Here is a 71618-nt window from a genome sequence, read left to right on the forward strand (position 1 = left end):
AGACTATCTAATTAAACAGTAAGTTTATATATATATGTGTATGTATATGTGCTTGTATGTGTGTTAGATATTTGAAAGAGATTGGGAAAGATTTATATTATGTTTTAAGAAGGTCAATATAAAAAATTTCCAGTAAACATATGTTTAAGAATAAATCATTTTTATTTTGTGCAACATTTTAACAGAGGTTGTGTTTCAAATAAGGTTGAATCAGTCATTGTGGTTACTTAGCTGAATTAATCGATATACATTTAACAGTGGGTGAATTTTAAAGAACACTAACCTTTTTGTTTTGTTAATCAGATTCTCTTTGGGTTTAGACAGTTGGAAGTGGAAGGCCAGTCTCCATAAGGAAGGAAAATTGAATAGAGTAAACAAACAGTAAAAGATGGTCTATTATGACAGTGGTTAGTGCAACAGACTGAGATTGCCATTCAGGGAAGGGATTCATTGTTCCTGCCATTTAAATACATGTTGGTAATGGTGTGGCTGTCAGCCATACTATAGTTTTTATTTAGTTTGTAAGTTCTTTACTTTATTTCTAGTTTCTTCCTTTGTTTCTACTTTCTTACTTCATTTCCATTGTCTCAAAGCAATTTCTACATAAACTATTACTGCTTGAGGGGGAGGATTACCCTTTCTAAGAACCAAGAGTTGAACAAAGGAGAAGGAGATTAAGACTTCCCCGAATTTGAGGAGATAGACAAAGGAAGTAAGAGCCCAAGGCAATGTGAGAGATGAGTGGTAGTCACGTTTTGGCTGGACCTTGGAGGGAACAGACATTGTGCGCAGTGCTCCAGACTCAAAAGAGAGTGAAAGAGAGGAGACTGCAGCTGAGAGAGAGAACCTGCTAAGACCAGGGAAAGAAAGAGGTACAAGGATCCATAGGACACTAGGAGAGTTGGAGAACCTAGACATCGAACCGCTGGTTTAGTAGAGACAGAGAGGAGATCATGATTGTGAGAGCAAAAATTGTTAAGGGTATCAACTAAACGACTTGGACCAGGGTACTTTCTATTTGCCTTTCTATCTTTTCCTTACTTTCCTAAGTCTATCTGTTTCCTTTCCTTATTAGTTTTAAGATAGCTATAAGATTAGTTTAAGTTAGTCATTAAGTTTATTCCTTTGTTCTGTGCTATGCGCGCACGTGCCTACCTGTAAAATGATAGGAGGCAACCCACTTCCCTGTGTAGATATAAAAGTGAAAATCTGTCGAGTTGGGATCTGTATAATAAAAGAACCACATTCAGAGAGAATTAAAAGAATATTCATCGTGTGCAATTTTGTTTCTGTGTTGTTATTTGTAACGGTTACTCGCGGACCTACAAATATCTCTTTCCGAACTACCACAATGTGTAGTTGTAGGTGTAGTAATAAATTTCCTCCTCTGCCTGCATTGTAGAAAAGTATGAATTTTATAACCACACCATTATCGACATATGTGTACTCAGCGGGACAAGGATTTCATTTTCCCTGCCTTGCAACATATTTAGTTATCTGAAGATGGCTCATTAACTGGATCAAAACTATTAGCATTCTTTAAACTTCAAACACTGTTAAAGGTGCATTGATTAATTCAGTGTATTTCAAACAAATAAGAGAATAATTAATGTGCATTTATTACAAATAAGAAATTTTGTAAGAACACATGAATTTTGAAAAGAGTATTACAAATATTACAAAAACGTATATGAGATGTTTTCCACTAATTTGAATACATGCAAAAGCATAGGAATTTTCTTTCTAATCTTTTTAAAATGCCCTATTAATGATTAAATGATCTTACCATTTCAATAAAAACATTTTCAGTGGTGCTTTGATAGAATGCCGCTGCATAAATCATTTCACTCCTCTGTTACTTGCTGCCAAAGAAGGTCATATCGATGCCATAAAGATATTATTAGAGAACAATGCAGACGTTTCAGTTGTCGACAGAAACGAGAAATCAGTTGTTTACTGGTTATGCGAAAGGAACCATCCCGAAGCATTGAAAGTAAATATACTATAAAAAATTATTGTACTGTTGCTTAATTATAATGTCATTAATAAGAATTTTGAAACGTGTGTAATAGATATTATTGGAAGATAGTTTTGCACCAAATTTAATTTTCAAAGAAGATGCTTATGAAAATAATCCTCTGCATGTTGCAGCAGAACATGGATATGCCGACGTATTAAAAGTAAGAACACTTTTTTATTTAATAACTTCAAATGTGTTTGAATGTAGCTTGTAAATCTAAAAATTTTTAACAATATTCATATTGTGATTATCTATTAAACATCAAACTTAATGTATCATAATTATATCCTCGTGTTATTTATAGATAAATATTTTTTAACTACAGATTTTGTTAGAGCATGGAGCTGATATTCACAGTAAAAATGAAGATGAGGAAACTGCATTACATCTTGCAGCTCAATCAGGACATAGAAAGTATGCATGGCAAAGAATATGACTTTCTTTTTGCATTTTTAATATTTTAAGTAAACTCTTTCTTAACATAGTGTCGTAAAGCTTTTGTTGGAGACGAACAAATCTATAGTAAATGCCGAAGATGAGGAAAAGAATACTCCACTTCATGTTGCTGCACTTAAAGGACATCAGAAAGTAGTAATAGATTTGTTATATGCCGGTGCAAATGTAGAATCAAGGTAAATATTTATTTAGAATTTATATACAGTGGTATCTTGACACTCAAACAATTTGGAATTCAAACGTATGTTCAGGGCTGCTCTGTAGTTGGCTGTTTCCTTGGCACTCAGCCAAATAAACGTGACCTGCTAGAACAAATTTTTGATTAACAGCAAATATTTTTATTTTATCTTTAATTTTGTTATCCAAAAAAAATTTTCATATAATAAAAATGAGTAACTAATTTAAAAATAAAATGAAATTGAGTTGTCTATCTTCATCAGGCAAAATTATTTATTATGTTTATGTTACTTTTTTTATGATTTATGCATGCTAGGCTTTTAAACTTCTTGTTAAATTTGTATTAAATTCTAGTTAAAATACTTTTATAAATGCATTTTTGGTGGTCTGGAGTGGACTAATCTAATTAACATTATTTCTCATGGGAAAAATTCATTTGATACACGAACAGATTGGCACTTTAACAGCCTTCTAGAATGAATTAAGTTTAAGAACTGAGGTAGTACCACTGTACACTTATGTTAACATAAAACTTGTTCATCAAATGTAACTCAATGATTTAGGTTTTGTTTTTATATATAAAGTGCCATAGCAATATCAATTTTATGTTCTTCTGAAGCATATATGAAAATTAGTGTAGTGAAGAACACTGTAGAAGAATACATGATTTTGCTGTAGTACATGTAAGAGGAGATTGCCAAGTACGTTAGTATCTGCTCCATAATTTAAAAGCACATTTACATCATCTAGGTTGCTTAGTTCAACTTATATTTAAGTATAATAATGATTATTGACTTTTTTAACTACATCTTATTACAGATATATTTGACTTCTTGGTTACAGGAAGATTATATTTAATAACAGATAATCGTATAGAAGGTCCTCATAAACTTCAGATTCATTTATTTTCAAAAGAAAGATTATTATAACATTTATTTAATGGTCTTTACTATCTTGTCCATTTACTGAGAAAATTTTTAAAGTTGTAACATGATGTCTTTGATACTATTTAAATAACTTTTTTCCAAGAAAATATTTTAAAAATTTATAATAAAGATTATTTACTCAAATTTATAACTTATTTTTATAGAAATTGTAATTTGTGGACTGCTTTAGACTGTGCTGCTTATGGTGGTTGGTTGAAAACGGCAAGAATTCTTCTTAAAGCTGGTTCTCCCGTCGATCCTTTAGACAAATCCAAAGTGAGTTTTTGTTATTTATTATACAGGCTCCTCTTCTGAAAAGAATGCTACCATTTTAATTTATTGTAATTATGGTAATTATTATCTAAGAACTTCATAACATGCATTAGAACATTGTAAACTGTCCAAGTTTCACATTTTCCCATTGCAGTTTCTCAGTGCTTGCACCTTGTGTCATGTGTCCAATGAACACTCAATTTTGTCCTACACTTGCTATGGCATATTCATCATTATTCTGCTCCCAGAGCAGCCACAATTCTACAGTTTCTACACTCCACAGCTGTAATCCGCATCTCCTGCACAGTGATGAGTGATTCTGACTGTGAAGTGCAAAACACAAAATACCTTATCTGTTGTGGGCTTGCCACTTTTGTTTACAGTTTTTCCTAGAGTTAGTAGATGACAAGATATTTAAATGCAGATGGGAAATGAAATTTGGACAGTTACTCTATTGATTGGTGTATTTCACATGCTACTTGGATAATAATTAACATAATTATCCAATTAATTATCATCAAAACATAATTACAGTCATTTAAAGTGGTAGCATTTATTCCGGAAGACTCTATATTAGTACCGAGTGCATTAATAATTAAAATTTTCTATATTTTATATCTTATCTGCAGACGACACCACTTCATTTAGCCGCATCCAAAGGGCATGCAAAAGTCGTGGAAATGCTTTTAGAATTTAATGCTAAAATCGGTCAAGTCGATGCAGAAAATAATAATTGTCTAGATTTGGCAATTAGATCGAATCAGAGGTACAATATTGATATTAATTTTTTGCTTTATTGTAAGTTTTTTTTGAACAAATATACTTAAACTTGTAATGACTTTTTAGGGAAGTTGTTTTAGTTATAATTAATAATAAAAACTGGAAAGATGCTTTACGAAACTTTACTACCAGTAGTAAATATGGTATTCATCAAACTCCATTGAGAAAACTTATTAGACATATGCCGGGTAAATGATTTTGCTGTTCTTAAAAATATCATTTAATGTATTCTTTTTATATTAAAATCTATAAAATGTGCGTTTTTTCGTATCCTAGATGTTGCGGAACAAGTGTTTGATAAATTTATAACAGATAACGGATATAATAGTGAACACCCAAAACTGAAAAAATACTATAATTACGAGTTTCTGGACGATATGTTTGTTACTTCATTCAGTTTTGAAAGTCGAGGAAGTAGAGAAAGTCTTTTTGATTCATGTATGTAACCTTATAAACAATAATTCTAGAATAATTCTACTCTTCATTGATTTTGGTTTATTTTCTTAATGTTTATCTTTAATATCAATTAATGTAATGTTACAATTCTAAAATGCTACTAGAATTAATAAATAAAGAAACGTTAGCAAACAAACAAAGAGTCCAGAAAAGTCTTTTATACTTGATAAAGAGAGTGGAAGAGAGATAAGGAGGTTAGTGTTATGGATATCTTTTCAACTAAACTTCAGTGAATTTACTTTTAAGGGAATTTGTAAATATTAAGACAGTTTGTACACAAATGATTTTTGACTTCGTGAGGAATGAAGATGAGAAGATTTCGCAAGATATGAAAGGAAAAAGATATAAGGTACTGTTGACTGAATGAGAAAAAAAATGAGTAATTTATTTTCATAATTGAAAATTAAAAAAGGGGCAATTGCCTGGGGCCCCCAACAACAGGAGTATCCAAACCAATCTTTTATAAAGTCATCACTGTAGTAAGAATATCAAAATTTAAATTTGGGCCATATCTGGGCAATAGATTGCCAGTTTTGTGTAAGTGCTGGGTGCACTGGCACAGCACAAAGGTCGCATTAAAAAGTGAATGAGGATATGGGGAATTTCCCAAAAATTTCCCTGAACAAAAATTTTAGAAGTTAACCCTTTACTGTACATGGGACCCCCTAATTCAAATATGCCTGGGCCCAATAAAGCTATAATGCACCACTATGTTAGTAAATCATATTAAATTTAAACAATAGCTGTTTGTTTGTAAATGTAAATTACAGAATTTCTGTGTATTGGTCTTCTTAACATGTTCTCTTATTTACATAGAATTTAGTTAATGTAATTTAAAAGTTTTTACTGTTTAAAATAATTCCTTAATTTTAATTTATTATTATATCAGTTGTTTCTGAAAAATATATTAATTGTTTTTGTTTTTTTAATTAATGAAGCTAGTATTTATGATGAACATAATAAAATAAAAACAACAAGTCTGCTGTACACTGAGGATAAAGAAATTTTAAAACAAAACCATCCTCTGATGTTGATGGTAAGTTAATTAAACACTATTAAAATATATATAATATAAATTAAATATCAATTTAAAATTAGAAAAGTCTTTCAGAAAGTTTAGAATTTTAAAAGAATTTATTAATTTTTATAAATAATTTTGTAAATAATTTAATAGGATTATTAATAATCTGTACTTTTGGGTTTTAACTACATTGAAAGCTAAATATATCCATTCTAAACCTATATTTGAGAAAAATTTCATAAAAAAACTGAATAAGATATTGCAAAACTGGACAAAATTACATTAAAAGAACTAACTAACACCTGTAATCCAGTTAAAATGAACCAATTTATTATAAAAACAAATGCTTTTGGCTGTTACTAACAGGCCACTTCAGGTTATGGAATGTTACATAGAACAAAATTCAAAAAATGAAATTTAAATAAAATAAAACTCGTTAAATTTGTACTGGTGGTCACATGTGTAAAAGAACATTGAAGAAAAATAAAATACAAAACAATATAATGGGTTAAAAGAACATTTTATAATTATTATCCATATGTTTCTCATAACATATTAATCTAACTGAGATTAATAATTTTAATTATTTGTTTAGATAAATAGTACTTAAAATGAACTTTATGCATGTAAATATTTTTTCACATATATATTTTTAGGTTACTCTACAAAAACAACAATTATTGGGACATCCAATATGTACAAGTCTACTGAATTACAAGTGGAAGATCTATGGAAGATATGTGTACTACACAAATCTCCTATTATACATTTTATTTTTAATATTTTTCACTGGATATGTAGTATCTAACCATCCTCCTTGTCCCGATTCTGATGAATTTAAAGAATGTTGGTAAGTGATATAATATTATAAATATAATCGTTTTTATCTAATCTTACAAACAAATAAGGCATACAGAATCTTACAAAATTCTCATTTTTTGAAAATGTTATAAGATTCTATATACGTTGTTTGCTTCAGAATCAATTTCATAAAGATGACATGCTTGTAAAGGTTTCCGAGTGGCTGAATTTACATTTTTTAAAGTGTATTAATGCTGGAAGAGTGTTTTAGCAACCGTCCATATTCAGGCAGAGAAATGCCTACAAAAGAAAGTTGATATACACTATAAGATTTTGAATTCCTGTGTGTAAAAGGATGAATCTGAAGAGTTTAAACTTTATTATGTTCTAATTATGAATATCAAAAATTATGAATAAAAATTTAATTCTCACAGAGACATTTTTTGGCTTTCTGAAAGCCATCATCAACTATTTAAAAATAGAATAAATCATCTGGAATGGAATATTTGGAAATTCAGATATTAGAATGGAAGTGGTTCAATGTATCAAATACTAGTCGTGAGAAGGCAATCAGTTGAATAATCCAAAGTTTGTCAAAAGTTGATATATTCTCACTTCATAGCAAACAGGTCAAACACATCGAAAGATGTGTTTGATCTGGCACTTGTTTCCACTTTGTACTGGTATGTATGTCAATGTGAACCTATCTTTATGGAGAATTTTTGTTCTGTATCTCTCTATTAACTCAAATATCATCTTATATGAGTTTGCATCAATTTATTTCAGATTAAATATTTGACGATGATTTTGAAAAAGCTGAAAACACTTGTGGCCGTATGCCATTGTATAATTTTCACGTAGTCCTAGTTTTAGGAAATTTCCTTTGTTCTTTGTTCCATCTTACTTCTAGAACTTTCTATTTTTGCTCTACTCCCTTGGGTGGTGAGAGCCGATTTGTGGAACCATGTGAAACAAAGAGGGGAAATGTTACCTGAGGATACATGTTGGAGCAAGTGGATCATTTTTCGGCTGGCCCTCATAAAGTATCATCTCCATGATGCTTTGTGTCATCAAGATCGGCAAGACTGGTGAAACAGAACTAGCTTGAGAGGGTTTAGTGAACTTATCAAAGTGACAATACAGCAAGTCTTGAATCAAAAAAAAAAAAAAAGGGAAAAGGAAGACAACGACTGGAAATCAGTCCAAGTTGGTTTCATGCAGTCCCTCACCGAAAGTGTGTTACATTCGTACACCCCGGATATTGTATTCTTATCTGTTATCTATTTTGCCGTGTATTACCTTTTCTTTCTGACTTCCCTTTTATTTAGTATAAGTTAGTTTTAAGTATTACCTGTAGTTAGCGCATTATCTGAGCTCTGTTCTTTGTACGTGTCACGATATTTTTGCCTGTTGTTCGCCAATAATTTTGGCAATGGTGTGTTATTGTTTATTGTTATTGAGTTGGAATCCTTAAGAACCTGTATCTTTTTTGCAAAAATATATACTTTGTTCCACCATCTGCTGTGCGTGATTCTTTATTCGGTGTATTCACCTTCATCAGCTAACGATCATCAACTATGCACTTCACACACTTCTGTGAGAATAAAATTTTCAACTGCCTTAATCCAGCAGTGTATTTGTGTATTTAAAATATTTTTACTGTTGTTTTAATTACAATGTATTAAAGAATTTTTAGAAAATATCAAAATAATATATTTAGGTTAGTAAAAATTATTTTGGTTCTATCAATTTAAATACATTTCTGGAATAATTTGAGTGTTATATATATATTTGATCTTTCAGAAAATCAATGTTTATATAGAATTTCATTTTCAATAATTTCCTAACTAAATAATTTATTGATAAAATTATTATTTGTTTAGTTCCATAGCAAATATCACAGGTTGTCCTCTTGCCTTAGGAAACTGCAAACGTCACGATAAAGCTTTCCATCAATTTTTTGAATATATGTCAACAACAGCTTTATATTTTTTGACTGTTGTTCATTTATTAAAAGAGGTAAGAATGAAATTAATATTACAGTCCAAACTTTTGAAGATAAAATTTAATTTGAGTTTGTTTTGGAGGTACCATTTTAATATCTAACTTACATTTCTCAATGTCGAGTAAGGATATAATAGAATAAATAAAAAATTTATTGCTTTATGGAATGAATTTTTATAGTATGGTTGTATGTTGAGTTAACATTCACTTGGGAAATGTACAACTGCATATACAAGATGTACCAGCAGGGTTCAAAAGTGTTTGTATTTTGTGATATAAAAATCCATTGTAATAATATATAGCAAGGGTAGCCAAACCTTATTATGATAGGAGCCATATACTGCATATCAGAAATATGTGAGAGTCACATCCCATATTGGAATGTATAACCTACATATATAATTGCATATACATGTAGAATGGGAAATGGAGTTAAGCAGATCTCCTGTTTTGCCCTGGGTAAGTGACTTTAAAAACAATAGGATTGTCCTTATTGGGAAATGAACCACGAACAATGAGAACTCTCATCCCTACACAAAAAGATAGGTAGACCATTCTTGGTCTGGAGACCAAAGGAAATGAATGGACAAACAGTTCCAAGCTCAAATTTGAAAGTGATCAAAGAATTTACATACACACATTCAACTTTGATGCTATTCCTCTATATATATATATACAGTATATAAAGTCAGACTCTTACCTCCTAAGTAATAAGGGGTACAGGTCTGATATATGGGAACCACAATAAGGGTCTAGAAGAGCCATATGTGACTAATGTATTTCACATTCAGCCACATTAATTAATAATTTTCAATTTTAGAATTAGACAGGTCACCATCGATTGGAAACTGTAATGATTAAATTTAAATTAATTGCCTTTTGCCATTTTGAGATGTATATGCCTGGAGCATGATGTAGTATTTACAAGTATTAAAATTTAATTGAATTAATTTAAATTTACTAATTTTAAAATTTTCAGTATATAGAGCAGTGGTTCCCAGCATTTTTAGACTCATGGAATGCTTTAAATAATTATGTGAAGGTTGCGCACACGTTATTTTTAAATATAAGATAATTATGACAGACCTGTTGCTCAGTTTCATAATATTTAACTGTTGTTGATCATTGTTGAGAGTTTATGGTACTAGAATTACAAACTTAATTCACTTTTTACTACCCAAAAATGAACTAGCTGTTTCTCATCATGTGATAATGGAAATCTTTCTCCCTATTCTATGATAGAAAGAGGGATTTAAAAAAAAGAGAAGAATGTTTTAACCAATTAGAAATTCTTGGTAATAGTGACAAATTAAGTTAATTTTTTAAAACAAGTTGACAATTAGAAGGAAGTTACAAGAAAATCAGTCATGCAATCAAAAAAGAATGTAGGATTATTCCGTATTCATGTTCAAACCATGCACAGAACATAATTTCTATCTGTATACATGGCTGGTAATAGCTTATACACACAGGATCTTCCAGAAAGAATGCTACCACTTAAAACTTTAATTATCTTAATTATTTATTATTCAACAAGTATGTGATGTACACCATCAATAGAGTAACCATCCGAGATTCATCTCCTGTCTACATTTAAACATCTCTTGTCTATTGACTCTAGGAAATACTGTAAACAAAAGTGGTGACTCCACAGTAGAGAAGCATTCTGCAGTTTGTAAAATTGGAATCACTGTCAACATGAGTTGACAAGTGATTTAAATTTTACAGTACAAGTAATTTGCAGTATTAGTACAATTGTGGCTGCCGTGGGAAAGTGAATACAGGGAGAACTTGAGTATTGGTTGGATGTGTGCTGTGTGAAACAAGATGCGTGCATTGAGANGCAGTAAATCATTAAATTTTATAAATGTTAAAAGTTTAATTAGAAATTTTTGACAAGACTATGTCTCGTCTCTAAAATTGCGCTGCTGTCAATGGTCAACAAGTATGTGATGTACACCATCAATAGAGTAACCATCCGAGATTCGTCTCCTGTCTACATTTAAACATCTCTTTGTCTATTGACTCTGGGAAATACTGTAAACAAAAGTGGTGACTCCACAGTAGAGAAGCATTCTGCAGTTTGTAAAATTGGAATCACTGCCAACACGAGTTGACGAGTGATTTAAATTTTACAGTACAAGTAATTTGCAGTATTAGTACAATTGTGGCTGCCATGGGAAAGTGAGTACAGGGAGAACTTGAGTATTGGTTGGATGTGTGCTGTGTTACACAAGATGCGTGCATTGAGAAATTGTAATAAGCAAATGTAAAATTTGGATTATAATCCAATATTTGTAATTTCCAAATTTTCAGAATAATTCTTTTATTTGCAGTTATTTCAACTAAAACAACAGAAATTACAATATTTTACTTTTTAGTGGGCTTTCTTTCATACAGCCTAAACAAGAGACAAGCGTTTTTTCAATACTCTCACACGATTTTCCATATTCCAACTGTTTTTTTTTTTACTAATCTCTGTAATAAAATAATTTTTTTCTTATTTAGTGTTAAGGTTGAGGAAATTTTGCAAATAGAATGTCTAATTAACACATGAACTGTGAGAATACATTTGTATTTTTTAATTTTATTCTTTAAGAATCCATTTGAAACTCCTGCCGAATCTTTACTGAAGACTAGCGTTATGATGATTGGCGAATTTGAGTTTGATGCTATTTTCAATGATCCGGAGAATCCCATCTATTTCAAAGGACCAACATACATTTTATTTGTTCTATTTCTTATATTAATGTCAATTATAATCATGAATCTGTTGGTTGGACTTGCAGTCGACGATATTAAAGGTGTTCAAGAACAAGCTCATCTGAAACGACAAGCCATGAAGGTAGGAATCTATATTCTAAAAATATATTTTATGCATTTATTAATTTCTTATTTTTTCTTAGTTAATGTATAAAGATTTTATGATATGAATATAACAGTTAATCTGCACAAAATTTAATAATGCTGTGTATTGTAACAATTGTTGTCTTAACAGAGATGAAATAATGATATGCAAGTATGCCATTTATTTATTAGATTCTTCCATTGACATGTTTCAGTTGACATCCTGTCATCATCAGTATGGAATTCGCCAGAGTTACTTAATCACAATACAACTATATTTCAGAACTCATCACCATTTGCCAACACATTATTATAAATGGCTAGTTATAAAGATTGACAAGATATATAAAAAACGACATATCTGCATACCTCAGGAAGTCAACACAAGATTTTAATTATGTTCTACATCATTTTGCTTTATGGAATAAGTGTACACTGAAGATGGTCTTATAATTGACCAGAATAATTGACTTATTAAAGTTTTGACTTTCTGAACTAAGCAATTATTTTATACATTAATGTAAATGACTGACATTGAATGCTAGGAAAGAGCTTTGGCTATATTTTAAATTTGGACCTTTCCTAATATTATTTATAGTTACGCTACTGCACAAGAGCATTCTTGACACAAAAATGTTGCAGTAGTATAACTAGAATTGATACTAGGAGGTATCTGAATTAGAATGTGCAAACCTATATTCATCTCTCTCTGTATCACTGTCAATATAGCCACATAGTAATGTGGAATAAGAATAAAGTCTTAGATATTGTGTATACATGTATATAAGTACATTTGACATGTTCAGATCTTCCCTCTGTAATTATTTGATTTTTCTTTCATTTATTTATTTACAAAGGTAAACCCAAGCTTTATGAGCAGCCCTAGTTACATTATTGCTCTTGTGTAATGGACAAAGATGCTTCCTTGGGCTGCAGTACCAGGATTTTTCTATTCTTGCTATCCTATGCTTTCTTGTAAGATGTGTGCTTTTTTATTTGATATGTCATACCTATAAATTCCTACTATAGTCTGTCTGTCATTCCTTAATCCGAAGAATAGAGTTAGATAGAAGAAAATCAAGACTAAATATGGAAAACTTAGGAACAGGAAGCCTTGATTAACTATATATGAACTTCTGGTGTACACCAGAAGTCACGTTATTTCACTTAAAAAATTTTTCCCAGAATGGAGTTAGATAGATGACCAGCACGACTCTATTGCTAATAAGAAAAGTATGAAGTGTAGGGGCAAGACACTATGACACTAAAAATATTGAGAACATTGTGATGAAAAATTGCAGCTTGACATTATGACAATAATACAATAATTATATTTATATTCCTATATTGAGTTACGTTATTCTAGCACAAGGGTGGGCAACCTTTTTTATAACATGGGCCAGAATAAATTTTACGTTTTTTCCACGGGCCATAGTAGTTAATTGACACCTTGTGACCTGTAAATTTTTAGTCTGCAAATATGAAATAAATAAATAAATAAATAAAAAGAAATTAATTACTACTGTCGACCTCCCTATAACACTGTTGATTATTCCGTTTTATATGAATTCCATGTTGTATGAGTCACTTAGATTTTACAAATGCGTGTGCCGGGCTGTGAACGGCTCACCTATTTGTAAAATCTAAGTGACTTTAAACACAATAAAANTGGAAAACTTAGGAACAGGAAGCCTTGATTAACTATATATGAACTTCTGGTGTACACTAGAAGTCACATTATTTCAATTAAAAAATGTTAGATAGATGACCAGCACGACTATTGCTAACAGGAAAAGTATGAAGTGTAGGGGCAAGACACTATGACGCTAAAAATATTGAGAACATTGTGATGAAAAATTGCAGCTTGACATTGTGACAATGATACAATAATTATATTTATATTCCTATATTGAGTTATGTTACTCTAGCATACATAATTAAATAACTTTAGTCTTAATTTATGCAATTAAAATTAATTAAATGTTTTTAAGTTTAAGATTGTATATTGTCTAAAAAAATTGTTTGAGCAAAATAGTGAATGTAATTCTCTTTTTAATACAGGTTGATTTAGTTTTAAATGTAGAAAGCGTTCTACCAGTTTGGGCTCTTCGTAAATGTACAGTCAGAATGAGAACAGTTTGTCCAAATGTGAAAACGTTGTATCAAAGAATTGTCTCTTATATATGGCCAACAAGTAACATAACCCCGACACAACATTTTTTTAAAGTTAGTTTAGTTTAATTTTTAAATAAATAAAATTTTTGCATGGATTTGTTTGTTTAACATTGCCAATATATTTTTTTATAGACTGAAATGGATCGTGTTCAAGAGAAACAGGATATGATGTCGAGGAAAATTGAAAACTTACAAAAGCAACTTCTACATTTGAAAAGGCAAAATAAAGATATTTTATTGATGTTATCAGACATGTCTAAACAGTCTGAAGAAGATATTTCAGACAATGATAGTTGTTAATATTTATTATTGATATTAATCTTAATTTTCTAAAGATGATTTTTCATAATTTTATACGGTGTAGGGTCTTCCAAAACAAATTATATTAATTATTACTTAAGACTATGTGAAAAATATAATCCATATTTGATGCAGTATTCTTTCATTTAATTTGAAAAACTCATTGTGTCGATGACAAGTTTTTTGTCCAAAAAGAGTTGTCGTCTGCGCAATAACGAGTTTTTCAAGTCAAATTAAATGATTTAAATGAAGGAATAATGCATTAAATGTGGATTATACTTTTCATTTTCTTTCAAAAGAACTGTTTGAGAGTGTTTTTATGCAACAAGAACTATGTGGGGTACACCAATGAAAGAGTAAATACCCAAGTTTCATCTATCATCTACATACAAACATTTTTTTTTTCTCTGCTGCCTCCATAAACAAAAAATGCTAACTCCTCAATAAAGAAAGCATTTTTTGTTCTGCGGTTTGCAAAGTTGAAATCAGTCATGGCAATTCACTTTAAAATTGTCATTTTCATACAATTTCAAAGTGATCTACTGTGTAACACAACACATTCCTGTTGTATAATGATGAATGATTTCGAGTTTGTGGACTGCAGAACACAAAACACTTCGTCTTGGATATTTACTCTATCAATTGGTGTATGTTGCATAGTTCTTTGGTAATAATTAACATTATTTGCAGTATTTTAAAAAGGTAGCATTTTTTTGGAAGACCTTGTATTTCTGTTATTATTTATTTTAATGTTGCTTCTTTACAACACAGAATCTTATTTTTGTTTCAGTCTTTAAAAAATACAAAAGACTTTACTTTTTTAATGAATATTTTATAAATTACACAAGTTAGCATAACTAATAATACACTGAAACATTTTCAGTTTTATAATTCAATTTTCATAACTGAACTTTTGTATTATCAAAAGAATTGCAGATTGATAATCCTTTTCATCAATCTTTTTAAATTTCTAACTTATAGCCTATTATTTCCTTACAAAGGAAGAATAATTAATGAAAAGTACATTAATTATATTCAAAATTAATTTATAATGTTTCCATAAATACTTTTTATGGTATTTACGTATCTTAATACAGTAGAGTCCCGAAAACTTGGCATTCGATAACCCGGCAGTCTGGATGACTCGGCGCAAGCTGTTATCCTCCCTTCTTTCTGCAAATGATGATGGTCAAGGTCTTATCCAGAACTTAAAGAAAATTAACCTATTGGATGTTGTTGGCTGGGTGGTGGATGCCTAGAATGAGTTAGAGTCATTAACACTAGTTCGTTTCTGGCGAAAACTCCTTGATCATGAGGGAAATCAGTTCATTGAACATGATGATGTAGAAAATTTAAACTTACTCGACCTCCTGAAAAGAGTTCCTGGATGTGCAGAAGCTGATGACAATGACTTTGAACAGTGGTTCCAGAATGATACCAAGCAAGACATTATGTCCGATGCAGAAATTATTGCTGTTGTCACAGTTAATGAAAAAATACCGGAAAATGATAAAGACGTTGACGTTGAGGACTCCACCATACAAGCTCCTAAAATATCACATAGTGAGGGACTAAAGGCTGTTGAAACCTCCTTTCCATATTTTGAACAAGGTGTGTCAGTTATGGACTTACTGTTCCTTCGTCGTCTTCGTGATGAAGCAGCAAAACACAGAGTGCATTGCGAAAGACAATAGGACATTACGCATTTCTTTAAAAAAAGTAGCCAGTTTTTGCAAAGTCGGGTAGTTAATTTTCATTATAGACAGCTTTATGCTTCATAAAGTATTTTTGTGAGGTCTGTCTTATTAGGTAAATTACTGTACACTGTGTATTCATTAATTTTCATTTTCATGTAGTAAAGGCTCTGTGCCTTCATAAAACACGTACTTTTCTTTTGTTTAAGGGCATTTGGGCAGTTTATTCTCTGTTGTATTCTCAAGCAAACAATATATACAAGTACAGTACAGTATTTTCTGAGGAAACACTCGTACTTATTCTTTTTTAACCCCATTCCCAATAACTCGGCATTTTCGCATACTCGGCCACCCTTTGGTCCACATTAGGCCTCGTTTTCGGGACTATACTGTATTACTTAACATGAATTTAATCATTAATTCCTAAAATTAATTTATATGTTAAAATACAAAAAAAAAAAATAGAAAAATATTTTTTTAATAACTTTTATATAGAAAATATTATTTTTATGAAATGAAGTGTTAAATTTGTAAAGTTCTAAATGTGCAATGTAGTTTAATTTTTAAAAATTCATATATGAAGAATTTCAAAACATTTTTCATTCATAAATTGAGAAAAGAAATATGAGAAAACATATTTTAAACTTATTTATTTCTCATATTTGTCTTCTCTCTATCATAATAATAAAAAGTTATATAAAATTCTTCTAATAGTACAATTATCCATTATCCATAGGACAAAATGCTGATAATTTAATACACTAAAACAATAAAACATATATCTCATTAACTTTCAAATTTCAGCAGATATGCAAGGTCTTCCAAAACGAATTCTACTAGTTTAATGTACTTTCGCTGTATTTATATTAATAATTATCCGAGAAGTATGCGCCACACATCAATCAGTAGAGAGTAATCATCTAAGTTTCATCTGCCGTCTGCATTCAAATGTCTTGTCTACAACCTCTAGGAATGATCACAAATTAAAACACAACCCTGCAATAGAGAAGACATTTTGTGATGGCAAAAACATATGGTAGAAATTTGGAATTACTCATCAATATGCAATGTGAGTAATATGCGGAAACCATAGAACTGTGGCCCCTGCATATTACTCCTGCTATGGGAGGAGTGACGACAGATTTTCTACAGTGAACATAGGAAGAATTTGAGTATCAGTCTGACATGTACTGTACTGTACTGTGCAACACACACATCAATTCTCTTCAACACATTGAGAAATTTTAATGGGCAAATGTGAAACTTGGACTTTTTTCCAATGTTTTAATGCACATTATGATGTTCTCGGATAATAATTACAATAATTCAAAATGGTAGCATTCTTTTTGGAAGACCCTGTATGTTAAAACAAACATTTTATGACCTTTTCAAGGCTGTCATCATGCAATTTTTCAAAAAATGGAACATTGCTTGAAAGCTTTGAAAGAGTTTAGCATTCCAAACAGAGAACATTATTTTTTTTTGAAGTTTTAGACATATCCTTCAGTTTAAGTGTACTTTACTAAAACAATAACAGTATAATTTATCAGGGAAAAACTATACAAAAACTGAAACTTCATATAAAGTACAAATATTATCTAAACATTAACTTTCTTACTTTTAGAGATTTGTAGATTTATATATCAATTTAAACAAACAAAAATGTTAAAATTTATATGAATTTTATAGTTAATCTAATTATTTAGATATCATAATGCAGTTTGGTTTTATGTTCATGCTTGTATGTTGTATTTTAATCATCATATTTATTTTACTCTCTTTATCTTTTGGGCACTAAGAAGGTCTTTTTCCGTGCTCATTGTACATTGGCCAGGCTCACAGTCAGGGCAGGATGGTCAGGATCGGGGCCTGACTTACTGGGATGGACCAACCTTGAAAAATTCCTGGGTTGCTTGTCTGGTTTCAATCGTGGATCATCCAAAGTGATAGACTGATATTTTAATTTCCTCGGCCATTCTGTGTAATTGTATCAGTAATTCTTTCAAATATAACTTTATCAAACTCTTATATATAACTCTTTCTAATTCTCTTTATAAGAAATTTATTACTATTGTCTTTCTTTTAATAGTAATTGCATCTTTTGATAATGGGAATTTTAATTATGCAACAATGATAATTCTTTTAAAAATCACCTTAAGATAGATTTACAATTTAATATACTATCCTACCAAAAGTAACACGATGCTTATCTCTGCAAAGTGAATCAGTTGTTAATTTCAATAGCAAACCATGTAAATCAGAACCTTATAGGCATCTGCTATTCACCATTTATATGCCACTCACAGTTAACTAATATGCCTTGGTACAAGGAACTTTTAGTCTGAATGTACTCACATTAGTTATTTGTCTGCTTGTGATATTTCTGCTAAATGAAAGTCACCAGGTCAACAGTTAGTTTTGTAATTACCAGATGGAAGAGAGAGGAAAGTGAGGATCAGAAATTATGCAAACTGTCTATCATCTGTAAAAGAATAGGTTCTACAATCTCAGGAGAAATGGAGGAAAATACCACCTGAGATGTATCTGAAGTTAGTGGAAAACATGTCACACAATATTCACTATCAATAAGGCCAAAGTAGGTACCACTAAGTACTAAAATTGCTAATAAAATATTATTTTTGTTACTTGCAGAGATGTCCAATTAATAAGTGCACACAAACCTTATCCTTCCACCAATAATTCTTTACCGAACGAATGTTTAAAGCGTCATTCATAAGCTTTCACCAGGTTCAAAATAGACAAAATTGAATGTTCTCCACAATGAACACTCAATTACATGAATATTCTAAATAGGTTAACTGATTTTAAAATTCAGATTACATTTAAACTGGTGTTTCACGAGCGATACTGAAAACATTAGTTCAGTAAAGAATTATTGCTGGAAGGATAAGATGTTCGGTGAGCTTTTTGAGATTTTGTTCCAGTTTGTTTTATACATGGTGTCCTATTACTTTTGGTAGGATACATTTAAACTTTTATAAAAATATAGTTAGCATTTGAAATTTACTATTCTATTTTTTATATTCCTTATACTCTTGATACTCTTGATAGTTTTAGAATGAAATGAAAAAAAATATATCTCATTTTCTTTCTCTCTCATTATTCATTTCTATGTTTATCTTAGAGCTATTTATGGTCACAATTTCTAAAAGATTTTGAAAGTCATGCAGTAAATCATTAAATTTTATAAATGTTAAAAGCTTAATTAGAAATTTTTGACAAGACTATGTCTTGTCTCTAAAATTGCGCTGCTGTCAATGGCTGCACACCTTAGAGGTGTGAAGGAGTACATGTTAGGAGTTGCAATTTGGCACAGAGTATTTGGTGCCCAAATCATGTGCACATAAAATAAATCAAACTTATAGGTAGTCAGGAGACCGAGAACTAGGTCAAAAGAAAATACGAAATGCTGAGACTGTTTCTACAAACTGGCACAAGTGTGAGACTTGCACCTGCGTTGATTGCACTCTCTGAGACATAGTCTCGTCCCAAAAATGGCTTTACTGTTTTACTTGTTATATTTTTTAAGGAATACTTTTTATAGACATATAAAGAAAACTTTACATTAAATTTTTAGACTATTTTACTCATTTTATTAACTTAAATACGCCATATGATTTATATATTTGTTTATTTATCTTGAATTAGACTTTTATATAAGTTGAAAACAATGTTTTTTTTCAATTTCAACTTTTTTATCCCATGGGATTAGATGCAGTAGTGCATTATAACTTCATAGGGCCCAGGAAAATTTGAATTAGAGGATCCCATGTATAGTGTTGACTTCAGATATTTTTCTTTGGGGCAGTTAAGTTCTTTGCTGTGCCTGCACCATACCAGCAATTTAGGATCCCAGATATGGTGCCAAATTTAAATTTCAGTATTTTTCTACAGCAATGAGTTTATAAAGATTGGTTTGGGCTGTTGGTGAGTGCCCCAGGCAATTGCCTCCTTTTGCCCGGAGGATAATGCACCACTGCTAAGATGGCCTTTTTTCTATACCCATTGTGGGTTTCGTGAGGTTCACAATGTGGCAGCTGGATGATGAGAAATGGGGCCTAACACAATGACAGACCACTCATAAAAAATTTCTGAGATTGCTTTGGATACATGTGCCATAGGTTTGCCATCCTTAGTCTAGTGATTTTAACATAATTGTAACTTTTCTGACTATGATTATTCACTAGTCATTTTCATAGCTAGAAATTGATCTTTAGATTTTTAAATAATTTTTCTGTCCTGATGAAGCCCTTATTGTATGCCTATATGGATTCAGCTAAGCTGCAATGTAGCAGCTTAGAATGAAGAATGGACTCAACAGTGGTCAGATCATCCTACAAAATTTCTGAAGATCTGGCACAGATCTGAACCCAGATCTACTAGATGGTTGGCTCACTTTATGCTTTTGCTGCCTCAGTCATCCAACCATCAAAGTAATATGATTGAAGTAATATTAGTTTTACTTTAGTTTTCTAACAAGCTCTGAAGCAATTGTTCTGTTTGGCCACAAGCATTGTATTGGTGTGGCTTAAATAATAAAATAACAGAAAAAAGAATGAATCTCATAATTGATTTTTATACACACACAGATTTTGTATCAAGGTAACTTTAGCATGAAAATTCATAAAGCTCAGCAATGTGTTGATGAACAAAAATAACTACTTAGTTCAGGAAACCAATACTTTTAATAAAAGAAATATATTAAGTGTCAGTTTCTTGAGCCGAACAGTTATTTACTTATAAAATTACTTACTTATTTTCCTCACAAATGTTAACAAACAACTGTTAAGTTTTTTTTAATTAAATCTAATGGACTAGGCTGTCTTATATTTGTTTTTCTTTGGTTCGTTTATCTGTCATCACATCATTGATGGGAGAATTCCTCTGTTCTTTTTCTGTCGTATCATTATCATTGTCATCGAAAAATTGATTCCGAAAGCATTGATATTTAAGCAACTCTATTTAATCAAAATTCAAATAATATAATTTTCTAAATATTTTTGTATAAAATACTTCTTAATAAATACTATGCAAACAGAACAGTATTGAATTAATTTTGTTACTTAATTGTTAAACAATTGTATTTATGTTTAATGTGACTGTGATTGAATTTATAATGTTACAAAATGTATAACATAAGTAATTAGTTACTCAGAATTACAAGAACAAATTTTTATTTTGCCAACTTTTAATCAAATTTATTTATGAAATATTTTATAAAAGTAAATCTGTATTATATTCCTGTTGTATTGTAATTATGTATGTAAAATTAGTTTGTATATGTCTTCAAGACTTTATAATTTTTTATACATTTATCAAGAATGCTAAATGTCGCCTACAAAGGGATTAATAGTGATGCAATTAATAAGTGTGGAAATGTCTCTCCAATAAATCTGTCTTCCTGTATTATGTAAACACATTGAAAATTTATTTACTGACAGCATAATAAATTTTATTATATGTAATTAAGTAGCAAGAAAATAATGATAATTGAACAAGACAGTTGATATTTGTAAAATTTGTATTAAACTTTATTTTTATGACTTTTTTATGATTAAAAAACTAAAATAAACTTAATTAGAAATGAGAAAGTTGTCATTTTTTTTATATAATTAATCAAAGAAATTTAATTGTAGAGTGATAAATGTATTAAAATTGATTCCAAGAATACACATCTAGATACAAAATTATACACATTTCATCCCCATTTTCATGACCCAGTTTGTTGTATGACATAGACCAGTGGCAGATTATGTTCCTTTGAGGCCCTAGGTGTAATTTTGTTACAAGGCCCTTTATGTAAAAAAGTTTTTTTTTAAATATTAAAAAGAAAATCCTTAAGTAAGTTTTTTGTTCTTTCTTTATAATATACACTTTTTAAAGGTTCACCAAATATTTTAGAGGCTTTCATTTTTTTTTGCTATGTAATTTTTGAGACCCTCGAGGCAGGTAATCAGCCACTTTTTAGCTAATTATTTGCCCAAAGTCGAAAAATTGATAAAATATACAGTAACACTGTCCTCAATACAATCTCATTGCAGTGCCAATAAAAGACCCTTTTATTTATTCAAATATTTTTCATTGTTGATTTAGTTCCTGTTTGGGTTGTTCTGGATCCATCGTAGGTTGAGAGTATGGTGCCACGAGCTAGAATATACTACGTAGAGTGGCTGAAGCAACGCCATGTTTCAAGAAAATTGAATACACGTCCGCCATTTTCCTTTTAGTCAAGAGGGCTTGGCATTTGTGTTGTGTAAAGGCAACCAGCAGGAATATTCCAAGTTGCCACCAAGAATGCTGTAACCATAGTCACAGCTACTCTATGTAGTATATTCTAACTCGGTATGGGGTATACTTGAGTGAGTTAAGCTTGTACAACTTGAGACTAAGCACTCGGATATATATTTTCATCATATAAACATATTTTAAATTATTCTTCACTACTAATACGGGAGTTATTCTTATGGTCTGTCTCCCGAATGTCGCACATTTCTATCAGACATTCATGTGAAATAAACGTTTCCGGAAATACCACGAGTATTGTATTACAATAAAACTAGATAGACTCTAACAAGACACGAAGATATTTAACATAATTAGGGGCTGTCTGTAAATTACGTTTGCATTTTCCTTTGAATTCACTCTCCCCATTGTACCAGTTTGTCAAAGTTTCCATAACACCCTCCCCTCTTCGGACGTCTAGTAAAACTCAATCCCTCTTCAAAATCTTTATTACTTTATGAATAATAACATTTAATAGAATAAAACTGACATCCATTGAAGTTTAACCCAAATATAGCCTAAAATGTTAAATTTAAAAATGGTAGAGAGATCTGAAATACTGAAATGCTTACTTGTAATAATCCAGTTACAAGATGAAACTTTAAAAGGAAGAATTGTTCTCTTTACTGCTTCATATATGTGGTATATGAAACATTGAGGAACTGTATCGTGATCTGCACAGGAATAAATAAGGTTGCACAATGTAATGATGTAATTTATTTCTTCCTGTTTGTGCTATTGCAATCAGTTTTAAAGTTTTGATTGAACTATGGCCATTGAAATGAATCAATGTTGTGATTCTTGCGATAAACTTCAAAATATACCACACATACATGTATTGTTTTTTGTTTGTATTATTTCATTCTTTTTAAAATATATTATGTGACTTGGAATCAATAAAAAACGAGCAAATTTAGTCTATCAGCTAGACAAAATTTTCTAAATTTGCGTTTTACAAAATCGTTATGTATGGAATTGAATTTCATAAGCATCTAATGATGTTTTGCAATTACAATAGGATCCTTAAAATTGTATTGAATTGATGGAGTAAGGCAACGCAACAAATGAGCAATTTTCCAATTGAAGGGTGCCTTCCGAGAGGACTTCCTTTGGTAAACTGGCCTCTATATTTGGTCTTAGACACGCGAAGAAAACCCAGAAACCTTTAATAGACCAGTTCGTTCTTCAGGCGCGAATTCTCGACTAGTATTCTCTTTGCTCAACTTTCAGTCGATCTCAGCACAGTGGATTCTTCAGGCTTCAGATTTGGTTTATTTGTTAACTGCATCGCGACAGGTGGGCAATCTGCCGAGAGGGATACCTCCCGGAAGAACTTTCTAAGGGAAACTGGCTTTTATTTCCTATTTCAGTGTTACAAATGTAAATAGAAGCCAGAAAACTTTGTGTGACCGGCTCAAACCCATGATTAACTATCAGTGTTCGATGGTTTTATCCACTAGGACACAAGTTGGCCTTCAAGCTTTAGTGTTTGATTACTTTCCTCACACAAACTACCAATATTCGATAGTTTTATCGAATAGGCTATTAAAGCATAATCATACGTTATATTTTTCATATAAATAACACATATTTATATGGAAAATTTTCAAGAAATACTGACACTTTTTAAAAATATACACAACATAAACTTTTCTCTTAATTTCTTTTCAGCACATTAAGAAATGTTTCTGTATTATAATGTACAGTCGATCGCCCTATAACACTGTTGATAATTCCGTTTTATATGAATTTCATGTTGTACGAGTCTCTTAGATTTTACAAATACATGAGCCGTTCACAGCCTGGCACACGTATTTGTAAAATCTAAGTGGCTCGTACAACATGGAATTCATATAGGGGGGTCGACTGTACTGTACACAAAGGTTGATAATGATAATTATTCTACGAACTTTAAACTTCAGAATATTGCAGTTTGTCAATTACGTTTAGTAAAATATATTTATTAGAACTAACAATTACATTTATTAGCATTATAATTATCGCGCACAGGACATGTAAAGAAGGTAATTATAATATTTAATGTTAATTCTAAATTTTTTCTTTGAGAAATTTGGGAGTTGCAATGACATATTTTTGAAATTTACGACAGTTAAATGTTATTAAACTTTTGGCTAAAATAATCTTGTTAGAATATAATAAAACATTGTGGAGAGTAAACACGAACTCAAATATTTGTCTGAAACTGCAAGTGAGAACGAGAAAACCGCTTCAATAATGGCAAACGAGAGAGATGTTGATAAGTCAACTAATGATGAAGATACGCAGAACACGGGAAAAGGAGAGCGCAAGATTGAAATAAGTCACATTCAACGAAAACAACGAAAGACCCGAAAAAAAAAAGATTACTCGAAAGTAATTCTAGTGCTTCATCGGGTGAATATGATTATTTACTTTAATTTCATGTTTCTGTTTATTAAGATGGGAACCACCGCTCTGAAGGATCTTGGATCGAATTTTCGGGGTGCTCTTTTAGCGAGCCTATTATGGGTTCGGCCAGGCCCACAATGGGGCGAACGAATGGNTTTCTGGCAAGCTCAGCATAGGTAATCGTAGTTAAACAGGGGGCGGCATAATCGGTATTGCACACGGGCGTTCAAACAGCTAGCGGCGCCCCTGCCTATTTCCTATTTCAGTGTTACAAACGTAAATAAAAGCCAGAAAACTTTGTGTGACCGGCTCAAACCCATGATTAACTACCACTGTTCGATCCACTAGGAGACAGGTTGGCCTTCAAGCTTTGGTGTTTGATTACTTTCCTCACACAAACTACCAATATTCGATAGTTTTATCGAATAGGTTATTAAAGCATAATCATACGTTATATTTTTCATATAAATAAAACATATTTATATGGAAAATTTTCAAGAAATACTGACACTTTTTAAAAATATACACAACATAAACTTTTCTCTTAATTTCTTTTCAGCACATTAAGAAATGTTTCTGTATTATAATGTACAGTCGATCGCCCTATAACACTGTTGATAATTCCGTTTTATATGAATTTCATGTTGTACGAGTCTCTTAGATTTTACAAATACATGAGCCGTTCACAGCCTGGCACACGTATTTGTAAAATCTAAGTGGCTCGTACAACATGGAATTCATATAGGGGGGTCGACTGTACTGTACACAAAGGTTGATAATGATAATTATTCTACGAACTTTAAACTTCAGAATATTGCAGTTTGTCAATTACGTTTAGTAAAATATATTTATTAGAACTAACAATTACATTTATTAGCATTATAATTATCGCGCACAGGACATGTAAAGAAGGTAATTATAATATTTAATGTTAATTCTAAATTTTTTCTTTGAGAAATTTGGGAGTTGCAATGACATATTTTTGAAATTTACGACAGTTAAATGTTATTAAACTTTTGGCTAAAATAATCTTGTTAGAATATAATAAAACATTGTGGAGAGTAAACACGAACTCAAATATTTGTCTGAAACTGCAAGTGACAACGAGAAAACCACTTGAACAATGGCAAACGAGAGAGATGTTGATAAGCCAACTAATGATAAAGATACGCAGGACACGGGAAAAGGAGAGCGTAAGATTGAAATAAGTCACATTCAACGAAAACAACGAAAGACCCGAAAAAAATTACTCGAAGGAATTCTAGCGCTAAATCAGGTGAATATGGTTATTTACTTTAATTAATTAATTTCTTGCTTCTGTTTATTAATTACAATATTAAAACAAACCGGTTGCTGCTTACTAGAGCGAACCCAAATATATTGATAAAATTACAAAACACATATCCGTAATTGAGAAAATGAGAATAATGAAAAGAGAAGACCAGCAATTCGCTTATGTTTTTTACTTATCGGAAAATAAACAAGAGAATTTCTAGCATAAAATGCGCATTTTTTTAAAATAAAATTTCCATGGACGGCTGGATGGCCGAGCGGTTAGGATGGGAACCACCGCTCTGAAGGATCTTGGATCGAATATTCGAGGTGCTCTTTTAGCGTGCCTATTATGGGTTCGGCCAGGCCCACAATGGGGCGACCGAACCCATAACAGGCTTGCTAAAAGAGGCCCTCTTAGTTCCCACAGGGCGAAAAGTATATATATATATATATATTTTAACTCTAGTGTATGTATATAGTCAAATTAAATATAGACTAGTTTTAATGATAATATTTAAAATTTTAATTATTTTTGAATTCGTACACGTTAGTAAATCAGGAGAAGATGGCCTTCTACCATTACGCATTGCTGCCAGATATCGAGAAAAGGTAATAATAAATAAAAATGTTAATTAATTTTAAGAATAATAAAAAAAATTAAAAGTATTATTAAAAATTAATTAATATCGATTATCGTAAAGTAATAATAATAATAGTAATTTAATTAATTCATGAAATCGAATAATTCAATTCATAAAAAGAAAAAAAAAAGNAATAATAGTAATTTAATTAATTCATGAAATCGAATAATTCAATTCATAAAAAGAAAAAAAAAAGATTTGTATGGCATCACGTGATAAGCTTAAACGGAGGAGAGAAGGCGAAATGTATTAGGAAGATGGACTTTGGCTTTTTCACCGGACTTTTATATTCGTTTTGATCGTCGTCATTATCTTATTTTGATCGAATAATAATGGGATCGATCGTATTAACGACCCTCTCCATATTTCTGGGCTTATTTTTTATCTTCGTAGGTTCTATGAAGCTAACACCAAGTATCAATAGAGATATGCATCGAGAAATTGTAAGCATTCTCGTTTAATCCATTTAATAATAACATTCTTACGCTGTTCATTTCATGTAAAATACATTGTTGTGCAGGTGAATTATACTGTTATTTAGCTCTATTACTTCTAAAGTATTCATGTATAATTTTGAGATGAACTTTATGAACTTTCAAGTTATATAATGAAACTTGAGTGCAAGTAAGATACAATATAATATGGAGTCAGTGGTGCAGTAGTGCATCCGGAGGGAAGCCGAGGGGCCCCGGTAAACTCCGAAGAGAAAGGAAACAAAACACTTATGTTTACCAAAAATCTTTTCCTAATTAATATGTCTTTTTATTTATATTGTGTCGTGTCTTCTATATTACTAATAAATTATTGGTTACGTAAGGTCAGAATATTATGGATTTCGCGTTAAAAAGTTTATCCGTTTAACTAGGGCTGTGGAGTTGTGTAAAAATCTACCGGCTCCGACTCCGACTCCGGCTAAAACACCAAAACTCCACGACTCCAACTCCAACTCCAACTCCACAGCCCTGCCAGGGCTGTAGAGTCGCGTAAAAATCTGCCGACTCCAACTCAGACTCCGACTTTCCCTTACCATCCGACTCCAACTCCACAGCCCAGTGTTTAACTCCATTCCTCCGAGATCAAATCCCGACTGTGTCACAGAGAATTGACAGGGTTAACTGTTCTGAAATGTATCGAACTTTCTTCTTTGTCTTTGCGTTTCCCTGTGTTTTATGTGGGATCGGCATTCCCGTCTTTAATCTGTTTTACTCTACTTCTCTCAATTTGGGTGTCTTCTCTCCCGAGTCCTCTGCCACCTAGTCTCTCCGTCTCGGCTTCCTCCTCTCTATTACTTCTGATATAGTCCTCGTTTCTCTCTGTATGACTGAAGCGTCTTAATCGACTTTCCTGCAAATGGAATAATGAAATGTGTCTGAATACTTTGTGTAATTTATATTATGGTTACGTTCTGACTAAATTATCTTGATGGCAGAAATTGCAGGTATTAAAACTGTTGTTAATTTTACTAAATAATTCTTCGATATTGGTGACGAGATGATTAAATATATCAAATCGATGCATCATCGTATGGTTAGAATAAAAACATGCTTCTTTTTAAATATACCTAACTCGTTTTGTGGGATGACATTCTAAACTAATCAATTCATTTATAATAAGAGATCAAGTATATTTTTTTATATTTGCATGATTTTTATTAATACAGTAATTATAATAAATATCTCCAGAAATACTGCAGGGTTATATATAGATTTGTTAACCTTATATTCTAAGCATTATTTAAATATATACTATATATTCTGTTTACAACATTTAAAAACAATTTTTTAATTATGATTTTAAGTTGTGCAAGTTTAAACTTTGGCACGATTTCAGAAAATAAATATAAATATTAATTAATGCGAGTTTATATAATAAATAATTTAATTACAGAATGAGAAATGATTTTCGGTACTATTTGCTAATCAAAGAAACTAATGCAGAATCTAAATTAATTGTTCAAATTCATTATATTCTGATATCCCAGTAATAACGAAAGAAGTTGTTATTAAAATATTACTTTTAATCTGTTTAAAAACAATGGAATTTTTATTAAGTTTGAAATATAATCAAATAATTATTTCAATGAATTATGCTTCTATTACATTTCCTTGTAATAAGGATTGTAGTAAATAAGTTTTAACTTAAAGAAAAAAAAGGCAATGTTAATACAGGTATACCTCGCCTTACATCAGTAATTGGCTCCAGGAGAGCTGACGTAAGCCGAATTTACTTGTCTCCGAATCTACTTGTCACTAGGCTAAACGATAAATTACCATTCCCGGTTCTGTATTTTATTTATTAATGCATTTTCAATAATATATGGTTAATAAGGATCTATTTTAAGCATACAAACAAATAAATTTTAGTTTTTAATATAGTACAGAAAAAAGTAATCTAAATTTACGAATGCATGTATTGTAAATACAGTACATACTTGTAAATGTATATATTTTAATATGATGTTATGTGCTTTAAACACTTTTCTAGTGATATTACGACTTCACTATTTGTGGCGGACGGACGTAAAGTCGAATAAAATGGCTTAAACTTGATTTTTATTTTTCCATATACTTTTTTGACAATGACGTATAATCGGGAACGACGTAACTCAAAACGACGTAAGTCGAGGTATACCTGTAAGTTACAAAGTTGTAGTCGTAAATCTTCTTCGAATAATTAATAGTTACAAGTCACTGTACATAATATAATTCTTTACTAATTTCTATGTACAGTAGTAAAAAATTTTATATATAAAAATATATTTTTCCTCTTAGTATGTAATAAAATTAATTATAATATAAACTTATTCTTAATTTATAAATTTTATTGTAATAATAATAATAATAATTTACTAAATCTATTAAACTGCTAAATATAACTAGGAAATCATAGAGATGATTGAGATTAGATTATAAAAAAAAATTAACAAAAATTATGAAACTATTAACTACAAGGACATAGTAAACATGCTTGAATCTGAGCCAGGTGCTGTAAAAACATAAAATTAAACTAATAATAATTTTTCATTTTCATACATGTACATTTGCATATACAGTATCAAGTTTTGATTTTTCTATTGGATTTGTGTCTGCATATATTTGTGAAATGCATAAAACAGTAATATTTAACATAGTAAAGTAGAAACATTTCTAAAGATAATACACAATTAAAGTTTTATTATATAAATAGGTTTTTTTTATATACATAAACTGCTCATAACAAGTCAGCATAATGAATTTTATAATTTTTAAAGTAATATATATTGTAGTTAAAATTGTTTTTGATAAAGAAAATTATACATTAACAGTAAGTTTAGACTAGAAATAACTTTTTTCCTTCTAAACTTATTGTTTTATAGTTAACAATAGAATTAGGTCTGCATTTAAAATACATTATAATACAAGTATGTGATGATATTGTTTCTCTATTTAGATGTTATTTATATTTATATAACATCATAAAATATCTGTGGGATAAATTTATTATAAGGTAACATAAACTGTTGATGTTTAAGCTGTAACAATGATAATTGTAATAAGTATGAACTAGCCACTGTAGTTAATTGGCTGAAACAATCAATGCACCTCTAACGGGATGAAGTTTAAAGAACACAAAACATTTCAACCTGGTTGATGGGCCATTGTAATCGGACCAAAAACATTATTGTTTAACTTCACCTACCATTAAAGGTGCATTGATAAGTTCAATAATTATTATATAGCTGAATTAATTATTGAATGTAAACAAAACAGCAGAATTAAACTGTAGAAGAAAGCATTACAGAAAACTACAATTTATTTTCTTAACCACAACAAAATTATATTTAATCAATAGCTTGATTTTTATTTTTATTCATTAAAGAAGAAGAGTTTTGTAGAAATACTAATTAAGGAATCTTATATAAATCTTCAGTAATACTATTTTTTTAGTGTTGTCTGTAAGATAAGAATCTTTCTTATACCTGTGTAGGATAAGCATGATTAAAAGGACATTAAGTAACTTATCTTTTCCTTCGTGTTTCTCTCTCTTACATTCATTAAATCTGTAATCCAACACTGAAAGATAGTAGTACTGCATGTATTGACAATCTTAAATTATTAAGTAAATATTGATTATGTATTTTTTCTCACATTTATTTATTTGATAAGATTCTAAAGAATTCCCTTGTTTTTATATTAAACTTTGTATTATATTTTATTTCATTTACTAAATATAATTATAATTAATTATGTTACTAAGGATATAATTATTATAACTGAAGTTATATTTCTATATATGTGTATGTTAGATAAAGGCTTCTATACCAATCAACGTATCCATGCCAAATTTGGCATAAATATTCTTTGACATTCTAGAAAAAATACTACAGGGATCTCCCACCCCAACTATTGCTAAAGCCCATTCCTTCTTTTGTGTTTTGTAGTTTCATTATTGTAAATATTCGGATCAATAAAAGTATAGCCAAACAATTACCGGATTAAATCGGGCTACGTTACCACTACTAATAATTATTAAATCCCGAGTAATTTGACACTAGAGGTAGGAATTAGGACCTCTACAACTGGACCGATTCTTTTGATCATTGCACCTTGAGATGTTTATATATGTTAATAAATGTACAGTATATTTTATTTGCGAACACAATTCTTTTTATTGGATTTTCTCAACACAGCCTCGTCAATTCCCATCTCCTCAAAAGTTCAAGCAACTCCGGGAACACACAGCTAATTAATTATAATAATTATATAATAGATGTTATAAATTCATTAAACTTTTAGATTAAAATAAAAATGCAGCACTACAGAATATCAAATTGTAAATTTTTATTCGACTTCTTCCCATTTTTTAAAAAAAATATAATTGATCAAAAATTAATTTCAGGCAAATTTTGATAAATCGTTTTTTTTAATTTATCGAGTTAAATTAAATGCTGAAATTAAATTTATTAATTCAAAATCTGTTTAATGATTAAGTCAATTTTAAAACAAATCAGGAAAAGATGAAATTTTAAGATTTTTTTTTTAAAGAAAATGTATATCTAATTTATTGATAATGAACAGTTGCAAATTTAAAAAAAAATGATGAAATCATATACAAGTCTTTTTTAGTAATATACAGATAAAATTAATAGCTAGCCGAACCTTTTACTTAAAAAATAATTAATACTATTAATATAAATCAAATCAAATTTAATTATAAAACTGATATTAAAACCAAGTTGAAACCTCTATACTAGTACATGTACTTTTGAAACATTAAATTTGCAAACATGAGCTGAAAAATAGATTTTATTTACTTTCATATACTTAAACCGACATTGCCTAGCCTATGTTGTTTTCTTGTCTTGTCAGGTTATCAAGACTGCCAAGCTGTGGATAACATTTCCTTCTTGAAATTAATGCATACACCATTTCTAGAAGCTTAGAAAATTTCAAACACATCCATTGATTTAATTTGTTGACATTGAACACTTTTTTTTTTTTTTTTAATAATTTAGCCTGGTCTCAACATGCCGACACTCCTGGCTCGCTGTTTTATTTTTAATTTAAAATTAAATAAAATTATTATTTCTGAATTTTTAACATGAAAGATAAATCTTGTCATAATTTTTTCTTTTAATTTATGGCAATCTGGAATTTTTTTTAAACTTTTAATTTCAACTAATTTTGAATATTGTAAGAGGACTTTCTTTGAATCCTACTGATGTAATACATTTGTTACAGGTTTTTGAGATTTGTTCTATACNTTTTTTTTAATAATTTAGCCTGGTCTCAACATGCCGACACTCCTGGCTCGCTGTTTTATTTTTAATTTATGTTTTCATTTTAATACATAAATTATTTGTTTGTCAAATTTTGAAATATGTGAGTCGTTAAATGTTGTAAATTTGAAATAAGCTGTTAGAACTCTGTTTTTTTTTTTCTGTAATTTGTGATTTATGTGTTTTTAACCCGAGGCTGACCTCTGAATGGCTTCAAAAACATTTGTTTTAATTGTATTGCTGGAAAAGTATATAAGTTGTAGAGTTATTGGTATATTGATTTCCAGTTTTCTGCAAGTGTTTTGTTTTATATCTAATTATTAAATTAGTCTTATTATAGTCCAATAATATGGCAGATCATTTATAGTCATTAATAAAACATGGGAGATAAACAATTAGACATGAAGCAATCACAAGAAACATTTTACAGTATTAAAAAACTTGGTCTTTTAGTACTTTTAGTACCTTGTAATGTAAAAATTACATATGTTTTTAGAGACTAATGATTTTTGGGATAACTCTTAGTTGATAAAATTATTAGAAGTAATAGCAGTAAACAATTTCAAATCTTCTTTATTTATCTGTAGCACTATTTGTTGTTTGTTTCCAAAATTAATAAGGGGAAAAGAGTTATCAGAATTATCATATTTCAACGAACTTAATACAATATTTTCTATCAACTTTATACTTTATTTTTTAACAAATAAATTAAATTAAAAATCTAGTTTCTCTGAAAAAGGAAGATCTGTGAAAGATTTTATCTTTCACAGATCTTCTTTTTAATTTATATTGATAAACTAGAAATCTTGGATATTCTCCAACTCAAGTGGTTTGTACCACCACAAAGAAATCTTACTTCTGTACAGAAAAATAGCATTAAACACTAAACGTTACAGCTAATTATTGATTGATATTACCGCTAAAATAACAGAACTGTCTTTTGATGTTAATTTTGAAAACAACCAAAAACATACAAAGATATAAAAATCGTCATTTTCAGATTGAGAACAAAGCATTTTTTGGAGTTAGAGTGACCGGACATCCTCGATTTCTGAGAATAGTTCCTGGTTTTGCTCCTTTTTTAATGTTTGAATGTAGAATAATGCATTAATTAATGCATCAATTATCACCAATTTATAGATCGATAAATAAAATTTTCAAAAATAAAGTCGAATCATTTCTAGACTCCATTTTCACTGATTGTGAAACATGTCCCTGTTCGATCGTAAATGATACAGTCCGTTAAGTGATTAAATCATTTTCGTAATTATCGATACATTCTAATTTCCAATAATGTTTCCATTAATTACATGTAATTGATGTTATTTTAATCTTTTTACTGTAAATAAGATTATAATTCTCATATCATTGTATTTAATATTAACATTATTCGTCAGTCTACTTTTTACATTAATGTATTCTAGTTATATTCTACAATATTATAGTTACTTTTTATTCTGTAATTTTATCATGTAGAGTTTTTATGGTTTCTTTTATGGAGCATGATAGACATTTCCCTATATTCCTGACTCGTTCATGGTATGAAAATGAATCCTTACTTTTATGTAGCATTTGGAAAATTATCACATTTTATTTAATGCAAATTAATGCATTTTATTACCAATTTATGTTCCATTTACTCTATAAAATATGATTACAATTTTTGTTTCTACATGAGAGCGGAGATATGTTGTTCCATTAGTTTACGTCGATGATATAAATTAATATTTTAATCAGAGTTTTAAAGAAAGATGATAATTTATGCTCAAATTGGTTAATTTTCAACAGAAACAATCTCTTAGAACAAATTAGAAGCATAAATTAATATAAGAACTTTTAATTTATGCTTCATTTACTTTTTGATTTAATTGTTTAAAATATTTTCATTTTCAGAATTTGTTATTCATTTTCCATTTCAGATTTTTTAATATTTTTAATGTATTTTAATGATAAATTTTAATTGAATTTAATAGCGAGAAGTTCTGCGTTGTTAAAAAATTGTTCTTTTCTAGCGACGAAACTTTGTCCAATATGCAAAAGTATTTCCACTGGCAAAGACGTTTGCATTTAAAGTACCTTCAAAGTACTACAGGTTAACTGTTGGTTGGACTGAGGTAATCTGTGGCACTATACTTGTTTTTATACCTGGTAAGTATCGTATATTTTAGATGTATACCAGATTAGACGAATAACAATTTATCCGAATTACAGTCGTTTCATTTCCGACAATCAAACTTCAATTTAAGCAACATTATGTATTCAAAGTTATTTAATGAAAATAATTATGTTAAATTTTCAATTATAGGAATGATAAAGCAATTGGCTAATGTCCTCCTCCTTATGATGATGACCGGTGCTTTCTATACTCATACAATAATGGAAGATAAATTTGAACGTACGGCACCTTCTATAGTTTTTGCCTTGATGTTGGCTTGTAGGCTGGTAGTGTTTTTCCAAGTGAGACGAAAAGAAAAGAAACAGAGCAAATTACTTGCAAGCAAATCAACCGTTTCAAATAAAGAAAATTTGAACAAGGAAACAAAGCAAGACTAATTAAATGATGTGCAAGAATTAATTATTGAATTATTAATTTCAAAAATTAGAATATAATTTTATTTAGAAATATTTTTACATATATATATATATATATTGTTTATCATTTATTTGATATTACTTTATATAAAGTTTATTATTATTATAATATATATTTATTATTACTAGTTTAAAAATGTTAAAAATGTTAAATTAAATATAAGATCATCGGGCATGTACCTAAATAATTGAAAGAATGAATATCAATCTGGTCGATCACGAGAGTACGATTTTTATACACGTAGTTTCGATCTTTGATCACTAAAGATGTCTAGTAGATACTTACTTTCATTTGACAGATTTTAACATTTATATTTCACTCGTCAATCAGATAAATGAATTTACAGATACCTCAATGATAGTATTTGATAAATAAAGTCATATTTTTATGATAAATTTATTAAATTAATACTCTGGATTATACAGTAAATGATCTATAAAGCGTTTATTATCGAAAAGACTTATAATGTACTGTACGTGCGTAAAGAATGCTATGAAAGTAGACCGACTTTTAACAAGCTAATTATATCATATAATACGTAAATATTCTAAAATTATATTTTATGACACGTATATATATATATTTACGTGCTTAATTACTGAAAAGCCATTCTTGTCCTGTTCAGAGCTTGCTTTACTGCTCATTTACTGTAAAGCCAAATAATCTGTCCAATTTTATTTTATTTTTTAAACATCACATTTCATGTTTCTTCTATTATTTTGGTACATGTTCAATAAGATTTATTAAGTTTAATCATTTTATATTAATTTTATCTATATAGACCAACTTAGAAACCATATAAAATTATCCGTTTCGGCTGTATTCCGTTTATCGATTATCGAATCATTATTGTTATATTAAGTTTTTAAAACTTGCAGACAAAAACAAAATGGCAGCTACTTAATAACGGTAAACCCCTAAGGTGCCAACGAAAGGACGACACGACTGTCTCTAATGTATTTTGACACTTAATCTTTATAAATTTGATTTTTACTTGCAGATTTTTCATATTTTGCATCGATTCCACGCTGTGGAAATATATGTAGTTAGGATTAAAATATTTAAAACATTTGTTTATAATAGTAGTAGAGAAAATTGTAATATTAAAAACGAATCGATAATCTTAGCGGTAGCAAAAAAAGAAAAATATATCACTTATTGTCTTTTCTAGTAGGTGATATAGTTTTAAATTTTGATCATATTATAAGGTATAACATTCAGTTAATATTATAATTTAAGTATATCTCTCTCCTATTTTAAAATATGCAATATTTGGGGAATTTTTTAAAAAATGATCACTACTTCCTCTTTAGGCATTAATGGATTTTTTGTCATGTGCATCAAGCTGTACATGGTTGAGAGATGATATCGTTCTTATTTCAAATCAAACATAAACTGATTTATAGTGTACAAATTAAATATATATTTTACTTCCTGGATAGCATCAGTCTGTGAATGAAAAGCTTAACTACCTCCGTAGAAAATATGATGGAACATTTTATCATGTGCATCATATCTTATAATTAAATATGACAGATATCCATCATTGCAAATTAGTGTCAAATGGATGCTGCTGACATGTGTAGTTTTTTTAATAAATGCAAGTCTTTCAAAAACAGCTTGAATTCAAATATTGCACATTTAAAAGTAAGGAATTTTTCATTCACATTTATTATTATTATTATTACTATTTCTTCATTTATGTTGTTGTTTTATTTATATATAATTTTGAAGTTTTATTTAGGTTATAATTAAGTAATTTTTTATTATTTATTCACTTTTCAAAACCATAATAATTCCAGTTTAAAACATATCTTAAAAATTTACAACATTCCATTGATTGTAGTTCAGAAATGCTGCTTTTTGTAAAATTTAGATAAATGGTAGATCGTGCGCTTAAAAAATTTTTCATTAAAAAATATTGCCGAGCCTTCTTGATCATTCTAAAGAAACGAATAAACGATTAATGGATTTTCTAAAAGTTCTTTTCGACATTTAATTTTCGGAAATGTACGTTAATCTACATTTTGCTATTAATGGAATAAGGTTATGCTCGTTGAGGAATCGATCATTATTGAGGTTATTTAGTCAAAATAGTGATTTATGAATGTGAGAAAGGACTATACTGAAAGTTAGAAATGAGAGAATATGAAACTGCACTTGTTATAACAACACCATCACCAGTTTTTTCTAAATTGTTGTAAGACAAGAAAATATGCTAATTAAGCAATTTAGAGACTTTCTATTGCTTATTATATGAATAAAATCTATATTACAACGGTTGAATAAGATTTTTGACTGCCAATTGAGTGTCATAGAAGTACAAATCGTAATTTTCATTAAAAAATAATACGCGATTCTTTCAATATATTGTATGGTACAAGATTTCAATACTATGAAAATATTTCTTCTTCAGATCTATACTTTTCATTATATCATACATAATAAAAATTTGAAATATTACTATATAAATTATAATATATTATATTTTGAATTAAACGTTACGGTGTACGACAAGCATTACTGATTTAAAATTATTCTATAATGAAAAGCTATAACTATACTTTGTTTTAAACTAATATTTGAATAAGTATAACCATTGTATTTAAAAGTAACATTAACGATACAATATGTTGGAAATTATAAAATGGAAAAAGTAAAATTATTAATATTATGCATTAAAGCTACAATGTTCTTTGAAAAATCTTATTCGTGATAATGTTTTTTGTAAAAATTTTAAGGTATGTCTTTTTAAAAGAAATAAATGCAATTTTTAATTATTTCGTTATATTTAAAATTTAAAACTCGTAACTTTATTCGTGTCTCGAAAGTTAAAATATAATTACTTGAGAAAACTTGTGTCGTTGCAGGTGAGACAGTTTGCGCGGATTTAATAAATTTGTTTTCTGTTTAATTTTAGTAACGCTTACTTTTTCCAATTTAAATACTAATAGATCCACCAAAAATATACTGTTATCAACTTTATGCACTTTTCTTCATTTTATAATTCACTAAAACTGTTTATAAAAATAGCTAACCTTTTTTAATAAGTTATTTATAATTAGTAGTAGTATTTGATTAAGTTTTAATCAGAATTGTTAAATCAGATGTATTAAAAACAATTTAAATCTTTGTGAATCTTAAAATATTAACTAATAATCTGATGTGATCTATATAACATATTCATTTATGATTTTTTCCATATTTAATTAAATTACATTAAAGATGTAGTTTCACTATGTATCTTTACCTTATTTTAAGATACGAATAAGATTATGAAAAGTTGATAGTAGTAAATATTTTTGGGGAAAAGAGAAGGTTTTATACGAGAAGTCTATTAGTAATATTTGGTATATGCTTAATATAGTGGTAAAAGAACATGATGGATGCTGAACACTTCCAGTTTTCCTAACAGTTTATCCATGTTCATTTATGTCATTTGAACTTAAATTTTTTACAGATTTACCATTTTAATTATGTTTAATATATTGGAGAGAATACAATTATTATTATATGAAAATTTTTATTTACATTTTTGTTTTACTATGTTATACAATATGTTGTTTGATTATATATTAACAATAAATGTATTTATACGAAACTTGTGTGTTTATTTGCAATACTAAACCTTGTAAAGTTTAACGGTTTTTATTTCAAAATGCCCGAAAAATGTACACGAAACTTCAAGTGTTTTTCATGGGGGAAAAGTTTAAGCAGATTAGAACGTAAGTCTCTCTACTGTATTCATCATCCAAAGTTATTTTTTTATTTAAATTTAGACAGATGACAGATTGCATGTTAATTTATAGAATAGGTATTTATTGTAGTTAGTTTATATAAGATTTAAATTATGAAAAACAGTTATAGTTATTGAGCAATTACATCATTACATGATAGCTGGGTAATCATTTATTACTGTAGTTGGAAGGTGTTGCATCTCGTTATCATGTGTTATAGCAGATTTTGTAACTATTCACATTCAGTATAATATACCGAGAATAAATTGTATTCAGATAATGTCTTTATTGGAAAAAAGATATATTTTCAAAATTTATGACAGCAAAACTAAACTTGTAACATTTTGTATTGTTATGCCATATTGGAAGCCACAGGATATTACAGGTTTATTTACTTTTTACAAATAAAAGTTGCTAAATAATTTTAAAATGATACTGATAATCAGAATGTTTGTAGGTTAAATAAGTTTAATGTGTAACATTATTCATTTCTTCTATAATTGATAAAACATTATGATTAAACCATGAAAAACTGAAACTAAGAAGTATAAAAACTTCCATAAACTATATATGTTTTATATAACCATCACAGGGAGTTAAATGCTTTTTATATATCCCAAAGATTTAGTTACTATAACCCACATTTTAATATTTGATACTATTGAATATATATTAGCAGTCGGATGGCCCAGCTATTGGGGTGTTGTCTTACCGTTTTGGGAACCCCAAACGTGTTGAAAAACCCCACGAATGTTTTGGGGTGATCTGTTTGGATATGGCAGGGGCCTGGTCACCCCCACTAGGCTGACTCATTGTGGGTTTAGCCAAGTCCTCAATGGGTTTGCTAAAAAGGCCCTCTTAGTACCCAGAGAGCAGAGTTTGCTTTTGTTTTTTAAATTTGATATCAAATTAATATAATATAAAAAATAAAATATGCACTCTGTTCTCGGACGTGCCCTCTAACGAATTTATTTGGCCCGATTTATATACAGATACCCAATTTTCCCCCACCTCTGTTATATATATAACAGAGGGAAAGTATGTTGATTAGTCAAAAAATTTTATAGGGGTGTTTGTGTATTAGGGGCACAGATATACTATTAAATTTTGGTACTTAAATAAAGGTCGACCAAGTAAAGACGTAAAAGTGGTCATGTGTCATATCTCTCAATGAATATTTTACTCGTTATATTCGTTCAAAATTTAAAAAAAAAAAAAAATAAAACTCGTTTCTACCCTCAAAGTAAGCTTTTTTTTTGTCATTTTATAATACTACAGTAAAACCCATTAAGATGTTAGAATATATATGGGGACATGATTTAGTTCAACCGCTTTGACGCTAAATAACTAACTTTTGTGTTAAACCATTTGACTCCGATTCTGACCACTGATCACAGAAATTATTAGGCTTCAAACAGGGTGAACAAAATCATGCCCCCCCCACAGTCTAACATCCACACATATAGAAAAAAAAACCTCGAATCTTTTGCATATTTTGAAATTCCAAGGTGTCCCGAGTCAAAAAACGTAAAAATTTTGGAGGGGTCATTTTTTGACCGAGCGCTACACTTTTCCTCTGTTATATATAACAGCCAGAAAAGTAAAAATTATCAAATACATATTTATATATTACTTAGAGGAGTCTTTTAGCTTTGAAATAAAAAGTTTCTACGTTCTATCTTTATTAGAACTCTATTTATTGAATCTTTTATTCTGAGGTCACATATGACATCAGAATTTCCGGGTCTCTTTCGTAACAAGTCCGCCCCTGGTCGGAGTCGGTAGATTTTTACGCGACTCCAAAGCCATGGTTTTTATGATAGTTCTGTATAGTTGACAGGAGTTTACCAATTAAGTTTAACATATTTACATTTTTACAGCTATGGTGAGAAACGTTTGAAATCTACAACAGCCCTGTCGCTAGTGTTGCCACCTTTTCAAAATCGCCGACCCGAACGGTAGGTGAGGTTTGTTCGAACAGAAGTTCCTGACACATGCGCAATGTCATTTTACAATGGGAAGAATAACGTGCAAGCCGGTTCTAAATCAGCTACAGTTAGGGACTAGGGACTTGCGTAGGAGTAGCGTAAGTAACCTAAATTAAGAAAGAACAAGTACAGATAACTTAGCTCTATTTGAGACGTGTACGATCGTACTGTACATGCAAAAACAAAAAAAAAGTCGATAGGTCGCGCGCCACACGTCGGCATAAACAGACTAACATCGCAGAATTGCAGATGAGTTTCTGTGAATGTAGGCTCTTTCGCTGTTAAAATAGTGTAAATTTGTAAAAATATTTGCAAGAATATGAGCGTAGCCAGGAAGAGGCATGGGTGGGCACGGCCCCCCAGTTAACCTAGTGCCCCCTAGAAAATTACAGCCAAAAAGTGTTGAGCCGATTTGCAAAAAGAAATAAAAAGCTGAAGCTAATTTAATTGGGTGTAGTGTACCCACTAAAAGTCTAGATTAGGCATAGCCAAAATACGGCTCGCTTAATGAATTTATGCGGCCCGCGATTAATCTTTGAATATTGGACTTAACTCGAATGGATCCGCGATAATTCCTTATATCCTCACAATGTGAAGTGATAGAAAAGTTGAGGGAAAAAAATCAACGGCTTTCTCTGCCTAATATGAAAAGTGTATCTGTAATCTCTATGTACAGTTTAGTCTCTGCGGGTTAAGGCATTGTTAGAGTTTGATATTAATGTTACGAGAACTTTTTACTGGCTTATCGAATAAACGATACGAATGGACCCTAGACCATCACTGACGCGCAATTGACTAATTGGCTCTGGATGTCGGCTTCTTACAGAAACACAGCCTCCCTATCATCAAATGTCACGGCACGCCATTGTAGTGTATTATTAGCGGGTAAAGCATAATTAAATCTTACAATTTTGAATTGAAATGAATTTAAGAAAAGGTCATTTAACATGTAGTCGTGGCCGAGTGGTTAAGGCGACGGACTAGAAATCCGTTGGGATTTTCCCGCACAGGTTCGAATCCTGTCGACTACGAATTTTACGTATTTTTTTATTTCATTAACTCGGCGTTTGTCTGCTTCAGTTAATTAATAATTGCTTCAATATTACTACTGTATTTACTAATTTGACGGGATTTAATGTTGTACAGTACAGTACGCGTGCTTATGCGACTTGCAAAATTACAGCTGGGTGTTGGCCTGACCTAGCTCTCCTCTCTCCCGGGAAAACTTTTCAGGGTTTTATTATTAATTAATAGTCTTTGTATTTTTATTTAACTTTATACTGTAAAAACTATCCATTTTTTTCTTTAAATAAAATAAAGTTACAGTAGTTTGTTCTTATATTCCCTGGAGTAAAGATGTGTTTCTTTGTGTTATTTTACTACACACAAAACTTTTAACATCAAGGCTATTATATTGAAGTCCTTTAATATAATAATCAACCAAATAAAATTTATCATATTTGTATCTATATTGCATTATTGTATGATAAAAAATAATTTAATAAAATTTTTTACAAGTTTAAAGCTTTTTATATATACATAATAATTACATAAGTTCATAATACTGTAAGGTCTCGTTTTATGCGGATTTTTTTATGCGGTTTGTATTTCATCCAAAATTTTTTTGGACAAACATACATATAGGCTTGTTTAGGAAGCCCGCGTATAGACAGTCTCCAAAAATCGTGGGACGCTCAAAGCTCACTCCATTTGTTCCACTGACATATAACCTTTATGGATGTAAAGGACAGCTAGATCTACCTTAATCGCTTTAGTTCCTAGCAATTTTTGATATAAATGTAATTAAACATAAAAAATACTTAAAACTAAAAAAAACGAAAGAAATGCGTTAATTTTGAAGAAAAAGCTTCAAAGTTTAACTTCCTTTGTCTTGCCCTTCTGTGAAATTTAACACCGATGAGTCAGTTTATACATCTGGATGACCTTGAACACAGCTGGAGTTGGATTTCCCGGGGCATTCTCATAAACGTCGCGGGAGGACAAGGGTTTAAAGTAGGGTGAAGCTGGCCGTATATTTTTTAATATTTTTAAAAAATTTGGAGACTTAAAAAACATTCCAAAAATTTAAAAAAAAATGTAAAACTATATTACTTTTCGATAAAATTAACTGAATTAAGTTTGAATACAAGTTTATTTTAAGCTTTTATATGAATTTCTTTCAGACATTCGAAGTAATTTATTAAGCAGCCTATTTCTTTTAATTTCTGCAAACTTTTTTTATGCGGTTTTAAGTTAATTTTAATTCGTTGTTTTGGTTTTATGCGATTTTAGAAAATTACGGAACGTATCCCTACTTTTTCAAGGCAAGTAAAGTCTTTTTTATGCGAATTTTTTTTTATGCGCTTTTCTGTAGAACGTATCCACCGCATAAAACGAGACCTCGTAGTAATAAAGTGTATCGAGATCAAAACGCCATGCGGATAAAATATAAAAATTTATTAAATGAACAATAAATTTTTATTTGTAACAGTTCCATATTTTATTACATAAATAATCAAACTGGTGTTGGTGAATATGGGGGATAGAATATAGCTAATTTTGTAGCTTACTCTTGGATTTACTTGCATATGGATTTGTTAAATTCTTAATTTTTCTTTTGCTTTTTATTTTTAACATGAAAGATAAATCTTGTCATAATTTTTTCTTTTAATTTATGGCAATCTGGAATTTTTTTTAAACTTTTAATTTCAACTAATTTTGAATATTGTAAGAGGACTTTCTTTGAATCCTACTGATGTAATACATTTGTTACAGGTTTTTGAGATTTGTTCTATACTTGTTATTAAATAACCAGATATACTATATAATGAATTCACTTCTGCATTGTTTAAAGGCATATTTTCAGCTTCAAAATTTTCTGATATAACAACTGTATCATATTATTTTGTGGGTTCTTTGATTATACGAAGAAATTCTGATAAAAACTCTTTGTCGTCATCATCATAACTCTCTCTTTTGACACATTTTTTAAATATTGAGATACCGAAATTAATTTTAAATTGTTCTTAAACAGGAGTCCAGTTGGAGTCACTTGTTTTGCACACACTAAACTAAATAAGCTTTCTAAGCAGTCCTGGATAAATCTTGATGTTAGTAAAAAAAACATTAATTGAAAATTCATGTTGCAAATCTAAACTTGATTGAGTCATAACCAGCAATCCAGTTCGAAATTCCAAGTAGATTTATCTCCTACCTTCATAGTTTTAAACACTTCAAAAACATTTTTTTAAAAAATGTTATTGATTCCTCATACTTGGAGCAAAAAGTGGATGCTTCCATGTTGCTAATTTAAACCATTTTTTAACGGCATCAATAAACCAAGCAGTTGTTAAATATGGTTTATTCACTTCTTCTGAAAATATCTTAATCCACTGCTTATATCAGGGGTGGGCAAGCAAGAGGTCAGTGAGAGCCAAAATGTAGGTTTTGCAAAATGCATGGGAGCCACAGTTCTATACTTTTTTATTCTGTACTGCAGTTCTGTACCACAATTTTATTACATAATATAAATATTATATAAAACAAATATTGAATCTTTTCAATAAACATATTTTCACAAAATTGTGGACATCAAATTGTAAAAATAATAATAAAAAACAGAAATTAACACTTTCAGCAAGAGCCGCATGTAACTCAAAACTCAAAATGTGGCTCCAAGAGCCGCATGCGTGTCTCGGAGCCACATTTGCCCATGGTGGGCTTATATCATGACATTTGTCCATGGTGGGCTTATATTCAAAAAATGAAAGTGAAAACATGTGTAATGTTTTCACTTTCATTTTTTGAAAATGTGATGGCAATAAGTTTTCCTCACTTAACTTAGGAGCTAGTTTGAAATTTAAGTTTTGTTGTTGATCTTGCAATTCATTTATATGGTGTGATGATGATATATCCAGTTGGAAGATTGAATTTTTCTTTTGTTCCTTCTGATATTTTTATAATTTTATTTGTTATTAGCATACTTTTTATATTTTTAAAGAAATGTGGTACATCTGCAAGCAAATAAATCTTTTTATCTGAATTTAAAAAATGCTTTATGGAATTTACTATATCGTTGTGAAGTTTCATTTTTTCCATAATGCTTTGTTGGATGATCCCATGTCTGATGTAAAGCTAACAACATTTAAAACTAATTGTCCAGCACAAGTAATTATTTCAAATAATTTATTTTCATATAAACTTCCATCTACGGAGTGACCTGTGAAATAGTAAGTTAAAACCATAGTAAAGTAATCCACCCTAGTATAATGAGTTGCAGTCCCAGAATGTCCAGGTAAAGTGACATCACTAATATATGCATTACTACTGCTTTCATTATCTTCTTTAGCCTTTTCTACTTCGTTTTTCAAGATTCCAATTCTATGTTTCAATGTTATGATAGTGTTTACATATTTAACATTTTTTTCACATGATTTTCTATATAGTTGTTTATATTTTTTTAAATTCTGTTGTAATATAAATACAATATATCCTTTGCATGTTCCTTATCATGATTTACAGAAATGTCTTCAGCTAATGTGGTTTCTTCTGTAAATGTTAAAGTTGTTTCGAAATTTGTTGATGGTGTAACAATAAAGTAAGTTTTGAAGGTTTTACTTGTTTTATAACAGTCGAGGATCTTCCTTTTAGTGGTTTTCTGTGAATAATTTGTTTTGTGAATGAAAACAAAGTTGAAATGGCATTATGCTTTAATGCTTTTTGTATATATATACCTCGCCAGGTAATGCGATAGCTGGCTGAGTGCCGTTGTGGAGATGTTCTTAGGCCGTGGACGTAGGAGTCATCCCCAGTCAGTGTCGTATTTAACCAAGTAAGGTTGTACCTTACTTAATATACTTCTGGAAGCAAAGGCTCGCTCGGTATCTGGGTGGCGTAACTGGCAAGCACACCACACTGGAAGCGGAGGTTGTGGGTTCAAGCTCCGTCCCAGGCCAGTTCTTTTATTAAGCTTTAATTTCTTCTTCCCGTCAACTCTCACTTTTTTCCCACATTTATGGTTCAAAATGAACTTCACACAAACAAGAATTATTCGTAGACTTACAATTTTCTCGGCGCACTCTTTTGGGTCAAATTTTTCTCCGAATGGGATCTCTCAGAAAACATTTCACAATATATCCTCTTACTGAAGAATTAGAACAACCGAAAGCCGAACATCCAGGCATTATTTCAGTGATATCTGCATAATAAAATTAAAGGGTATATTTTATAAAAGTGGATTCGAAATGACTTTTAAGACACCTTTAATGCATTCAGCAGAATAACAATACAAAAGTACTAGTATGTAAAAGAATCATTTGTATAATGAATTTTTACATGCCTTCTAAATTCAATTCGCTTTACAAATGATACTTTAAATAATCACATATTACCAAATAAATGCTGCCTTTCAATAAGGTCCAAAGTACTAGTGTGTCTTTGTATTGTTAATGTACAGGATGTATTAAAGAAGTCTTACAAGTAATAGAATTAAATTTGTTTATATATTTTTTCGTTTTAATAACATCGCTTAAGCGGATATCGGATCTAATGTAAACAGCTACGCTAATTATCGATTTTTTCANAGTACTAGTGTGTCTTTGTATTGTTAATGTACAGGATGTATTAAAGAAGTCTTACAAGTAATAGAATTAAATTTGTTTATATATTTTTTCGTTTTAATAACATCGCTTAAGCGGATATCGGATCTAATGTAAACAGCTACGCTAATTATCGATTTTTTCCATTTGTTGCCTTATATTAAAGCTTAAATATGAACTTAAACATAAAAATATAACAAATTCATGCCTACCTGTTATCAAATGTGTTCAAAAACTTCTATATTTCTTTATAAACGACTTTAAAAAACACTTGCCATTCAAAATATACAGAGCCACGTGTACCTTTTGTCAGAACATGGCGGATTTTAACCACGTGATACAACTAACCAATAGAAAATTTGACAGCTCATGATAATCTAGGTACTGTAGTTTAATAAAAAGCATGTAACGCCATCTACTGTCGCGAAATTAAGTGATGAACTTTTTATTTTCTTATTTTAAACCAAAAATAGCACCAATAATAAAAGATTAAATGTACCTTATATAAAATAAAATAAGGTAAAAAAAATTTCAGTAAATGAATTTAAGTTTAATTAGAGAAAAAAGAGAAGTTGGTGAACGTGCAGTCGTGGCCGAGTGGTTAAGGCGACGGACTAGAAATCCGTTGGGATCTTCCCGCACAGGTTCGAATCCTGTCGACTGCGTCTCTACGTAGTTTTTAATTATTTTATTTCGTGTTTATTTTCCTGCTTCGTTCTTTAAATTGCTAGGTGCGGTAGCAGTTTGGCAAAGGGCTAATATTTTTTTACGCTGTTGCAAAAGCAAACCAGCATCATCGTAAAGTAGCTAAAGACCTGATGGAACATGATAAACCAATTTGGTTTACAGCAGTCGCAATTTCGTCGGAAGTTGTCGCAACCGCATGAGATACAACACGCACTGAATGGGAAACAAACAGATTCCGTCTGCACTTGGAACCAATGGAAAATTGCAGACAGGACGACGGAAAAGTGGTCGTCCGTAGACGGCAATGCCTAGAAGCGAGCNGTGGTTCAAAATGAACTTCACACAAACAAGAATTATTCGTAGACTTACAATTTTCTCGGCGCACTCTTTTGGGTCAAATTTTTCTCCGAATGGGATCTCTCAGAAAACATTTCACAATATATCCTCTTACTGAAGAATTAGAACAACCGAAAGCCGAACATCCAGGCATTATTTCAGTGATATCTGCATAATAAAATTAAAGGGTATATTTTATAAAAGTGGATTCGAAATGACTTTTAAGACACCTTTAATGCATTCAGCAGAATAACAATACAAAAGTACTAGTATGTAAAAGAATCATTTGTATAATGAATTTTTACATGCCTTCTAAATTCAATTCGCTTTACAAATGATACTTTAAATAATCACATATTACCAAATAAATGCTGCCTTTCAATAAGGTCCAAAGTACTAGTGTGTCTTTGTATTGTTAATGTACAGGATGTATTAAAGAAGTCTTACAAGTAATAGAATTAAATTTGTTTATATATTTTTTCGTTTTAATAACATCGCTTAAGCGGATATCGGATCTAATGTAAACAGCTACGCTAATTATCGATTTTTTCCATTTGTTGCCTTATATTAAAGCTTAAATATGAACTTAAACATAAAAATATAACAAATTCATGCCTATCTGTTATCAAATGTGTTCAAAAACTTCTATATTTCTTTATAAACGACTTTAAAAAACACTTGCCATTCAAAATATACAGAGCCACGTGTACCTTTTGTCAGAACATGGCGGATTTTAACCACGTGATACAACTAACCAATAGAAAATTTGACAGCTCATGATAATCTAGGTACTGTAGTTTAATAAAAAGCATGTAACGCCATCTACTGTCGCGAAATTAAGTGATGAACTTTTTATTTTCTTATTTTAAACCAAAAATAGCACCAATAATAAAAGATTAAATGTACCTTATATAAAATAAAATAAGGTAAAAAAAATTTCAGTAAATGAATTTAAGTTTAATTAGAGAAAAAAGAGAAGTTGGTGAACGTGCAGTCGTGGCCGAGTGGTTAAGGCGACGGACTAGAAATCCGTTGGGATCTTCCCGCACAGGTTCGAATCCTGTCGACTGCGAATATTTTCTTTTTTTTCTTTAAAATTATTTTAAAATAAATTTTCTTTATTTAAATAGTATAATGGAATTTTTAATTATATAATTTCCTACATTATTTTTATTAAATATTTCTCACACTCATGTATTATATAAACTTATTTATAATCATAAGAAAATTGTAAAATTTGACAGTGTTTAATAGTTTCATTTTAAAATTAAAATTTAATTTAAATTTGTACTTTATAAATACAACTTTAAAAATTTTAATTGAAATTAATTCATTAAATATTCTTCCAATAGATGGCGGGACTAATCCTATCATTTAAATTCATTGTTGAACCTTTTAATTACATAATTTTTTATATTTATAAAATAATTAAGTATTTCATTTTGTATTTAAATCATAAATACAGTATTAGACATAAAATTGCTTTAAAAATGAATGCTTCTAACGTAAGTGGCAAGCCTCTAATTAAGCACTACCCAATTTCTTTAGAGGAGTTATACAGATACAATGTTATAGAATAAAAATGTTAGCAATGAGCCGTGAAATGAGGCCCTTAAGAAGGCATTAGCCTTCTTAAGGGCCTCATTTCACGGCTCATTGCTGGTAGGATATGGAAAATGGATGAGGCCCTGGTAGGATGATCTCTATCATGAACAAGGCCCTTAAGAAGGCAACAGCCTTCTTAAGGGCCTTGTTCATTGCTAACATTTTTTTTCTCCTAAGGGCCTCATTTTACGGCTATGTCCATAACAGGGATCATCCTACTGGTAGGGTATGGACATCACCTTAAATTTTGCTGAAGAATTTAGTACGACAGCTTTGTATAAAGACATGAATTACCTTGTATTGTGTAATAATAAAATACCACTGTGGCAAATTTCATTAGTAACTTTATTTAACTTCTACAAAGGTATTAGGATGATTTTTTCCTTGTGGATATTATTAAACCATACAAACATATAGCCTACATCATGAAGATATATTTGAACACACATAAATATAATTAATCCAGTGTCGAAGTTTCGTTGAGGCAAGGACAATAGCAATCAGAAGCTTGACGAACAGCTAATGGACGAGGTTTCGGTGTAGTAACCCTCTTTCTAGGTCTTAGAAACTTTTTAATTATGCGCGGTAAATTTGGCAATGGTGGCCTGTTAACCATATTTAGTGGATAGAGAAGTGGAGCGACTGAACAGTCGAAGTGAAACCACCAATCGCAGACAAAGTATCGCTGATTGAAGACCGTTCCGTTGACACAAAGGAAGCTTGCATTACGTCCGTCAGGGAAACATATGTGATAGCCCTTAATTTAAGTAAATTAGAATTAAAAAAAAAATAAAATTTTACTTTAACAAATAGCTATTTTAAAAATTCAAATATTCATTGCAAGAAGGGCATATAAATGATGAAACGAGCATGGAATTATCCTTAATTGCACGTTGTAGCTTCGCGAATTTGAATTAATTAAGAGGACCCACGTAAAGTGTTGACTTCAGATATTTTTCTTCGGGGGTGGAATGTTTCGAGAGGAAATTTTCTCTTATAAAAGATTGGTTTGTGGTCCCACCAACAGGGAACCACAATCTTTTATATTGTAATTTTTGTCAGTAGGATAACGCACCACTAATTACAAGCCCTTCCTCTACGATGATGCAAGTGTGTGAGGCCCTAAGCTGTAGCTTATGTGCAAATCAGGCCCTGATTATTCTAGCTCCGATAATGCAGAAATCATTAGAAAAAAAGGGAAAATTTTCTCACCTGACAACCAAGTTCCGGATCAGCAAAAAATCCAGAATAATTATAATTAGAACAACGAAAATCCGTCTTGGGAAAATCGATATTTAACGGATAATCTTCTCCCGCTTTACCGGGTATAACATCTTCGATTTCGTTTATCTCATCCTGATCCAAACCTATTATCACCTTAGAAACAATAACAAAAAAAAATCTCAACTAATCAGCGTCGTTTAATTACCGTTACAGTACACGTGATTGGATAATTTAAATTTTGAATCTTAATTCAATGATTCTTATTGGATTACGAGGAGGAAAAAATATATTTAATTTAATTACTTACCTGAAAAATCGCGGAAACGATTAAAATTTCTGAAAATATACAGAAAATACGTATTATCACGTATTTATTAATGATAATAATAATAAATTATAGTTCTTAGGTGTTAAACTAGTACTTACCGAATATTACTTTCATTGTGTAAATTGGCAAATGTTTCTTGATAAAAATGTTTTTACAAACTGTTTGTAACTAAATGAATAAAATTCTCACGTGGTGTTTAATGTATTTTTAAATAGGTCACATGATACAAGGACACTGAACGTGACCATTGGGGGGATTATAGACATTGGGTGCTAAGGTGCAAGGACAACTTCACTCTTCTTCACTTTCGCCTCGGGGGAAAAATTTAATAATATTACTGACTTTACAGGAAAATTAATTAAAAAATAAATAAAATTTTATATTTTTTACTATTTTTCTTAAATAATTTAACATAATCTTAAAATAATCTTGAAATACTCGATTATAATTGATCAGTTTTTCGAGTTTGGAGATTAATTAATTAAAATTTATAAACAATTTGGCAGGCAAACTATGTTAAAAACTGCATTCCTTAATATTTTAATTGAATAACCAATGGCGGCCATCTTTTCTCTTTGAAATGCTTGCAAAACAACCCCAAACAACGGCCACTTGTGTTCCCTCAGTGGGCGTTGTTCAGAGGTTCTACTGTACTGTACATTAATACGTTACCGTATTTTGTACGCAACGTTTCATAAAACACTTCTACTGCACTGTACATTAATACGTTACTGTATTTTGTACGCAACGTTTCATAAAACACTTCTACTGCACTGTACATTAATACGTTACTGTATTTTGTACGCAACGTTTCATAAAACACTTCTACTGCACTGTACATTAATACGTTACTGTATTTTGTACGCAACGTTTCATAAAACACTTCTACTGCACTGTTACGGATATAAGAGAGTAATGAATTCGGTTTTCCCATTCACATAACGGTTTTCCTCTTGTGAAGAGCATCGGAAAGGAAAGTTTAGATTAAAAATACTGATTACGTGAGTATGTCAAGGAGAAGATATTCATTTGTACAGTTTGTCACGAGTTTTAACTTACTAAATGTATTATTTATCGTTGGATAATGTTAATTTTAACCCCCTAAAATCATCATTAGATCTTAAAATATTTATTTTCTTTTTATTCAGTCCGGTTTTTTTATACTTCTATCCGAGTTTTTATTTGGTTAAAATTTAAAAAAAAATGGTGTGATTTTGCAGAAGAGTATCAGTTCACAGCTGATTGCATTATTAGATCTAGGAATTAAATAATAATAAACCAGTTTATTAATCTGAATACGGACGAACCGCTAATGACGGCCATCTTCCAGCAATGTTTCCGTCTGTGGCCGTTGTTCACGGGTTTGACTGTATTATTTAATGAATTAAAATGTTAATAAGTTTACGTTTTATCTATACTTACGGTTTACAAATTAAAATATTTTCTGTTGTTTTATTTGTGTATCGCCATTTGTTTACCTGGCATTACGTACAATCGATATACGGAACCGTTTTGAGAAGTTTTTTTCGGCCTAGGACCCAATTTATTTAGAGACATACAGGTATAGAACAAAAATATTAGTGATTAGCAGGCCCCAAAGCCCTAAGAAGGCCTCTTAGCCGTTTTTCTGTAACTTTCTACTTTAAAATTCGAGGTGAGATTTTTGAATACAACGAATACAGATTAAGTGGCATAAATACATTAATTTTCATAAATACACAAGAGTTAACACATGTTTTCAACAAGCTGCTTAACTTCAATCATTTTTTTTAAATAATGAATGTCACTAATTTAAAATTCAAATAAAAAAACCTAAAAAAACAATACGATTTTTAAATAAGTGTTTGCTAATACTTTTTAGTGTAGAGAATTTAAAATTGCATAAATATCATAAAATTTTAGCGAAAATAATTACTTTCGCAACCACGAAAAGTTAATTTACCCCGTAGAAAGTTATTTATATACTGTCCAATATACATAAAGAATATAAAAATTTCTGTTATTTCTTAGATCGAAAATAAATTATTATTAGTATGTGTAGAGCTATTGTTAATAACTATTTTCTATTTTAAATATTATTAAAAATTGTAGGAAATGGGCACTTTACCAGATAATGCGCTTAATAAGTCTATTCAGTAGAATGACGCTATTCTAGAACAACAGTATTGTCTATCTATTCCGGAATAGCATGATTATGTCTATATATTCCCGAACAGCGCTATTGTTCTTATATTCTAGATCTAGAACAACACACAGTGCTGTTCTAGAATATAAGAGTATAGGAGTGTAGAATATAGGAGTCTAGGAATATAGAAATATAGAACATAGTCTATCTATTCCGGAAGAGTACTATTATGTCTATGTATTCCAGAACATAACACATAGTAATGTTCTAGAATATAGGAGTATAGGAGTATAGAATATAGGAGTCTAGAAATATAGAAATATAGAACATAGTCTATCTATTCCGGAAGAGTACTATTATGTCTATGTATTCCAGAACATCACTATTGTTCTTATATTCTAGAACAACACATAGTACTGTTCTAGAGTATAGGAGTATAGAATATAGGAGTCTAGAAATATAGAACATAGTCTATCTATTCCGGAAGAGTACTATTATGCCTGTATATTCCAGAACAATTCTATTGGAAGAAAGTGTTTATTACTCATTAAAACATCTCCGGATTTAAATTTCCTTAATATAATCGATGCATTTTTCACTGGATCAAGCAAATATGATCGATTAACAAACGTAAAATCGATTACTCCTGTTTAATTAATCGATTTTTTTCTTTACACGTTTTAAAATAGGATTTACAAGCGTAAAGGCTAATAATGGATTAATTAAAAGATTCATCTTATATTTATACCATCATTATCCTGGACGTAATTATTATAGAAAAGGTTCTAAATATTGTTGATTTGTTGCAGATTTTTAAATTTTTTTGTATAATCTATTCTTAGATCCCTTTAATGCTGTATGAATTAGTACCTAGTTAAATATGGCACAACCTTTTATTTATCTTAAACAAATTGGTCAAGGCTGAGAAGTTTTCGGGTATAATAACTTCATCTACAACATCGAATTTCGAGATTTAAAAAAAAACATTACTCTCAGCATTATGTTGAGAGAAGAAAGGAAAGAAATGTTTGTTAATTCATTTAAGGTATTATTTTTGGACAGATAAATAATTAAGTTTCGTGCAAATTTTTAAAATTAAAATTAATTGGAAGAATAAAAACACATAACAAAACATTTTTTCAGGATAAATTTTCAAAAAAAGTAATTATAATTAGCGTATTAACGTTAATTACGATCCTAGGACCTTACAACAAAGATAAGGAAAAAAAAAACACAAATCATTTTAAATTAATTATTTCAATTGTATTTTATTATAGATTTTTTTCAAATGTATATTTTAAATTCGTAAAAATTAAAATATGCTTTGAATGCTTTGAAATGGTCCATTTGTTTTAATTAAAATTAAATATGTTAGTAAAGAGAATTAATATTTGAAATAAAATCAAGTCAAATTTAATAGAATAAATAAAATAGAGTCGAACCTCTCTAATGACGTCCACCTGTAAACAGCGGCCAATTTTTTATGTTTCCATCATGGCCGTTATTTAGAGCCATGACTCTTTTATCCAAAAACACTCTAACAGGCGGGGCCTTTATTTCGTGTCTTCGGGCCAACAATGGGGGCGACTGATAAAATGAAGGACCGGGCCCGAAATTTCCGGAATACACCCCCAAAAAAATTCCTGATGTGTTTTTGACTGGTCCCTTCACAGATGAACAGGATGCTTCCTTTAAACGTATTTTTGTTATTTCACACACGATATTGGCATCAAGCATTATAAAACATGTCGCCACAACTCCTTAACAGGTTCTAGGCCAAGGATATTTATATATTCAAATAATTATTTTTAAACAAACAACTGATTCCCAGCATTTTTTTTATCTAGCAAATAACTAGAAAAAAAAGGAGAAAAACGACGCCATTCTTCCTTTTAACTATTCAGTTATTTATAGTTTAATTGTAAGGAAACAATAATAATAATAATAATCTTCGTTTTGTATGAAATTATTTTCACTTGTCAAGACAATAATTGAAAATAAAAATCGATCCTTAATATATTTTTATACATTACTTACATTGTACCTTGCTGTTCCTACGTTTCGTATGAATTGATCTTCACTTCAATGGACCGTTTAGGGTGGAACGTGAGAATACTAAAATTAACATTTGAAAAACTTACAGAATAATTCACACGATATCTTTCACTTTATTAGTTTAATTAACATATCAGAAAACTCACTGACCGAACCAACACCAAAAATAAAAAATCTATTCGCCCGTATAATTTACGAATTTTAAAAACACAGGACTTTACGTGTTTATTTCAAAAATTCAAATTTTCAAATCAAAGCGCGTGATTGGTTAACGCTTTCATTACATCGGTTGGAGGGAGCATCGTAAAGGAAATTTCATTGTTTTATGGTTTTTATTGTAGGGTAAAATAGGGATATTTTTTAAATGTCATCGGCAATTTGACCCGACAATTGACCACTACAACAGGAAAAATGATATTCCGTTTGAGTGAGACACGTCCTAACACTAGTGGTCACGGTGCCCTGGATGACACTGTCTCTTCCGTTCTGCTTTCTCCTTATAAAAAATAAATAAATAAATAAATAAATTTATTTTTTTATTTTCTAAAATCTATTTATTATGCTTGATTTTAAACTTCATTAATCAGGCAGAACAACTAGTGAAATTCGCACGAATTAATTTTACTATTTTTAAAAAAAATAAAATATTAAAAATATACATAACAACTTTTTATACACAATAATTTATATTTATTAAATATATATTTTTGTTTATACATTTAAATTTTTGACGGCGTATAAATGAAGGCTTTTTATTGGTCGATTCGAAATTTAAAAATTGAAATTGATGTAAATTCGATTGTGAGAATTATTAATTTGATTGGTTGTAAGATTTTTTTTACGTCATTCTTCACTCTAATTGGCAACTGATTGTGGGCTTAATTATTATCAATTTTTTTTAAAAAAAATTCATTATATTAAAAACAATTTAATTATTTAAAATAGCTTATCGCTTGCGGAAACATAAAAAAATGGCCGTTTTTAAAAGGTGAAAGTTAATTTTATACATTTTTGCACCTGTAAAAATGGCCGCTGTTTACAGGTGAAACGTTCGACTTATAATTTATTTATAACACAATAAATTAGAAATATCAAAATAAAATCATTCTTCTTGAGAATTTACATTAAACTTAATCTAAATTCAGTGTGATTTTAAGAATAGGGACACTAGATTTTAGGCTTCTAGGGCCTAAAGTGTGGGCTTCCTATGCCTAAAATCGCCACTTAATTTAGGTTTCCTATGCCTAAAATCGCCACTTAATTTAAGTTTCCTATGCCTAAAATCGCCACTTAATTTAAGTTTCCTATGCCTAAAATCGCCACTTAATTTATATTTCCTATGCCTAGACTTTAGGTCCCAGGCTAGGTTTAGGCCCTAGACTATGTCTTTAGGGCTCTAGTGTCTCGGTTTTAAGGAGCCTCATATACTATCGAGAATTCTTAGTACATTTTAAAGCCTAAACCACTTGCCTAAAGCCCTTACAATTTGCTGAATAAAATCAAAAAATGTAAGTCGAGAAGGTATCGATTACCATCCCTCATATTTATTAAAATTTATGAAATTAAATTTTAATTATTTTTAAGAAATTTCGTAAAAAAATTTTTTCTCTCAGCGTAAACCTATTAAGTTAAGAAATTTCACTTTCTCACTATTTTATTTCTTTCATATTTTTTGTAATGGAAGAAAGTAATAAACAAGAAGAGAGAGAGAGAAAGAGAAAAAAGGGAATATTTTATGGAAAATAACATTTTTTCACCGAGTAAAATCTAGGACATTTTTCACTTCATCACCTTTGCGATTCATCAATTAAGCATATTTCATGCATTGTTAAGTATTGTCTCAGATGACATCTCCATACTTTCATCAATACACCGAGAGTGATCCTAGCTCTGCCATTTCTGAAGGAGTCACTGTCCGGAGCGTGTTTTAAGCTAAAGAGTTCCCGGTAAGTCACGTGATTGCCGTTATATATCATTTAATTTAACTTAAACTATTTAAAAACATTATCCTATAATCGAAAGTTTCCTTGTTATAACTGTTAATAACCTCATTGAATTCTACTGATGGAATCGATGAATATTTTTTAAAGAATATCTGTGAATATTTCGTGTGTAAATGTCAGGTTAAAAGTTTAATAATTACTTATTAATTTTAATTTCAAGGGTACATTATATACCAATCGACCCCCCTATAACACTGTTGATTATTCCGTTTTATATGAATTCCATGTTGTACGAGTCACTTAGATTTTTCAAATACGTGAGCCGTTCACAGCCCAGCACACGTATTTGTAAAATCTAAGTGACTCGTACAACATGAAATTCATATAAAACGGAATAATCAACAGTGTTATAGGGGGGTCGACTTGTACAGTCTTGCAATACACTTTACACCACTCGTTAAGAGAGCATTCTAATGTATATTTAAGGGGTTAAAAACAATACAAATATCTTAATATTTGTATAATTTAGAATGTAAAAATTGTTATTTAACTTTTAAAAAAGTGTAAACACAAGACAAAACACAATTGTAACGGAAAAAAATAAGTAAAAAAAAGATGATTAAAAGGGGAAATCTTTTGCATATGTTTACGCTCTCGAAGAGAAGGAAGAATAAGTACCACGGAGAAACTATAAGTAAGAGGCACCATTTTTTTAACCTCTGTCTTGCTAACTGTCTGACGTCACAAAAGTCATGTGACATAAGTCTTTAAGAATTGGCGTTTAGAAAATTTTCGCTAGTATCGATTCGATACTCTGTTATCGAAGTTAATATGCCATATTTTCTATATTATTTAATTGTATAATATATATGTGGTTCGTTAAAAAGAATTTCGTTATATTAATTATTATTATTATTTATATGTTATTTTATCTTTCATTTATTTATTTTTTTAGGTGTTTCTAGCAAAATGAAGCACCGTTTAACAGTTTTAGTATTAGCTATGGGTAAATATAAACCGTTATATATATATATATATACTTTAATTTAATGCTTCTATTTTAGTTTCATCCATTTAGATATAGTTTTAGTTTATTTAAGTTTAAATTAGTCATTAAAAATGTAGTTTATAAGTAAGAAAATTAAGTTTTAGGTTATGGTCTACGCCGTTTTTACAATTTAAAACCCTAAACATTGTACAAGTATCCAAGTCAGGGCCCGATTCGTACCTCAGATGTATCTCAGGGCCTTCTATTTTAATATATATCATTATTTGTTGGAAGAGGAATGGTCTGTTATATATTACATACAGCTTAGGGTCAAGTCGAAGTCCAGCTTTGATCCCAACTAGTATTACATTACAGTACTCAAGTATTGATTAGTATAAGTTGTTATAGAAACAATATTAAACTATTTACGAAGTAAAAACATTAAAATACAGGATTGTTACTCAGTAAACTAGGTTGTAAGTAGGAAAACTCAATAGTTTCTAAGATGCTTTAACTCAGTGTGGCATGTAATATCTACCATACAAATGCTGAATACTTTTTAACATTCTGTATAAGTTTGTTCTTTTCTAACTGTCCTAAAAGTACAAGGCCCTAGACAAAGTATAAACTTCATTAAATAGTATGCAACTAAGACACTGTAAGCCCTTCAATTAATTGTATTTATCAATTCCATTTAATGGATCGATTGCCTATCGATGCATGAAGCATGGATCCATCAGTTCAAGTATGGATAAAGAATAATTTAATCATAAGATTCTTGTATTAAAATGAAAATTATTTAAATTACAGGTGTTCTAGTCAAGTCTGCTACCGAAATTAGGGTAATATTTAAATAATTTACTTACGATCATGTAAGTTTTATATATAAAAAATTTAATTCTAACTCCATTATTTTAGGTAAAACGGCAGAGTTATCCCGATCACTCTTATTATAAGCCAGGAGATGATTCAGGAGAAATTTACCAGAAAACGAAATTTTCCGATTCTTCAAGATTAAGTAAACCTTATTCTTATAATTCCGGAGATTCTAGCGAAGTTTACGATCCGAGTGCCAGAGATCCAGAGAAAGCTTTGTATTATCCTGCTTCTGCGAAATCATACGAAAAAGACTCATATAATTATCCTAGCAAAAGTTACGGGAATTACAAACCAGGTAGAGACTCTAGAGTAAATAGTAATTATGAGCCAAATAAAGATTCTAGATCTAGTTACGAATCTAAGGACAAAAGACCTAATTATGGACCTGTTAAAGAAACCAGATATAAATACGAAAATAAGGATTCTAGATCTAGTTACGAACCTAGTAAGGATTCTAGATCTAGTTACGAATCTAGCAAGGATTATAGATCCAGTTACGATGAACCCAGAAAGGATTCTAGATCAAGTTACGAGTCAAATAAGGGTTCTAGATCTAATAACGAACCCGTTAAAAGTTCTAAATCTAGGCACGAGCCAAATAAAAATACTAGAAATAGTTACGAGACCACCAAAGATTCAAGATCACCATACAGAGCCAAAGATTATGATTACAGTAAAGAAGACAAAAGCCCTATTTATGAACCAAACAAAAATTCAAAATACTTAGGAAAATTTCATCCCAACATATTTAGCAATTCAAAATCAGATGGTAATCATTCTAAAAAATCTGATAATTCATTTCCATCTCTTATAGATAATCCCAGAAAGTCGACATACCATAGTGGTGAAGTGGATGGTAAACAACGTCGTACTAGTTTTAAAGAGCCCGAATTAGATAAATTATTTAAAAATTACCCGAAAGATATTAAAATTAACACTAAAGCTATCTCAACATCCACAGAAGAAAGTGATCGCCCTACTACTAGCAAAGAAGTGATCATCAAGAATACAGTTACGTACGACGATGACAATTTGGACAACTCGAAAGAAGACGAGAAACCGTTAACAGTAGATAAATCAGAAAATCTCGAAAGTAAGGCTAAGACAAACAAACGTCACGATCAGTACAAAACCGACGATCACCATCATTACAAAACCACTCCACCACCCATACCCGGAGTTGCTGGTGTAGATTATCCCATTTATGCTACAGTACCCATGACACACTTCAATTGTTCTCACTACAAACCTGGATATTATGCAGATCCCGACACTATGTGCCAGGTAAATACAATAAAAAACAGTTTAAAATTTGAAATTAGCCAATCAGAGCAACGCGTCGGATCTCGATTCGAGTCGTATTATTGGTCGATTTAAAATGTTTCCGTTTAATTTCAGGTATTCCACATCTGTCAAGCGGGAGGTGCAATGGATTCGTTTCTATGCCCAAATGGTACCATGTTTAATCAGTTATTTCTAGTCTGTGATTGGTGGTATAATGTACATTGTGGAAAGTCTCGCAGTCTTTACGAGAAATCGAATGCAAGGTTGTACATCGTGCCGAAAACTAAGAGAGACGATTCACAGAAACAGGATGACGACAATACCGATAACGATAAAAAATCAAGTGGTACTGTAACAACTCGTATACAAGCTGTCGGTTACGGTAAAAATGATAAATCAGTTAATAGTTACGCTTATCAGGAAGTAACCGAAGGAGGACTGGGTCATGAAAATTATGTTTACGAATATTAATAGGATATAAATGCGGTCTAAGATACCAGAATTAATGTATTTATTAATTTGGGTTTTTGTTGTACGATATAAAAATTTGGTTTCCATGTCATTCTTCTTCATTTACCAAAAAAAAAAAAATCCGCCATATTCATTTTATGTAGCATAAACCAGATTCATTCTTTACTCTTTATATATTATTCTTAAACGAGAAATCATCAGTTAAATGTTTATTTAAATATGAATCACGGTATTTGATTCAATAAATTTTGAAATTTGTTAAGATTACAGAAAAAAAAATTCAACCTTATTGAAAGTGTGATGGAGGAATAAATTATTAAGATTTTCTTTTTATTTGGTCTCAATTTGTTAAGATATTAAAGTTGTAAGTAAAACAATGCTCTCAATAAGGAATACCCTCAAAAGCTGCTTTACGCTGTATGTAATTATAAATAAAAATGTTACCTACCAATATGGGGTACGCCATATTGAATAGTCTTTAGTATTGTGATACGAATTTTGATTGAAATATAAGCGTGGACGGATTTACTATTCTGGCATGGAGAATTTTGCCGTTTCTGATGATGTATCCGTGCAAAACTCATTAAAAATTGTATTTAATTAAAGTCGAAAATGCCGTCTTGAAAATTTTACTGCTGGAGGAACGTACGTACATACTTGGCCTATGAGGAAATCCGCCCATTTGTTATTGTTATTCCCCTCAATTGAACAGATTCAACGTATCTAAAGACATTTATTTCGGGAAAACGGAACTTAATACTATTGCAAACTAATTATTTGATCTTCACCCGACTCATTCCGTAGCGGCCATGTCAGACTTGTCTTTATCAAACTACGATGAACCGAAAATGGGGCTATAAAAGTCTAATGAATTCTTTTAATTAATTTAAATAAATTTTCTGTAGTAGAAATAATATACGCCAATTTTAAAATTTATTCGGATTAAATGAAAGACGTTTCGGGCTCTCGATATCTGGTGTATTGGCTTCTATCGTTTCTGTTACGTGTAATAAATAAAGTTTTTGTCATTTCATGTAATTTCAAAATAATTTTCCGCCTGTTTTCTCCAATGTAATATCAATACATTTTATTATAATTTTCACAAATAATAATGAAGTCCATTCAGAAACGCTGCAGTCACTACGCTTCTGAATGGACCGGCAGCGGGTGCATGACGAAGGATTGAAAAAAAAAAAAAAAAACTTGTTACACCATACAGGTGTGTAAATATCCCGGATGACTATGATATGTAGAAGTAAAATGTAATATTTTTATCATAAGATAGGCTATTTTTTAACTTTAAAACGAATTCGCCGTTCGGGAAGTTCCGATCTCTATGATATAAATTTACAAAAATTGCACGTAGAGGTTTATTGAATTTTTAAATATTTTAATTATTTAGAAATTTCACATAATTAAAATTTATTCTAAATTTACGAAAAAAAAATTAGATTTTAAGGAAATTATCCTCGAGAATATATAAAAAAAAATGAATTTATTTTTTTAATATCGCAAACACATGGCAACACTTAATCATCTATCAAAAAATTACTATATTATTACAAATTAATTATTTAATTAAAAAATCTTATTAAATTATAATAATAATAATTTTAAAATAAGTTCTATGCAAATTCGATTATTTATAAAATAAAACAAAGTAAAAATTATAATTATCATTTTAATCGAGCGGCGTACTTTAAAAAGTCGTTTGGTTTTTACCCCTCATGAAACGGTCATATTTAATTTGTTTATCGAAATTCAATTAATTTTGTCAAAATATGGAAAATAAGCCTTTTCTATCGAAAAAGCATGGCGATAAAGGTAAGTTTTCGACGATAAATGCCAAATTTCATTATATAGGACTTTTAATTACATATAAATATAATTAATCAAATTATATACTATATACGTGTTTCTTATTATCATCGATAGATGGCGCCACTTTAAATGCAATTCATTTTAATCGAGCGGCGTACTTTAAAAAGTCGTTTGGTTTTTACCCCTCATGAAACGGTCATATTTAATTTGTTTATCGAAATTCAATTAATTTTGTCAAAATATGGAAAATAAGCCTTTTCTATCGAAAAAGCATGGCGATAAAGGTAAGTTTTCGACGATAAATGCCAAATTTCATTATATAGGACTTTTAATTACATATAAATATAATTAATCAAATTATATACTATATACGTGTTTCTTATTATCATCGATAGATGGCGCCACTTTAAATGCAATTCATTTATTGAAAAAAAAATCAAATTTAGAGAAATTTTTGAAAAATAAATACACATTTCATTCTTTTCACAAAGTTTTTTTTGCCTCAATTACATCATCTCTCTCTTTCTCTCACACACATATAGCAAAAAGGGCCTCAATTTTTACATTTATCATGATTTGGTGGAAGGAAAGGGCCCATTATGTGTTATAATTTAGGCCCTTATAATATCATAGAGGCCTACAATCTACTCTATTATAGTGTAAGCCCACGGTGTCCAAACTGTGGCTCTTCTAGACTCTTCTTGCAGCTCCCATATATTTATACAATTTCTTATTATAAATTTGATACATAATACACTATATAATAGAAAAAAAATTACAAAAATATTATATATGTTTAACAGACAGAGGATTGTAAGTGTAATGCAAGTGATATTTACTCTATTGAATGGGGGATACTAACTGTATGTAAAGAGGATGCCGCTCTGGTGTATTTACTGATTCTGACGGGCAGTATACGGCTCCTATGAGGTTTGGACACCCCTGGTGTAAGCTGTCTTACATAATTTTATTTGCAGCAGTTGTTTAATTTGATAAGTTTCCTGAACTGTAATCTTATGAAGAGTGAAATTGCTCGATAGACTTTAAAGCAGTTATACAATTCTGTTTGATTTAATATTTTTTTTAGACTTTACATTCAAATTGTATTTATTTTTATTAAGATTTTAAGATACCTCGTCCGCCGAATGCTTTTATGATTTTCTCCAGAGAAAATCGCACGAGCTTTAGATTAAATTATCCGAACGATTCCAATCAAGAGATTAGCATACGGTTAGGAAACGTATGGAGAAGGATGAATCCCGAGGGAAAGGCAATTTACTATCAGAAAGCTAAAGAATGTGACAGAAAACACAAAGAAACTTATCCAGGTATTACCGTATTTAAAATTACATCTTAAAAACCTTTTTAATACAATTTATTTTAATGATTCGATTAAAGAAAGAATAACACCTATTTATCTTATGCAAACAGTAAATTTAACTGCCACATTTTCATTAGCAATTTATACAATTGCAACTTTATAATTACATATTTCATAATAAAAATTTCTTCATTTAGGGTACATTTATAGACCAAGAAGAAATTGCAAACCCTTGAAACAGAAAAAAATGCATTCTTCTTTCATGGTAAATTATGAATCAAACAATATTAAATTACAAAGTCTGAATGAATTTTAAAAATATTTAATTTATAATCCAAGGCAATGACAGATTCTTTACCAGAATCAATTGTTAAAGTTAACATTTCTGAATCAGGTCTGTTCTTTTTAAAGATTTTTGTAGTTTCTTTAATAAAAAATTTAAAATTTATAAAAATATACATTCTATCAGAGCATACCGACGATGAGGATAAGTATTCCGAGTTTTGCTCGACTAAGAAAGCACTTCTTCTAATTCCTACCAACAAGATAATTAAACGTAATGTCAGTACGCAGACGGATGATCTTACGACTCGTACGTTGCATACGGACGTAAACCGAGACGAAGCTACCGAAGAAGAAAAATCTGCTTGGTTATCGTTTCTTAACAATTTCAGCCAATCAAAAGAAGCTGAATTTGAAAATGTAGATAATTCCTCACCAATTGTTACTGAACATCTTCATGCATCTGAAGAAGTATCGAGTAAGTTTATTTACAGTAAATTATTTTCTGTATTTTTTGTATTTCAAAACAAATCTTTTTTAATGCTTCAGATGCATATTCAGAGTTAACATATTTACTTCCTTTGGAATATTATCAGTGCGTTCCAGTTGCTTTACATTCTGCTATTTCTCAATTTTAATGCCTAATTCAAGTGTTTTTGTTGTAACTTATTTCGTATTTTCATCAGATTTTAAATATATATTTAATAATTTTATCTTGGATGACTGTAAAGAAGTTTTGTTAATGTTTCTGATCTACACTTAATGCAATTCTGTCAGTAATATTAAGTTCAGGTTTTTTAACTAAATTAAACTAATAAAAAATTTACTTTTATATCTTTATAATTAATAAATTTATATTTATTTCACAATAAATTAAATATATATTTAAAATAAACTTTTGATTCATTACTATTTGATAGCATGTATTTTAACTTCATGAATAATTTAATACATGATTGGTTCCAAAGTCTGGCCAGATTAGGTGCATGAAAGTGGTTAGTCACGTGCAATAATAATTCATCAGCACACCTAATTATACACCTATGTGTCTAAAGTAGACCATGGACTACTAGAAACTATACACGACACCACCACTGACATTCTCATCTTTCTTAGAAGCTGTATCTAAGGTTAAATTTAAGCAAACTAAACTAAGAATATAAGAAGTTGAAAAAATGTAAGTGTGCCCTGTACACAACACCATCTGTAGATGCCCAGTAAATTAATGTGGTAGCTGCAGAATTCCAAGTTTCCTTTTGTAATTTCATCTGGATTAAAGGTGTGCTGGACCATCAATTGCCAGAAATTCAGTGGTGTATCTGTATTTGTGTCACTGATAAAAACTTGGTAGAAAAATTGCATTTTATATGTTTAAAAACTCATAAAAGTTTTCATAAAACTCAAAATATTTTATTAAAACATGAACAATCTTAGTTAAAAATGTATATATATAAATATACATTCCAACAGTGTGAAAATATGCTAATTTATAACATTTAACAGTGTTAAAATGTTTTAAATTGTTTCAATTTTTATTTTAAAAATTACGAACCGATGATCTTCCATCTAATGAAAGCCTTTTACACATTCATTTGAAACAAATATGTACATGTAAATCTTCCTTATTAAGGACGTGCTTGACTTGTATTAAAATCTGTAAAAATGAAAGGCTTTCAGAGTATATCAAGTTTCGTAAACAAAACTAGAAAGTGTAACTTAAAATGAAGAAACATACTTTTGAAAAAATACAAATTTATTTCCTCACCTTTTAAATATTATTCATTTTATTCACCACAAAACAACATTATCCAGCTAAAAGTCTTAATCTTTCTTCATCGTCTTGCGAATCAATTTGAGATCTCTCATCGCCAGAATCGCGGCTATTAAGCAGTGAAATCAGTAAATTATTTTACAAAATAATATTTTATGTTTGCACATTTAAAAAAAATATAACACAAACCTTTTCAATTTTTCTGCTTCATCTATATTTTCTGGAAGTTCTCTATTATTAGTTTCCGGTAATAAAAATGCAAGAACCCCAGCAATAATTGTACTTACTCCAAAAATTATCATCGGTAACTTGGAATGAAATTGCCGCTGAAGAGATATAAATAAAACATTAATTAAACCTTAATTAAATCTAAATTTATTTTTATTTAAAAAAAGATTATACCATTCCAGCTATAAATGGTGCGACTATGCCGCCAAGTCGGGCGCACATACTGCTCATTCCAAGCCCCGTATTTCTTAAAACCGTTGGATAAATTTCCGAGGAATAAATATAAATGATTGAAAAAGATGCACCGATTGCAGCCTTCCCCAAAATTGCCATTATTGTTCCGTAAACTAAACAAATTTTCAAAGTAAGTTTGGTATTATATTAATTAATACAAAATAATAATAAAACTTATAAAACACATACTCTTTGGTATAAATGGAGTAGTAAGACAACAAATTCCTCCTAATATCATAACCCAACAGAGGACTGGTCGTCTTCCGATACGTTTCAGAAGTACCGTAGATAATGCAATGGCAGGTATTTCGACTAGAGCCATTACCGAAAAGCTTAAATAAACATTATTGCTGAACTTCGATGCACTAAGAGAAAGGCCATAATACACCATAGCATTTACAATCCTGTAATTTTATTGTACATGTTTAAGAAGATTTCAAATTAGCAAATCAAATTAAGAACTCTGAGGAGACACTTGCCAGTTAAAAAACAAATTTAAAGTCCATTTACGCATTGTTGGAGTTCTTACCAGATCTATTGGGTTTGAACGAGTATGTCTTGTATTCTCATGTAATCCAGGCTAAAAACAGAATTTAAATATTAAAATGTGCTTGAAAATTAAATTTATTTTCAAAAATTAACAATATAAATTCATACATCATTAAGCGATCTCAGTAAATTTTCTGGAATGGTTACTTTATTCCAAGATGCAGCTTTTAAAATAGTAGAACGTGCCTTATGAAATTGATTTTTCGAAATTTGCCACCTCGCTGATTCTGGTAACAGCCTTTCAAAATAAGAAATAAATAAAATAATAAAAAACTTTATATTTAAAATACTGCATTTTTGATATTATTAAACTTACCAATTGTAACCTAATAAAAGGACAGTCGGGGCCGATATTATTAATTGCAGAGTTTGCCAGTTCTTTTTAGAAATTGCCGCAGCACCGGCTAGCAACAGCTCTCCTACGGCAAACACCATTTGCAACGAGTTAGCACACCATAAACGTTTTGTTTTTCCGACAAATTCTATTGCTAAAATATAAATAAACGCACATAAATAAAAATTTGTTAAGAGTTACAACTGCTGAAAGAAATTGTCACTGCAGACATACCTAGGACATAACCGGTTTGAAACAATCCAGAGACACTTGCAGCTGTAACAAACCTCAAGAAAGAAAATAAGGGTAAACTATTTGCAAATGCAGTAGATATGGACGAAGCTGCCAGCATTGCAGGAGCTACTAGGAAAACAGATTTTCGTCCCCACCTATAACGTTTAAATATTTACAGGAAGTATTAGGTACTTAAGCTAGGTTTACACTGTCATACAAACTGCTTCAAATACTGTCCACATTGTATTATGCGAAACTAAGTTAGGACATGATTAGTGTTCAAAACCATTTTAATCATTCATGAAAAGTTAATTGGTCGAATGAACTAAAGTTGAGAATGCCTAAAGAACCAGTCAAACAGTTGGTGAAAGGAAACAGACCAGCAGTTCATACGCCAATGAAAACCTAGCTTATATAAACAAAAGCAAAATTACCTGTCCGCAGCATGTCCGAAAGTAACCGAACCAGTCAGAACTCCAAACATAAATAAAGCTTCAGACATCGTTTTCTTACTTTTCGATTTACAAACAAGTTTAAACTGCAAGAGAAGATCAAAAATAAGAGTGAATGTATTATTTTTATTATGACACCTTCGTGTAATAGTTTATTAATCAAACATGAATATATGTACACATTTACAAATCTACAAACATTTATTAGAGATAAATGATTACAATGGTCAAATATATTTATCTGTAATAAACATTCTGTTACATTTATAAGATGTGTGTACGTAAACACAATTCTGTTAAAGCAACTGATAAATCAGTCGAAAGGAGTTAGCTTATAAATGTAATTTAACCCTTAACTGGTATCGTAAATTTTTCAAACGTAACTGGTTTCATGGGGGCTGCGCGGCCCCCAAGCAAAATTTGCCTTTAGAGAGCAAGTTTAACAATGTGACAGTTCAAAAGGGCATAAATGCTAAATGAAACCCTTCTTTAGTATAAAAGCCTTTTACACATTCATTTGAAACAAATATGTACATGTAAATCTTCCTTATTAAGGACGTGCTTGACTTGTATTAAAATCTGTAAAAATGAAAGGCTTTCAGAGTATATCAAGTTTCGTAAACAAAACTAGAAAGTGTAACTTAAAATGAAGAAACATATTTTTGAAAAAATACAAATTTATTTCCTCACCTTTTAAATATTATTCATTTTATTCACCACAAAACAACATTATCCAGCTAAAAGTCTTAATCTTTCTTCATCGTCTTGCGAATCAATTTGAGATCTCTCATCGCCAGAATCGCGGCTATTAAGCAGTGAAATCAGTAAATTATTTTACAAAATAATATTTTATGTTTGCACATTTAAAAAAAATATAACACAAACCTTTTCAATTTTTCTGCTTCATCTATATTTTCTGGAAGTTCTCTATTATTAGTTTCCGGTAATAAAAATGCAAGAACCCCAGCAATAATTGTACTTACTCCAAAAATTATCATCGGTAACTTGGAATGAAATTGCCGCTGAAGAGATATAAATAAAACATTAATTAAACCTTAATTAAATCTAAATTTATTTTTATTTAAAAAAAGATTATACCATTCCAGCTATAAATGGTGCGACTNACATTCTGTTACATTTATAAGATGTGTGTACGTAAACACAATTCTGTTAAAGCAACTGATAAATCAGTCGAAAGGAGTTAGCTTATAAATGTAATTTAAATATTTATGTTATCCGTAAACCAACTTACATCTGATACAACTGTCGATTCAAACACTTCCTTATCCCATTTCCAATCATCACATTCTACTAATGTTTTAGTAAAACTATCTCTCGAACAACTAGTAGTGTTTGGGTACTGTTTACTTTCATAATAAGTACACTGATGCTCATCCAATGAATCGTCTCCGCTTCCATCTTTGGGTATAGCATATTCTACCCACGGTTCATTGTAGTCGGATGTAGAATTATCACAGGTAGGAACGTAACATCTGTAGTTAATTTTAAAATGTTTATAAACTTAAATTTAACAACAATGATAAATAATAATTTATAAAAATTATTTATTGTCATTCTAGTCCTTTGCTATTGTTTAAGCCTGCTTTCTGAGGTTTGAAGTTTGGTCCCAATTGGATGTTCGGAAATATGCATGGTTGGTATGTTCCGGAGATGTCAGGTCATCTTAAAATGGATTGTTTAAATCCATAATTTTTTTTTTTCCTTTTGCTGTAGGTACTAAACTGGTCTGCAAGAAGGCCAGTTTAGTATCTACCGTAAATTCCATAACCCACCATAACAGTCAATCTCACAATGGGGAAACTGGGCGGTGAGGGAAGTGGCCCAACATTTCTGGGACGGACCATCCCCAAAAATCTTTCTGTGGTTTTCAATCTGACCAGATTCATTCCAAGTCCCCAGAACAGTAGGCTGACACCTTAACTGTTTGATCATTCTGCCATCAACTAATGGCAACACCAAGCATGGCGATGAAGACCAAACCAGGTGATGCCAAAGTGAATACTTATAAAATTTTTGTGCAATTTTTCAGTCAAAATTTATTATTTCTATTATTATTATTTTTTTAATATTCCTATAATTAGTTATAAAAAATTTTTGTGAGCTTGGCTCACACGTGTCAATATACCTACAACACTAAAACTCCGCACTAACTTGCTTTTTGAACTTCCTAATGCATTCCTGTTGAAGCAGCAGTTATTACCGGGTCACAATAAAAATATGATTACAAAATTGTAATTTTAATTTTGCTAATTGTTTTATGTTATTGAACATTATGTATGAAAATTACAATGTTTGAGTAACATTAATACATAGAAAAAATTTACTAAACGGTCTCTTACGAAAAGAGATCTGCGGAGGCGACACTACGAATTACCGCACCAAGCGAGATAACGGTCACCAGATACTTGGGGATTAATCGAGTTCTTCCCAAAGATACAGGGACGGGTGACGGACGTGTACTGTACTCTGCCGCGATAGAAATTATTGTGAAAACACAAGATATTTCAGCCTAAGAACAGTTTTTAGAATAAAATCCTCCCTTTGCCGGAGGGCGTTTGGAAAAAATCCGCGACATCTCTCACCCTAGCAACGTTGCCGCCGTAAACCCACGCAGGGTACGAGAACGAGCCATCCTAATGCCCACAGGGGAGGGAGAAAGAATTCAAAAAGAAAACAACAAACGAAAAGTTAAGATAAGCTGCAATTTAAAAAAAAAAAAACAAAAAATAAATGATAAATCCAATATCAATGTAAGTCAACTGACAGACTAATCAAAAAAATCCAGTTGAAAGATTATTTTAGATTAGATAATTAACGAACGAAACACCCCCTTAACTAAACGATAGGTAATGTATTCCCTCTAACAATTAGTTCCAATTCTTCCAATCGTAACAAAGTTATTCGCGACGAGTAATTCGATTGGTCTAGAAGATTATTCCGCGAAATCGACAAGCCAATCAGCGACGCCCGGAAGAAAAAAAAAAGGAAAATCGAAAAAGCGTTCGCAACGGCGGACGTCATTGGCCGACGGATCGTCGATCGTTTCGAAATGTCAAATCGGTAGCGATTTCCCGAACGAGATGCTCTTACCTGTGTTCGGGCACGTATTCGACGAAAACGCTAGAAAGCATATGAATCCCAACGAATATCTGTGGTATACAAGCTAATATATAAATATACAATTGAAATCTCCCGAACTGACCGAGATGGGCCAGAATTTCGTCGATTTCCCTATCTCCTTTGTCTTCTTTTCCCATATTTCCGATAGGAGAGAGAGGCGGAAACTATCGACATCACACTATAAACACCAGTCCGACTATGAAATACGTTTCACTCGTTAATGGAGAGTTGTTACGTGGCATCGACGTCACGTACAAGAACGAAACGAGTTAAACCACGAGATTATATTATTGTTGTTATCCATGCGTTTACTATCAGCTCGATGCCTGCGGGGACACGTGACCGAGTGTCAACCGTTGGCAATTGAGCGTTCGGGTAAATGCTGTTTATATTATAACAGATTTCGGGTTCAGCACGCAAAAAATACCGAATTATTGTTAAAATTTCGCTCCGAATCTTCCTCCATTTTATATTATTTCGATTATTATTATATTATATTATTAACTAGAACAATATTTATCGGTTTATTATCTACACTCCGCAGGTAATAAGTACATTTTCATTACGTTTTTGACAAATTAAAAATGTAATTTAAGTTATAACTTATAACAGGCAAGAAGGAAACAGATTAGATATATAATACTATGCTCTTGATATTAGATATTATTTCAAAATGTAGTAAGTATTTGTATACATTTGTACACATTTAAACATGCTTCAATCTTGTAGAAATCTTTCACACGTTTCTTTATCTATATTAAAATAGTTCGTTGTATTTGATTTATTTAGTGCGATAATAATTTATACCAACAGTTGATATTTAATAATTTAAACTATTATTATACCTATAAAGTTTGTTGTTACTAAATAAAAATTCTAATTCTCCGAATCTTATCTTTAACCTGCTAGGCCTGTAGTCTGTATAGTAAGAGTAGACATGAGTCAGCCTGAGCTGGAAGGGTATATGTCACATGAAAGTTCACACATTCTACTTCTTTGTCTGGCATTATAGGCCTTGGAGTCCCTTAGCCATAGTCACAATCCTTCTCCACCTCGTTCAGTCTTCCAATCTTCAATTCCGAGGTCTTGAAGACCTTAAGTGACCCCATCTATCCA

General features: G+C 30.3%; 7 protein-coding genes, 2 long non-coding RNA genes and 3 other non-coding genes across 14 annotated transcripts in view; 8 read left to right on the forward strand and 4 right to left on the reverse strand.

Annotated features, from left to right (window-relative positions):
- Nucleotides 1–10402, forward strand: part of LOC111625758 (ankyrin-1-like) — a 14901-nt gene extending 4499 nt beyond the window's left edge. Inside the window, exons 7-18 of one of the 2 annotated variants that reach the window (XM_023368982.1) lie at nt 1–18; nt 1810–1993; nt 2073–2180; nt 2346–2434; nt 2506–2652; nt 3744–3855; nt 4482–4618; nt 4699–4820; nt 4909–5070; nt 6027–6124; nt 6766–6959; nt 8794–10402. The exon at nt 1–18 is cut by the window's left edge and continues 178 nt beyond it. In XM_023368982.1, the coding sequence (XP_023224750.1) occupies nt 1–18; nt 1810–1993; nt 2073–2180; nt 2346–2434; nt 2506–2652; nt 3744–3855; nt 4482–4618; nt 4699–4820; nt 4909–5070; nt 6027–6124; nt 6766–6959; nt 8794–9016 (1594 nt within the window). In that variant the 3' untranslated portion in view covers nt 9017–10402. Of the gene's footprint in view, nt 19–1809; nt 1994–2072; nt 2181–2345; nt 2435–2505; nt 2653–3743; nt 3856–4481; nt 4619–4698; nt 4821–4908; nt 5071–6026; nt 6125–6765; nt 6960–8793 lie in introns of those variants that run through there. The other variant, XR_002756779.1, reaches the window with a different exon arrangement.
- Nucleotides 10403–11090: 688 nt separating this feature from the next.
- On the forward strand, nt 11091–16036 carry LOC111625777 (transient receptor potential cation channel subfamily A member 1-like). The gene is made up of 4 exons (XM_023368998.1): nt 11091–11098; nt 11480–11759; nt 13823–13987; nt 14069–16036. The coding sequence occupies exons 1-4, from the start codon at nt 11091–11093 to the stop codon at nt 14234–14236; spliced, it is 621 nt and encodes a 206-aa protein (XP_023224766.1). The 3' UTR covers nt 14237–16036.
- A 10698-nt stretch (nt 16037–26734) lies between these two features.
- Nucleotides 26735–37339, forward strand: LOC111625760 (transmembrane protein 35A-like). Its single transcript, XM_023368984.1, has 3 exons — nt 26735–26980; nt 34308–34443; nt 34601–37339. The coding sequence occupies exons 1-3, from the start codon at nt 26870–26872 to the stop codon at nt 34846–34848; spliced, it is 495 nt and encodes a 164-aa protein (XP_023224752.1). The 5' UTR covers nt 26735–26869; the 3' UTR covers nt 34849–37339.
- Nucleotides 37340–41562: 4223 nt separating this feature from the next.
- On the forward strand, nt 41563–41644 carry Trnas-aga. The gene has a single exon. It is a non-coding gene; the product is annotated as a tRNA-Ser (tRNA).
- Nucleotides 41645–45588: 3944 nt separating this feature from the next.
- On the reverse strand, nt 45589–46526 carry LOC111625772. The gene is made up of 2 exons (XR_002756784.1): nt 46423–46526; nt 45589–45810 (listed from the first exon to the last, which is right to left on the reverse strand). It is a non-coding gene; the product is annotated as an uncharacterized LOC111625772 (long non-coding RNA).
- A 267-nt stretch (nt 46527–46793) lies between these two features.
- On the forward strand, nt 46794–46875 carry Trnas-aga. Its single transcript has one exon. It is a non-coding gene; the product is annotated as a tRNA-Ser (tRNA).
- Nucleotides 46876–48223: 1348 nt separating this feature from the next.
- Nucleotides 48224–48305, forward strand: Trnas-aga. Its single transcript has one exon. It is a non-coding gene; the product is annotated as a tRNA-Ser (tRNA).
- Nucleotides 48306–49233: 928 nt separating this feature from the next.
- On the reverse strand, nt 49234–50629 carry LOC111625769. The gene is made up of 4 exons (XM_023368993.1): nt 50489–50629; nt 50370–50398; nt 50051–50215; nt 49234–49595 (listed from the first exon to the last, which is right to left on the reverse strand). The coding sequence occupies exons 1-4, from the start codon at nt 50502–50504 to the stop codon at nt 49296–49298; spliced, it is 510 nt and encodes a 169-aa protein (XP_023224761.1). The 5' UTR covers nt 50505–50629; the 3' UTR covers nt 49234–49295.
- A 2886-nt stretch (nt 50630–53515) lies between these two features.
- LOC111625778 (probable serine/threonine-protein kinase DDB_G0282963) lies at nt 53516–60255 on the forward strand. The gene is made up of 4 exons (XM_023369000.1): nt 53516–53560; nt 54912–54997; nt 58782–59664; nt 59779–60255. The coding sequence occupies exons 1-4, from the start codon at nt 53516–53518 to the stop codon at nt 60133–60135; spliced, it is 1371 nt and encodes a 456-aa protein (XP_023224768.1). The 3' UTR covers nt 60136–60255.
- A 1854-nt stretch (nt 60256–62109) lies between these two features.
- Nucleotides 62110–65209, forward strand: LOC111625763 (sex-determining region Y protein-like). The gene is made up of 6 exons (XM_023368987.1): nt 62110–62240; nt 63078–63284; nt 63475–63542; nt 63617–63671; nt 63747–64037; nt 64109–65209. Exons 1-6 carry the CDS (start codon nt 62198–62200, stop codon nt 64195–64197), a joined length of 753 nt encoding a protein of 250 aa, XP_023224755.1. The 5' UTR covers nt 62110–62197; the 3' UTR covers nt 64198–65209.
- A 132-nt stretch (nt 65210–65341) lies between these two features.
- The window catches only part of LOC111625761 (organic cation transporter protein-like), a 14896-nt gene continuing 8619 nt past the window's right edge, over nt 65342–71618 (reverse strand). The window contains exons 1-11 of one of the 2 annotated variants that reach the window (XM_023368985.1): nt 70473–70864; nt 68614–68854; nt 67344–67447; nt 66910–67064; nt 66658–66829; nt 66450–66579; nt 66272–66372; nt 65982–66196; nt 65733–65905; nt 65520–65656; nt 65342–65439 (exon numbers count right to left, since the gene is read on the reverse strand). In XM_023368985.1, coding sequence (XP_023224753.1) covers nt 65364–65439; nt 65520–65656; nt 65733–65905; nt 65982–66196; nt 66272–66372; nt 66450–66579; nt 66658–66829; nt 66910–67064; nt 67344–67447; nt 68614–68854; nt 70473–70639 — 1671 coding nt within the window. In that variant the 5' untranslated portion in view covers nt 70640–70864 and the 3' untranslated portion in view covers nt 65342–65363. Of the gene's footprint in view, nt 65440–65519; nt 65657–65732; nt 65906–65981; nt 66197–66271; nt 66373–66449; nt 66580–66657; nt 66830–66909; nt 67065–67343; nt 67448–68613; nt 68855–70472; nt 70865–71618 lie in introns of those variants that run through there. The other variant, XM_023368986.1, reaches the window with a different exon arrangement.
- Nucleotides 67859–68484, reverse strand: LOC111625764. The gene is made up of 4 exons (XR_002756780.1): nt 68460–68484; nt 68247–68383; nt 68052–68166; nt 67859–67940 (listed from the first exon to the last, which is right to left on the reverse strand). It is a non-coding gene; the product is annotated as an uncharacterized LOC111625764 (long non-coding RNA).

The sequence above is a fragment of the Centruroides sculpturatus genome, unplaced genomic scaffold (genome assembly GCF_000671375.1).
Source record: "Centruroides sculpturatus isolate CEXI.00-Female unplaced genomic scaffold, Cexi_2.0 scaffold459, whole genome shotgun sequence".
NCBI classification, from domain to species: Eukaryota; Metazoa; Arthropoda; class Arachnida; order Scorpiones; family Buthidae; genus Centruroides; species Centruroides sculpturatus.

What these genes read in the sequence shown, in the direction of transcription:
- LOC111625777 (XM_023368998.1), top strand. An exon ending in TGAAACGACAAGCCATGAAG is followed by an intron (nt 11,760 to 13,822) that starts GTAGGAATCTAT and finishes TTTTTAATACAG; the next exon opens with GTTGATTTAGTTTTAAATGT. An exon ending in CGACACAACATTTTTTTAAA is followed by an intron (nt 13,988 to 14,068) that starts GTTAGTTTAGTT and finishes ATTTTTTTATAG; the next exon opens with ACTGAAATGGATCGTGTTCA.
- LOC111625769 (XM_023368993.1), bottom strand. An exon ending in TCGTTTCCGCGATTTTTCAG is followed by an intron (nt 50,216 to 50,369) that starts GTAAGTAATTAA and finishes ATTGTTTCTAAG; the next exon opens with GTGATAATAGGTTTGGATCA. An exon ending in ATCCGGAACTTGGTTGTCAG is followed by an intron (nt 49,596 to 50,050) that starts GTGAGAAAATTT and finishes ACTTAAATTAAG; the next exon opens with GGCTATCACATATGTTTCCC.
- LOC111625778 (XM_023369000.1), top strand. Translation starts at nt 53,516, where the DNA reads ATGTTGAGAGAAGAAAGGAAAGAAATGTTTGTTAATTCATTTAAG. An exon ending in AAAAATGATATTCCGTTTGA is followed by an intron (nt 54,998 to 58,781) that starts GTGAGACACGTC and finishes TAAAGAAACCAG; the next exon opens with ATATAAATACGAAAATAAGG. An exon ending in ATCCCGACACTATGTGCCAG is followed by an intron (nt 59,665 to 59,778) that starts GTAAATACAATA and finishes GTTTAATTTCAG; the next exon opens with GTATTCCACATCTGTCAAGC.
- LOC111625763 (XM_023368987.1), top strand. Translation starts at nt 62,198, where the DNA reads ATGGAAAATAAGCCTTTTCTATCGAAAAAGCATGGCGATAAAG. An exon ending in GAAAAAGCATGGCGATAAAG is followed by an intron (nt 62,241 to 63,077) that starts GTAAGTTTTCGA and finishes ATTTTTATTAAG; the next exon opens with ATTTTAAGATACCTCGTCCG. An exon ending in AAATGCATTCTTCTTTCATG is followed by an intron (nt 63,543 to 63,616) that starts GTAAATTATGAA and finishes TTATAATCCAAG; the next exon opens with GCAATGACAGATTCTTTACC.
- LOC111625760 (XM_023368984.1), top strand. Translation starts at nt 26,870, where the DNA reads ATGGGATCGATCGTATTAACGACCCTCTCCATATTTCTGGGCTTATTT. An exon ending in GAGATATGCATCGAGAAATT is followed by an intron (nt 26,981 to 34,307) that starts GTAAGCATTCTC and finishes GTTCTTTTCTAG; the next exon opens with CGACGAAACTTTGTCCAATA. An exon ending in TATACTTGTTTTTATACCTG is followed by an intron (nt 34,444 to 34,600) that starts GTAAGTATCGTA and finishes TTTCAATTATAG; the next exon opens with GAATGATAAAGCAATTGGCT.